At 32.6% G+C, this 72,089-nt stretch overlaps 2 long non-coding RNA genes across 2 annotated transcripts; both read left to right on the top strand.

Moving 5' to 3' along the window:
* Window positions 1–36,096: 36,096 nt before the first annotated feature.
* On the top strand, window positions 36,097–39,840 carry LOC146897821 (uncharacterized). The gene is made up of 2 exons (XR_015021448.1): window positions 36,097–36,400; window positions 38,267–39,840. It is a non-coding gene; the product is annotated as an uncharacterized LOC146897821 (long non-coding RNA).
* Window positions 39,841–40,094: 254 nt separating this feature from the next.
* LOC146897820 (uncharacterized) lies at window positions 40,095–42,831 on the top strand. Its single transcript, XR_015021447.1, has 2 exons — window positions 40,095–40,727; window positions 42,594–42,831. It is a non-coding gene; the product is annotated as an uncharacterized LOC146897820 (long non-coding RNA).
* Window positions 42,832–72,089: the final 29,258 nt, after the last annotated feature.

Here is a 72,089-nt window from a genome sequence, read left to right as displayed (position 1 = left end):
ATGCGGTCTTAGGTTCCCCTCGACCGCCATGACACGTATAGGAAGTGAAGCCTATAACAAGTTAAGTTAAGACTATGACGGCTTTAGTATGCACTACCGTCTAAGTATGCAAGTCCCCACACACGTATAATCAACCGTCAGGTTGTAATGTAGACACGTGGTGACCGTAGGTTTCCCCTTGAGGTTACCTATAGCCTAGGATTTAGGGGAACTCACTGAGACATTATGTCTCATCCCAATCCTTATTTGTTTCAGATAAGCAGGATGTTATGCAAGCTTGAAGCCGGATGGATGTTTCAACAAGTGCGCGTTCGTATCGCTTCAAGGTTCCAAGAAAATCAAGGATGTAACTACTATGTATGGATGAGATGTTTATGTTGTTGTATGTACGAACGCAATTTGTTGTATAAATATTCATTCTTATGGAATTTTGTGTTGTAAACTTTAATGTATCCAGTACTAATATTAACGCACGTGCTAGACTTTCTAGATACGTCTGGTAGGTGTGTTACATTTGCCCTTTATTTTAATATCATAAAATAAAAATATGTTTGTACAAACAAATATACTATAAGTTTTTCTCATCAAAATTAATATCAAATAATCGTTTCTTACAAATTACATAAAAACAAACAAAAATCATATGGACCGCCTTTTGGAAATATTAAAGTAAATATGCTCGTAATTACCTCAAAAAGTAGACTATTCTCTCTCATTTTTCACTATATCTCTCTCTAACTTTCTATCTCTCATTCCAAAATATCAAGACGTAGGCAAAGAAAATAAAAAACAATATATCACTAAAATAACACAAATCCGCAAAAATAATACTACTAAGAAAGTCTAGTCCATACTTTCTATTGATAACTTAAGCTTAGTTGATACTTTTTTGGATATTTAATACGAGCCAATATATTTATTTAAACTAATACTAGAGTTTCAGTTATCGTACATGATCCATTATGTGAGTCTCAAAAACTATTAGAAAAACTAATAAATTCCAAAACTTCACAACAAAAAAAGATTAAACCATTAATTTTAAAACAAGTTATAAAAGTGCAGGTTGAACCCTAAATAAGTAAACTAATATATTTGTTCGATTAGGTGAGTTTCCTTCCCCAATTCTTATAATCAGCAAACACATACTAGTGGTGAAAAAAGTCATATTGAAAAACTGTAATTTCAATAAAAAAAACTAGTAGAACTTCATGTACATTCTTATTTTATATTTTGAAAAAACTATTTCATTTACGCAGTTTAAAATAACTTTAAATAAGTCAAAACCAAAAAACAAATTAAAGCATGAAAAAATAATGAAAACCTTCAAGAACATAATCCATAAGTTTAAATTTTTAATGAAAAATAGCTTTTATACAGTTGATTTAGAAGACACAATACATAAAAAGTATCATATTTTTATATGTGAATTAGTTGGGCGCCTAATGTAAGAATAGTAGAAAACACGATCACCTCGCCAATCACTATTTGCTCATGTCTCTTTCCCTATCCTTTGGATTTGAATGAGGGCGTATGGAGATGATATTACTAAATACATGCTTCATGTATTTGTTTCTAATCATTGTTTTGTGGAAAAATGATTTACTTCGGGGTAATGATTAGTTCTTAGAAATATGAACACAGTCTCTTTGTCCTAACATAGTTGATTATCTATCTTTGTTTACCTCATTCTTTGTATATCATATTCTATTGACACGTAGGCTTTTATTTTAAACCTTTTAGAACTGATTTAACCTATCATTATCCAAATTTAATATTAGTCCAAAAGAAACCCATGATATCGTGGACCGACTTGATTAAATAGTTTTTTTAAAAAAAATACGACAATCAAAATAGGATACAAAATGTCTAGGTAAAAGTGAGATTTCTTCGAAATAAAAAATAATGTCTGTTTTATAAATTTTAAGTATCATTTTAAAATGTAACATAAACTTTTGCAAGTTACAAAATTAGATTATTTTAATATGTAAAAGTTGTAAGAGAAGTTAAAAAAACAATAAAAAAACTCGGTTTCTCTAGAACTTGAAAACTTACCTTTCTTAGTATTTTATGAGAGTTACAACAACATACTAAATACATTTTTACGTTAATATAGTGTTACATATATTATATATAAGAATTTGTTCATAACCAATTCACCTAAGCAAATCATCTTTAAGAATTTGATTAAACTATCATTCTCTAAATAGGCATGGCATCATTCAATGGCTTTTACGATGTTGTGACTATTATGATCAGTTTTACTTTGCTTTTCACAACGTCATTGTGTTCTGAAATTTCTCAGCCACCTTCTGGAGGTCCTTCCCATGATGTTACTTCTGCCCCAAGGCCATTGTCGTCATATGAGAAGTATTTAACTAATTGTGCAAGCAAATTAAAGCCTGCAGAATGTGGTAAACAAATATTCTCTGCTGTATTTGTTGGAAATCAAATTGTTAGTGATTATTGTTGTCATAGCCTTGTGAATGATGTTGGAAAATCCTGCCATTATGACTTGACAAGAAATGCACTCCAATGGCCAGCATATGCCAAAAACAAAACTGAAATTTTGAAGAGGAATGACAAAGTTTGGAACGATTGCATTGCAGTTCGTCCCATTTTACCTTGAACATAAATTCAGCGGAAAAATGAATGAATCAATGATAGTCACACGATGTATCATATGACTATTTTATTTTATACTAAATGAATTTTGACCAACTCGGGTATTTCATATCACAATGGTCTAGTTTAAGATCTTTGCCCTTTATTTTAATATCATAAAATAAAAATATGTTTGTACAAACAAATATACTATAAGTTTTTCTCATCAAAATTAATATCAAATAATCGTTTCTTACAAATTACATAAAAACAAACAAAAATCATATGGACCGCCTTTTGGAAATATTAAAGTAAATATGCTCGTAATTACCTCAAAAAGTAGACTATTCTCTCTCATTTTTCACTATATCTCTCTCTAACTTTCTATCTCTCATTCCAAAATATCAAGACGTAGGCAAAGAAAATAAAAAACAATATATCACTAAAATAACACAAATCCGCAAAAATAATACTACTAAGAAAGTCTAGTCCATACTTTCTATTGATAACTTAAGCTTAGTTGATACTTTTTTGGATATTTAATACGAGCCAATATATTTATTTAAACTAATACTAGAGTTTCAGTTATCGTACATGATCCATTATGTGAGTCTCAAAAACTATTAGAAAAACTAATAAATTCCAAAACTTCACAACAAAAAAAGATTAAACCATTAATTTTAAAACAAGTTATAAAAGTGCAGGTTGAACCCTAAATAAGTAAACTAATATATTTGTTCGATTAGGTGAGTTTCCTTCCCCAATTCTTATAATCAGCAAACACATACTAGTGGTGAAAAAAGTCATATTGAAAAACTGTAATTTCAATAAAAAAAACTAGTAGAACTTCATGTACATTCTTATTTTATATTTTGAAAAAACTATTTCATTTACGCAGTTTAAAATAACTTTAAATAAGTCAAAACCAAAAAACAAATTAAAGCATGAAAAAATAATGAAAACCTTCAAGAACATAATCCATAAGTTTAAATTTTTAATGAAAAATAGCTTTTATACAGTTGATTTAGAAGACACAATACATAAAAAGTATCATATTTTTATATGTGAATTAGTTGGGCGCCTAATGTAAGAATAGTAGAAAACACGATCACCTCGCCAATCACTATTTGCTCATGTCTCTTTCCCTATCCTTTGGATTTGAATGAGGGCGTATGGAGATGATATTACTAAATACATGCTTCATGTATTTGTTTCTAATCATTGTTTTGTGGAAAAATGATTTACTTCGGGGTAATGATTAGTTCTTAGAAATATGAACACAGTCTCTTTGTCCTAACATAGTTGATTATCTATCTTTGTTTACCTCATTCTTTGTATATCATATTCTATTGACACGTAGGCTTTTATTTTAAACCTTTTAGAACTGATTTAACCTATCATTATCCAAATTTAATATTAGTCCAAAAGAAACCCATGATATCGTGGACCGACTTGATTAAATAGTTTTTTTAAAAAAAATACGACAATCAAAATAGGATACAAAATGTCTAGGTAAAAGTGAGATTTCTTCGAAATAAAAAATAATGTCTGTTTTATAAATTTTAAGTATCATTTTAAAATGTAACATAAACTTTTGCAAGTTACAAAATTAGATTATTTTAATATGTAAAAGTTGTAAGAGAAGTTAAAAAAACAATAAAAAAACTCGGTTTCTCTAGAACTTGAAAACTTACCTTTCTTAGTATTTTATGAGAGTTACAACAACATACTAAATACATTTTTACGTTAATATAGTGTTACATATATTATATATAAGAATTTGTTCATAACCAATTCACCTAAGCAAATCATCTTTAAGAATTTGATTAAACTATCATTCTCTAAATAGGCATGGCATCATTCAATGGCTTTTACGATGTTGTGACTATTATGATCAGTTTTACTTTGCTTTTCACAACGTCATTGTGTTCTGAAATTTCTCAGCCACCTTCTGGAGGTCCTTCCCATGATGTTACTTCTGCCCCAAGGCCATTGTCGTCATATGAGAAGTATTTAACTAATTGTGCAAGCAAATTAAAGCCTGCAGAATGTGGTAAACAAATATTCTCTGCTGTATTTGTTGGAAATCAAATTGTTAGTGATTATTGTTGTCATAGCCTTGTGAATGATGTTGGAAAATCCTGCCATTATGACTTGACAAGAAATGCACTCCAATGGCCAGCATATGCCAAAAACAAAACTGAAATTTTGAAGAGGAATGACAAAGTTTGGAACGATTGCATTGCAGTTCGTCCCATTTTACCTTGAACATAAATTCAGCGGAAAAATGAATGAATCAATGATAGTCACACGATGTATCATATGACTATTTTATTTTATACTAAATGAATTTTGACCAACTCGGGTATTTCATATCACAATGGTCTAGTTTAAGATCTTTGCCCTTTATTTTAATATCATAAAATAAAAATATGTTTGTACAAACAAATATACTATAAGTTTTTCTCATCAAAATTAATATCAAATAATCGTTTCTTACAAATTACATAAAAACAAACAAAAATCATATGGACCGCCTTTTGGAAATATTAAAGTAAATATGCTCGTAATTACCTCAAAAAGTAGACTATTCTCTCTCATTTTTCACTATATCTCTCTCTAACTTTCTATCTCTCATTCCAAAATATCAAGACGTAGGCAAAGAAAATAAAAAACAATATATCACTAAAATAACACAAATCCGCAAAAATAATACTACTAAGAAAGTCTAGTCCATACTTTCTATTGATAACTTAAGCTTAGTTGATACTTTTTTGGATATTTAATACGAGCCAATATATTTATTTAAACTAATACTAGAGTTTCAGTTATCGTACATGATCCATTATGTGAGTCTCAAAAACTATTAGAAAAACTAATAAATTCCAAAACTTCACAACAAAAAAAGATTAAACCATTAATTTTAAAACAAGTTATAAAAGTGCAGGTTGAACCCTAAATAAGTAAACTAATATATTTGTTCGATTAGGTGAGTTTCCTTCCCCAATTCTTATAATCAGCAAACACATACTAGTGGTGAAAAAAGTCATATTGAAAAACTGTAATTTCAATAAAAAAAACTAGTAGAACTTCATGTACATTCTTATTTTATATTTTGAAAAAACTATTTCATTTACGCAGTTTAAAATAACTTTAAATAAGTCAAAACCAAAAAACAAATTAAAGCATGAAAAAATAATGAAAACCTTCAAGAACATAATCCATAAGTTTAAATTTTTAATGAAAAATAGCTTTTATACAGTTGATTTAGAAGACACAATACATAAAAAGTATCATATTTTTATATGTGAATTAGTTGGGCGCCTAATGTAAGAATAGTAGAAAACACGATCACCTCGCCAATCACTATTTGCTCATGTCTCTTTCCCTATCCTTTGGATTTGAATGAGGGCGTATGGAGATGATATTACTAAATACATGCTTCATGTATTTGTTTCTAATCATTGTTTTGTGGAAAAATGATTTACTTCGGGGTAATGATTAGTTCTTAGAAATATGAACACAGTCTCTTTGTCCTAACATAGTTGATTATCTATCTTTGTTTACCTCATTCTTTGTATATCATATTCTATTGACACGTAGGCTTTTATTTTAAACCTTTTAGATCTGATTTAACCTATCATTATCCAAATTTAATATTAGTCCAAAAGAAACCCATGATATCGTGGACCGACTTGATTAAATAGTTTTTTTAAAAAAAATACGACAATCAAAATAGGATACAAAATGTCTAGGTAAAAGTGAGATTTCTTCGAAATAAAAAATAATGTCTGTTTTATAAATTTTAAGTATCATTTTAAAATGTAACATAAACTTTTGCAAGTTACAAAATTAGATTATTTTAATATGTAAAAGTTGTAAGAGAAGTTAAAAAAACAATAAAAAAAACTCAGTTTCTCTAGAACTTGAAAACTTACCTTTCTTAGTATTTTATGAGAGTTACAACAACATACTAAATACATTTTTACGTTAATATAGTGTTACATATATTATAAATAAGAATTTGTTCATAACCAATTCACCTAAGCAAATCATCTTTAAGAATTTGATTAAACTATCATTCTCTAAATAGGCATGGCATCATTCAATGGCTTTTACGATGTTGTGACTATTATGATCAGTTTTACTTTGCTTTTCACAACGTCATTGTGTTCTGAAATTTCTCAGCCACCTTCTGGAGGTCCTTCCCATGATGTTACTTCTGCCCCAAGGCCATTGTCGTCGTATGAGAAGTATTTAACTAATTGTGCAAGCAAATTAAAGCCTGCAGAATGTGGTAAACAAATATTCTCTGCTGTATTTGTTGGAAATCAAATTGTTAGTGATTATTGTTGTCATAGCCTTGTGAATGATGTTGGAAAATCCTGCCATTATGACTTGACAAGAAATGCACTCCAATGGCCAGCATATGCCAAAAACAAAACTGAAATTTTGAAGAGGAATGACAAAGTTTGGAACGATTGCATTGCAGTTCGTCCCATTTTACCTTGAACATAAATTCAGCGGAAAAATGAATGAATCAATGATAGTCACACGATGTATCATATGACTATTTTATTTTATACTAAATGAATTTTGACCAACTCGGGTATTTCATATCACAATGGTCTAGTTTAAGATCTTTGCCCTTTATTTTAATATCATAAAATAAAAATATGTTTGTACAAACAAATATACTATAAGTTTTTCTCATCAAAATTAATATCAAATAATCGTTTCTTACAAATTACATAAAAACAAACAAAAATCATATGGACCGCCTTTTGGAAATATTAAAGTAAATATGCTCGTAATTACCTCAAAAAGTAGACTATTCTCTCTCATTTTTCACTATATCTCTCTCTAACTTTCTATCTCTCATTCCAAAATATCAAGACGTAGGCAAAGAAAATAAAAAACAATATATCACTAAAATAACAAAAATCCGCAAAAATAATGCTACTAAGAAAGTCTAGTCCATACTTTCTATTGATAACTTAAGCTTAGTTGATACTTTTTAGGATATTTAATACGAGCCAATATATTTATTTAAACTAATACTAGAGTTTCAGTTATCTTACATGATCCATTATGTGAGTCTCAAAAACTATTAGAAAAACTAATAAATTCCAAAACTTCACAACAAAAAAAGATTAAACAATTAATTTTAAAACAAGTTATAAAAGTGCAGGTTGAACCCTAAATAAGTAAACTAATATATTTGTTCGATTAGGTGAGTTTCCTTCCCCAATTCTTATAATCAGCAAACACATACTAGTGGTGAAAAAAGTCATATTGAAAAACTGTAATTTCAATAAAAAAAACTAGTAGAACTTCATGTACATTCTTATTTTATATTTTGAAAAAACTATTTCATTTACGCAGTTTAAAATAACTTTAAATAAGTCAAAACCAAAAAACAAATTAAAGCATGAAAAAAATAATGAAAAGCTTCAAGAACATAATCCATAAGTTTAAATTTTTAATGAAAAATAGCTTTTATACAGTTGATTTAGAAGACACAATACATAAAAAGTATCATATTTTTATATGTGAATTAGTTGGGCGCCTAATGTAAGAATAGTAGAAAACACGATCACCTCGCCAATCACTATTTGCTCATGTCTCTTTCCCTATCCTTTGGATTTGAATGAGGGCGTATGGAGATGATATTACTAAATACATGCTTCATGTATTTGTTTCTAATCATTGTTTTGTGGAAAAATGATTTACTTCGGGGTAATGATTAGTTCTTAGAAATATGAACACAATCTCTTTGTCCTAACATAGTTGATTATCTATCTTTGTTTACCTCATTCTTTGTATATCATATTCTATTGACACGTAAGCTTTTATTTTAAACCTTTTAGAACTGATTTAACCTATCATTATCCAAATTTAATATTAGTCCAAAAGAAACCCATGATATCGTGGACCGACTTGATTAAATAGTTTTTTTAAAAAAAATACGACAATCAAAATAGGATACAAAATGTCTAGGTAAAAGTGAGATTTCTTCGAAATAAAAAATAATGTCTGTTTTATAAATTTTAAGTATCATTTTAAAAAGTAACATAAATTTTTGCAAGTTACAAAATTAGATTATTTTAATATGTAAAAGTTGTAAGAGAAGTTAAAAAAACAATAAAAAAACTCGGTTTCTCTAGAACTTGAAAACTTACCTTTCTTAGTATTTTATGAGAGTTACAACAACATACTAAATACATTTTTACGTTAATATAGTGTTACATATATTATAAATAAGAATTTGTTCATAACCAATTCACCTAAGCAAATCATCTTTAAGAATTTGATTAAACTATCATTCTCTAAATAGGCATGGTATCATTCAATGGCTTTTACGATGTTGTGACTATTATGATCAGTTTTACTTTGCTTTTCACAACGTCATTGTGTTCTGAAATTTCTCAGCCACCTTCTGGAGGTCCTTCCCATGATGTTACTTCTGCCCCAAGGCCATTGTCGTCGTATGAGAAGTATTTAACTAATTGTGCAAGCAAATTAAAGCCTGCAGAATGTGGTAAACAAATATTCTCTGCTGTATTTGTTGGAAATCAAATTGTTAGTGATTATTGGTATCATAGCCTTGTGAATGATGTTGGAAAATCCTGCCATTATGACTTGACAAGAAATGCACTCCAATGGCCAGCATATGCCAAAAACAAAACTGAAATTTTGAACAGGAATGACAAAGTTTGGAACGATTGCATTGCAGTTCGTCCCATTTTACCTTGAACATAAATTCAGCGGAAAAATGAATGAATCAATGATAGCCACACGATGTATCATATGACTATTTTATTTTATACTAAATGAATTTTGACCAACTCGGGTATTTCATATCACAATGGTCTAGTTTAAGATCTTTGCCCTTTATTTTAATATCATAAAATAAAAATATGTTTGTACAAACAAATATACTATAAGTTTTTCTCATCAAAATTAATATCAAATAGTCGTTTCTTACAAATTACATAAAAACAAACAAAAATCATATGGACCGCCTTTTGGAAATATTAAAGTAAATATGCTCGTAATTACCTCAAAAAGTAGACTATTCTCTCTCATTTTTCACTATATCTCTCTCTAACTTTCTATCTCTCATTCCAAAATATCAAGACGTAGGCAAAGAAAATAAAAAACAATATATCACTAAAATAACAAAAATCCGCAAAAATAATGCTACTAAGAAAGTCTAGTCCATACTTTCTATTGATAACTTAAGCTTAGTTGATACTTTTTAGGATATTTAATACGAGCCAATATATTTATTTAAACTAATACTAGAGTTTCAGTTATCTTACATGATCCATTATGTGAGTCTCAAAAACTATTAGAAAAACTAATAAATTCCAAAACTTCACAACAAAAAAAGATTAAACAATTAATTTTAAAACAAGTTATAAAAGTGCAGGTTGAACCCTAAATAAGTAAACTAATATATTTGTTCGATTAGGTGAGTTTCCTTCCCCAATTCTTATAATCAGCAAACACATACTAGTGGTTAAAAAAGTCATATTGAAAAACTGTAATTTCAATAAAAAAAAACCAGTAGAACTTCATGTACATTCTTATTTTATATTTTGAAAAAACTATTTCATTTACGCGGTTTAAAATAACTTTAAATAAGTCAAAACCAAAAAACAAATTAAAGCATGAAAAAATAATGAAAAGCTTCAAGAACATAATCCATAAGTTTAAATTTTTAATGAAAAATAGCTTTTATACAGTTGATTTAGAAGACACAATACATAAAAAGTATCATATTTTTATATGTGAATTAGTTGGGCGCCTAATGTAAGAATAGTAGAAAACACGATCATCTCGCCAATCACTATTTGCTCATGTCTCTTTCCCTATCCTTTGGATTTGAATGAGGGCGTATGGAGATGATATTACTAAATACATGCTTCATGTATTTGTTTCTAATCATTGTTTTGTGAAAAAATGATTTACTTCGGGGTAATGATTAGTTCTTAGAAATATGAACACAATCTCTTTGTCCTAACATAGTTGATTATCTATCTTTGTTTACCTCACTCTTTGTATATCATATTCTGTAACAGCCCAGGCGGGTCCCGGCTAGGCACTGTACCCCCCGGCACTGTTACTCACAAGCTTAATCACCACCCCCCCCCCCCTATAGTGGTGTTTTTGCCTCCCGTGGGAATCGAACCTAGTACCTGGGGTTAAGTACTAGTTTTTTCAAAATATAAAATAAGAATGTACATGAAGTTCTATTGGTTTTTTTTATTGAAATTACAGTTTTTCAATATGACTTTTTTCACCACTAGTATGTGTTTGCTGATTATAAGAATTGGGGAAGGAAACTCACCTAATCGAACAAATATATTAGTTTACTTATTTAGGGTTCAACCTGCACTTTTATAACTTGTTTTAAAATTAATGGTTTAATCTTTTTTTGTTGTGAAGTTTTGGAATTTATTAGTTTTTCTAATAGTTTTTGAGACTCACATAATGGATCATGTAAGATAACTGAAACTCTAGTATTAGTTTAAATAAATATATTGGCTCGTATTAAATATCCTAAAAAGTATCAACTAAGCTTAAGTTATCAATAGAAAGTATGGACTAGACTTTCTTAGTAGTATTATTTTTGCGGATTTGTGTTATTTTAGTGATATATTGTTTTTTATTTTCTTTGCCTACGTCTTGATATTTTGGAATGAGAGATAGAAAGTTAGAGAGAGATATAGTGAAAAATGAGAGAGAATAGTCTACTTTTTGAGGTAATTACGAGCATATTTACTTTAATATTTCCAAAAGGCGGTCCATATGATTTTTGTTTGTTTTTATGTAATTTGTAAGAATGGACTATTTGATATTAATTTTGATGAGAAAAACTTATAGTATATTTGTTTGTACAAACATATTTTTATTTTATGATATTAAAATAAAGGGCAAAGATCTTAAACTAGACCATTGTGATATGAAATACCCGAGTTGGTTAAAATTCATTTAGTATAAAATAAAATAGTCATATGATACATCGTGTGGCTATCATTGATTCATTCATTTTTCCGCTGAATTTATGTTCAAGGTAAAATGGGACGAACTGCAATGCAATAGTTCCAAACTTTGTCATTCCTCTTCAAAATTTCAATTTTGTTTTTGGCATATGCTGGCCATTGGAGTGCATTTCTTGTCAAGTCATAATGGCAGGATTTTCCAACATCATTCACAAGGCTATGACAACAATAATCACTAACAATTTGATTTCCAACAAATACAGCAGAGAATATTTGTTTACCACATTCTGCAGGCTTTAATTTGCTTGCACAATTAGTTAAATACTTCTCATATGACGACAATGGCCTTGGGGCAGAAGTAACATCATGGGAAGGACCTCCAGAAGGTGGCTGAGAAATTTCAGAACACAATGACGTTGTGAAAAGCAAAGTAAAACTGATCATAATAGTCACAACATCGTAAAAGCCATTGAATGATGCCATGCCTATTTAGAGAATGATAGTTTAATCAAATTCTTAAAGATGATTTGCTTAGGTGAATTGGTTATGAACAAATTCTTATATATAATATATGTAACACTATATTAACGTAAAAATGTATTTAGTATGTTGTTGTAACTCTCATAAAATACTAAGAAAGGTAAGTTTTCAAGTTCTAGAGAAACCGAGTTTTTTTATTGTTTTTTTAACTTCTCTTACAACTTTTACATATTAAAATAATCTAATTTTGTAACTTGCAAAAGTTTATGTTACATTTTAAAATGATACTTAAAATTTATAAAACAGACATTATTTTTTATTTCGAAGAAATCTCACTTTTACCTAGACATTTTGTATCCTATTTTGATTGTCGTATTTTTTTTAAAAAAAACTATTTAATCAAGTCGGTCCACGATATCATGGGTTTCTTTTGGACTAATATTAAATTTGGATAATGATAGGTTAAATCAGTTCTAAAAGGTTTAAAATAAAAGCTTACGTGTCAATAGAATATGATATACAAAGAATGAGGTAAACAAAGATAGATAATCAACTATGATAGGACAAAGAGATTGTGTTCATATTTCTAAGAACTAATCATTACCCCGAAGTAAATCATTTTTCCACAAAACAATGATTAGAAACAAATACATGAAGCATGTATTTAGTAATATCATCTCCATACGCCCTCATTCAAATCCAAAGGATAGGGAAAGAGACATGAGCAAATAGTGATTGGCGAGGTGATCGTGTTTTCTACTATTCTTACATTAGGCGCCCAACTAATTCACATATAAAAATATGATACTTTTTATGTATTGTGTCTTCTAAATCAACTGTATAAATGCTATTTTTCATTAAAAATTTAAACTTATGGATTATGTTCTTGAAGCTTTTCATTATTTTTTCATGCTTTAATTTGTTTTTTGGTTTTGACTTATTTAAAGTTATTTTGAACCGCGTAAATGAAATAGTTTTTTCAAAATATAAAATAAGAATGTACATGAAGTTCTACTAGTTTTTTTTTTATTGAAATTACAGTTTTTCAATATGACTTTTTTCACCACTAGTATGTGTTTGCTGATTGTAAGAATTGGAGAAGGAAACTCACCTAATCGAACAAATATATTAGTTTACTTATTTAGGGTTCAACCTGCACTTTTATAACTTGTTTTAAAATTAATGGTTTAATCTTTTTTTGTTGTGAAGTTTTGGAATTTATTAGTTTTTCTAATAGTTTTTGAGACTCACATAATGGATCATGTACGATAACTGAAACTCTAGTATTAGTTTAAATAAATATATTGGCTCGTATTAAATATCCTAAAAAGTATCAACTAAGCTTAAGTTATCAATAGAAAGTATGGACTAGACTTTCTTAGTAGTATTATTTTTGCGGATTTGCCTACGTCTTGATATTTTGGAATGAGAGATAGAAAGTTAGAGAGAGATATAGTGAAAAATGAGAGAGAATAGTCTACTTTTTGAGGTAATTACGAGCATATTTACTTTAATATTTCCAAAAGGCGGTCCACATGATTTTTGTTTGTTTTTATGTAATTTGTAAGAAACGACTATTTGATATTAATTTTGATGAGAAAAACTTATAGTATATTTGTTTGTACAAACATATTTTTATTTTATGATATTAAAATAAAGGGCAAAGATCTTAAACTAGACCATTGTGATATGAAATACCCGAGTTGGTCAAAATTCATTTAGTATAAAATAAAATAGTCATATGATACATCGTGTGGCTATCATTGATTCATTCATTTTTCCGCTGAATTTATGTTCAAGGTAAAATGGGACGAACTGCAATGCAATCGTTCCAAACTTTGTCATTCCTCTTCAAAATTTCAATTTTGTTTTTGGCATATGCTGGCCATTGGAGTGCATTTCTTGTCAAGTCATAATGGCAGGATTTTCCAACATCATTCACAAGGCTATGACAACAATAATCACTAACAATTTGATTTCCAACAAATACAGCAGAGAATATTTGTTTACCACATTCTGCAGGCTTTAATTTGCTTGCACAATTAGTTAAATACTTCTCATACGACGACAATGGCCTTGGGGCAGAAGTAACATCATGGGAAGGACCTCCAGAAGGTGGCTGAGAAATTTCAGAACACAATGATGTTGTGAAAAGCAAAGTAAAACTGATCATAATAGTCACAACATCGTAAAAGCCATTGAATGATGCCATGCCTATTTAGAGAATGATAGTTTAATCAAATTCTTAAAGATGATTTGCTTAGGTGAATTGGTTATGAACAAATTCTTATATATAATATATGTAACACTATATTAACGTAAAAATGTATTTAGTATGTTGTTGTAACTCTCATAAAATACTAAGAAAGGTAAGTTTTCAAGTTCTAGAGAAACCGAGTTTTTTTATTGTTTTTTTAACTTCTCTTACAACTTTTACATATTAAAATAATCTAATTTTGTAACTTGCAAAAGTTTATGTTACATTTTAAAATGATACTTAAAATTTATAAAACAGACATTATTTTTTATTTCGAAGAAATCTCACTTTTACCTAGACATTTTGTATCCTATTTTGATTGTCGTATTTTTTTAAAAAAAAACTATTTAATCAAGTCGGTCCACGATATCATGGGTTTCTTTTGGACTAATATTAAATTTGGATAATGATAGGTTAAATCAGTTCTAAAAGGTTTAAAATAAAAGCTTACGTGTCAATAGAATATGATATACAAAGAATGAGGTAAACAAAGATAGATAATCAACTATGATAGGACAAAGAGATTGTGTTCATATTTCTAAGAACTAATCATTACCCCGAAGTAAATCATTTTTCCACAAAACAATGATTAGAAACAAATACATGAAGCATGTATTTAGTAATATCATCTCCATACGCCCTCATTCAAATCCAAAGGATAGGGAAAGAGACATGAGCAAATAGTGATTGGCGAGGTGATCGTGTTTTCTACTATTCTTACATTAGGCGCCCAACTAATTCACATATAAAAATATGATACTTTTTATGTATTGTGTCTTCTAAATCAACTGTATAAAAGCTATTTTTCATTAAAAATTTAAACTTATGGATTATGTTCTTGAAGCTTTTCATTATTTTTTCATGCTTTAATTTGTTTTTTGGTTTTGACTTATTTAAAGTTATTTTAAACCGCGTAAATGAACTAGTTTTTTCAAAATATAAAATAAGAATGTACATGAAGTTCTACTAGTTTTTTTTTATTGAAATTACAGTTTTTCAATATGACTTTTTTCACCACTAGTATGTGTTTGCTGATTGTAAGAATTGGAGAAGGAAACTCACCTAATCGAACAAATATATTAGTTTACTTATTTAGGGTTCAACCTGCACTTTTATAACTTGTTTTAAAATTAATGGTTTAATCTTTTTTTGTTGTGAAGTTTTGGAATTTATTAGTTTTTCTAATAGTTTTTGAGACTCACATAATGGATCATGTACGATAACTGAAACTCTAGTATTAGTTTAAATAAATATATTGGCTCGTATTAAATATCCTAAAAAGTATCAACTAAGCTTAAGTTATCAATAGAAAGTATGGACTAGACTTTCTTAGTAGTATTATTTTTGCGGATTTGCCTACGTCTTGATATTTTGGAATGAGAGATAGAAAGTTAGAGAGAGATATAGTGAAAAATGAGAGAGAATAGTCTACTTTTTGAGGTAATTACGAGCATATTTACTTTAATATTTCCAAAAGGCGGTCCATATGATTTTTGTTTGTTTTTATGTAATTTGTAAGAAACGACTATTTGATATTAATTTTGATGAGAAAAACTTATAGTATATTTGTTTGTACAAACATATTTTTATTTTATGATATTAAAATAAAGGGCAAAGATCTTAAACTAGACCATTGTGATATGAAATACCCGAGTTGGTCAAAATTCATTTAGTATAAAATAAAATAGTCATATGATACAACGTGTGGCTATCATTGATTCATTCATTTTTCCGCTGAATTTATGTTCAAGGTAAAATGGGACGAACTGCAATGCAATCGTTCCAAACTTTGTCATTCCTCTTCAAAATTTCAATTTTGTTTTTGGCATATGCTGGCCATTGGAGTGCATTTCTTGTCAAGTCATAATGGCAGGATTTTCCAACATCATTCACAAGGCTATGACAACAATAATCACTAACAATTTGATTTCCAACAAATACAGCAGAGAATATTTGTTTACCACATTCTGCAGGCTTTAATTTGCTTGCACAATTAGTTAAATACTTCTCATACGACGACAATGGCCTTGGGGCAGAAGTAACATCATGGGAAGGACCTCCAGAAGGTGGCTGAGAAATTTCAGAACACAATGACGTTGTGAAAAGCAAAGTAAAACTGATCATAATAGTCACAACATCGTAAAAGCCATTGAATGATGCCATGCCTATTTAGAGAATGATAGTTTAATCAAATTCTTAAAGATGATTTGCTTAGGTGAATTGGTTATGAACAAATTCTTATATATAATATATGTAACACTATATTAACGTAAAAATGTATTTAGTATGTTGTTGTAACTCTCATAAAATACTAAGAAAGGTAAGTTTTCAAGTTCTAGAGAAACCGAGTTTTTTTATTGTTTTTTTAACTTCTCTTACAACTTTTACATATTAAAATAATCTAATTTTGTAACTTGCAAAAGTTTATGTTACATTTTAAAATGATACTTAAAATTTATAAAACAGACATTATTTTTTATTTCGAAGAAATCTCACTTTTACCTAGACATTTTGTATCCTATTTTGATTGTCATATTTTTAAAAAAAAAAACTATTTAATCAAGTCGGTCCACGATATCATGGGTTTCTTTTGGACTAATATTAAATTTGGATAATGATAGGTTAAATCAGTTCTAAAAGGTTTAAAATAAAAGCTTACGTGTCAATAGAATATGATATACAAAGAATGGGGTAAACAAAGATAGATAATCAACTATGTTAGGACAAAGAGATTGTGTTCATATTTCTAAGAACTAATCATTACCCCGAAGTAAATCATTTTTCCACAAAACAATGATTAGAAACAAATACATGAAGCATGTATTTAGTAATATCATCTCCATACGCCCTCATTCAAATCCAAAGGATAGGGAAAGAGACATGAGCAAATAGTGATTGGCGAGGTGATCGTGTTTTCTACTATTCTTACATTAGGCGCCCAACTAATTCACATATAAAAATATGATACTTTTTATGTATTGTGTCTTCTAAATCAACTGTATAAAAGCTATTTTTCATTAAAAATTTAAACTTATGGATTATGTTCTTGAAGCTTTTCATTATTTTTTCATGCTTTAATTTGTTTTTTGGTTTTGACTTATTTAAAGTTATTTTAAACCGCGTAAATGAAATAGTTTTTTCAAAATATAAAATAAGAATGTACATGAAGTTCTACTAGTTTTTTTTTATTGAAATTACAGTTTTTCAATATGACTTTTTTCACCACTAGTATGTGTTTGCTGATTGAAAGAATTGGGGAAGGAAACTCACCTAATCGAACAAATATATTAGTTTACTTATTTAGGGTTCAACCTGCACTTTTATAACTTGTTTTAAAATTAATGGTTTAATCTTTTTTTGTTGTGAAGTTTTGGAATTTATTAATTTTTCTAATAGTTTTTGAGACTCACATAATGGATCATGTACGATAACTGAAACTCTAGTATTAGTTTAAATAAATATATTGGCTCGTATTAAATATCCTAAAAAGTATCAACTAAGCTTAAGTTATCAATAGAAAGTATGGACTAGACTTTCTTAGTAGTATTATTTTTGCGGATTTGCCTACGTCTTGATATTTTGGAATGAGAGATAGAAAGTTTGAGAGAGATATAGTGAAAAATGAGAGAGAATAGTCTACTTTTTGAGGTAATTACGAGCATATTTACTTTAATATTTCCAAAAGGCGGTCCATATGATTTTTGTTTGTTTTTATGTAATTTGTAAGAAACGACTATTTGATATTAATTTTGATGAGAAAAACTTATAGTATATTTGTTTGTACAAACATATTTTTATTTTATGATATTAAAATAAAGGGCAAAGATCTTAAACTAGACCATTGTGATATGAAATACCCGAGTTGGTCAAAATTCATTTAGTATAAAATAAAATAGTCATATGATACATCGTGTGGCTATCATTGATTCATTCATTTTTCCGCTGAATTTATGTTCAAGGTAAAATGGGACGAACTGCAATGCAATCGTTCCAAACTTTGTCATTCCTCTTCAAAATTTCAATTTTGTTTTTGGCATATGCTGGCCATTGGAGTGCATTTCTTGTCAAGTCATAATGGCAGGATTTTCCAACATCATTCACAAGGCTATGCCAACAATAATCACTAACAATTTGATTTCCAACAAATACAGCAGAGAATATTTGTTTACCACATTCTGCAGGCTTTAATTTGCTTGCACAATTAGTTAAATACTTCTCATACGACGACAATGGCCTTGGGGCAGAAGTAACATCATGGGAAGGACCTCCAGAAGGTGGCTGAGAAATTTCAGAACACAATGACGTTGTGAAAAGCAAAGTAAAACTGATCATAATAGTCACAACATCGTAAAAGCCATTGAATGATGCCATGCCTATTTAGAGAATGATAGTTTAATCAAATTCTTAAAGATGATTTGCTTAGGTGAATTGGTTATGAACAAATTCTTATATATAATATATGTAACACTATATTAACGTAAAAATGTATTTAGTATGTTGTTGTAACTCTCATAAAATACTAAGAAAGGTAAGTTTTCAAGTTCTAGAGAAACCGAGTTTTTTTATTGTTTTTTTAACTTCTCTTACAACTTTTACATATTAAAATAATCTAATTTTGTAACTTGCAAAAGTTTATGTTACATTTTAAAATGATACTTAAAATTTATAAAACAGACATTATTTTTTATTTCGAAGAAATCTCACTTTTACCTAGACATTTTGTATCCTATTTTGATTGTCGTATTTTTTAAAAAAAAAACTATTTAATCAAGTCGGTCCACGATATCATGGGTTTCTTTTGGACTAATATTAAATTTGGATAATGATAGGTTAAATCAGTTCTAAAAGGTTTAAAATAAAAGCTTACGTGTCAATAGAATATGATATACAAAGAATGGGGTAAACAAAGATAGATAATCAACTATGTTAGGACAAAGAGATTGTGTTCATATTTCTAAGAACTAATCATTACCCCAAAGTAAATCATTTTTCCACAAAACAATGATTAGAAACAAATACATGAAGCATGTATTTAGTAATATCATCTCCATACGCCCTCATTCAAATCCAAAGGATAGGGAAAGAGACATGAGCAAATAGTGATTGGCGAGGTGATCGTGTTTTCTACTATTCTTACATTAGGCGCCCAACTAATTCACATATAAAAATATGATACTTTTTATGTATTGTGTCTTCTAAATCAACTGTATAAAAGCTATTTTTCATTAAAAATTTAAACTTATGGATTATGTTCTTGAAGCTTTTCATTATTTTTTCATGCTTTAATTTGTTTTTTGGTTTTGACTTATTTAAAGTTATTTTAAACCGCGTAAATGAAATAGTTTTTTCAAAATATAAAATAAGAATGTACATGAAGTTCTACTAGTTTTTTTTTATTGAAATTACAGTTTTTCAATATGACTTTTTTCACCACTAGTATGTGTTTGCTGATTGAAAGAATTGGGGAAGGAAACTCACCTAATCGAACAAATATATTAGTTTACTTATTTAGGGTTCAACCTGCACTTTTATAACTTGTTTTAAAATTAATGGTTTAATCTTTTTTTGTTGTGAAGTTTTGGAATTTATTAATTTTTCTAATAGTTTTTGAGACTCACATAATGGATCATGTACGATAACTGAAACTCTAGTATTAGTTTAAATAAATATATTGGCTCGTATTAAATATCCTAAAAAGTATCAACTAAGCTTAAGTTATCAATAGAAAGTATGGACTAGACTTTCTTAGTAGTATTATTTTTGCGGATTTGCCTACGTCTTGATATTTTGGAATGAGAGATAGAAAGTTAGAGAGAGATATAGTGAAAAATGAGAGAGAATAGTCTACTTTTTGAGGTAATTACGAGCATATTTACTTTAATATTTCCAAAAGGCGGTCCATATGATTTTTGTTTGTTTTTATGTAATTTGTAAGAAACGACTATTTGATATTAATTTTGATGAGAAAAACTTATAGTATATTTGTTTGTACAAACATATTTTTATTTTATGATATTAAAATAAAGGGAAAAGATCTTAAACTAGACCATTGTGATATGAAATACCCGAGTTGGTCAAAATTCATTTAGTATAAAATAAAATAGTCATATGATACATCGTGTGGCTATCATTGATTCATTCATTTTTCCGCTGAATTTATGTTCAAGGTAAAATGGGACGAACTGCAATGCAATCGTTCCAAACTTTGTCATTCCTCTTCAAAATTTCAATTTTGTTTTTGGCATATGCTGGCCATTGGAGTGCATTTCTTGTCAAGTCATAATGGCAGGATTTTCCAACATCATTCACAAGGCTATGCCAACAATAATCACTAACAATTTGATTTCCAACAAATACAGCAGAGAATATTTGTTTACCACATTCTGCAGGCTTTAATTTGCTTGCACAATTAGTTAAATACTTCTCATACGACGACAATGGCCTTGGGGCAGAAGTAACATCATGGGAAGGACCTCCAGAAGGTGGCTGAGAAATTTCAGAACACAATGACGTTGTGAAAAGCAAAGTAAAACTGATCATAATAGTCACAACATCGTAAAAGCCATTGAATGATGCCATGCCTATTTAGAGAATGATAGTTTAATCAAATTCTTAAAGATGATTTGCTTAGGTGAATTGGTTATGAACAAATTCTTATATATAATATATGTAACACTATATTAACGTAAAAATGTATTTAGTATGTTGTTGTAACTCTCATAAAATACTAAGAAAGGTAAGTTTTCAAGTTCTAGAGAAACCGAGTTTTTTTATTGTTTTTTTAACTTCTCTTACAACTTTTACATATTAAAATAATCTAATTTTGTAACTTGCAAAAGTTTATGTTACATTTTAAAATGATACTTAAAATTTATAAAACAGACATTATTTTTTATTTCGAAGAAATCTCACTTTTACCTAGACATTTTGTATCCTATTTTGATTGTCGTATTTTTTAAAAAAAAAACTATTTAATCAAGTCGGTCCACGATATCATGGGTTTCTTTTGGACTAATATTAAATTTGGATAATGATAGGTTAAATCAGTTCTAAAAGGTTTAAAATAAAAGCTTACGTGTCAATAGAATATGATATACAAAGAATGGGGTAAACAAAGATAGATAATCAACTATGTTAGGACAAAGAGATTGTGTTCATATTTCTAAGAACTAATCATTACCCCAAAGTAAATCATTTTTCCACAAAACAATGATTAGAAACAAATACATGAAGCATGTATTTAGTAATATCATCTCCATACGCCCTCATTCAAATCCAAAGGATAGGGAAAGAGACATGAGCAAATAGTGATTGGCGAGGTGATCGTGTTTTCTACTATTCTTACATTAGGCGCCCAACTAATTCACATATAAAAATATGATACTTTTTATGTATTGTGTCTTCTAAATCAACTGTATAAAAGCTATTTTTCATTAAAAATTTAAACTTATGGATTATGTTCTTGAAGCTTTTCATTATTTTTTCATGCTTTAATTTGTTTTTTGGTTTTGACTTATTTAAAGTTATTTTAAACCGCGTAAATGAAATAGTTTTTTCAAAATATAAAATAAGAATGTACATGAAGTTCTACTAGTTTTTTTTTATTGAAATTACAGTTTTTCAATATGACTTTTTTCACCACTAGTATGTGTTTGCTGATTGAAAGAATTGGGGAAGGAAACTCACCTAATCGAACAAATATATTAGTTTACTTATTTAGGGTTCAACCTGCACTTTTATAACTTGTTTTAAAATTAATGGTTTAATCTTTTTTTGTTGTGAAGTTTTGGAATTTATTAATTTTTCTAATAGTTTTTGAGACTCACATAATGGATCATGTACGATAACTGAAACTCTAGTATTAGTTTAAATAAATATATTGGCTCGTATTAAATATCCTAAAAAGTATCAACTAAGCTTAAGTTATCAATAGAAAGTATGGACTAGACTTTCTTAGTAGTATTATTTTTGCGGATTTGCCTACGTCTTGATATTTTGGAATGAGAGATAGAAAGTTAGAGAGAGATATAGTGAAAAATGAGAGAGAATAGTCTACTTTTTGAGGTAATTACGAGCATATTTACTTTAATATTTCCAAAAGGCGGTCCATATGATTTTTGTTTGTTTTTATGTAATTTGTAAGAAACGACTATTTGATATTAATTTTGATGAGAAAAACTTATAGTATATTTGTTTGTACAAACATATTTTTATTTTATGATATTAAAATAAAGGGCAAAGATCTTAAACTAGACCATTGTGATATGAAATACTCGAGTTGGTCAAAATTCATTTAGTATAAAATAAAATAGTCATATGATACATCGTGTGGCTATCATTGATTCATTCATTTTTCCGCTGAATTTATGTTCAAGGTAAAATGGGACGAACTGCAATGCAATCGTTCCAAACTTTGTCATTCCTCTTCAAAATTTCAATTTTGTTTTTGGCATATGCTGGCCATTGGAGTGCATTTCTTGTCAAGTCATAATGGCAGGATTTTCCAACATCATTCACAAGGCTATGCCAACAATAATCACTAACAATTTGATTTCCAACAAATACAGCAGAGAATATTTGTTTACCACATTCTGCAGGCTTTAATTTGCTTGCACAATTAGTTAAATACTTCTCATACGACGACAATGGCCTTGGGGCAGAAGTAACATCATGGGAAGGACCTCCAGAAGGTGGCTGAGAAATTTCAGAACACAATGACGTTGTGAAAAGCAAAGTAAAACTGATCATAATAGTCACAACATCGTAAAAGCCATTGAATGATGCCATGCCTATTTAGAGAATGATAGTTTAATCAAATTCTTAAAGATGATTTGCTTAGGTGAATTGGTTATGAACAAATTCTTATATATAATATATGTAACACTATATTAACGTAAAAATGTATTTAGTATGTTGTTGTAACTCTCATAAAATACTAAGAAAGGTAAGTTTTCAAGTTCTAGAGAAACCGAGTTTTTTTATTGTTTTTTTAACTTCTCTTACAACTTTTACATATTAAAATAATCTAATTTTGTAACTTGCAAAAGTTTATGTTACATTTTAAAATGATACTTAAAATTTATAAAACAGACATTATTTTTTATTTCGAAGAAATCTCACTTTTACCTAGACATTTTGTATCCTATTTTGATTGTCGTATTTTTTAAAAAAAAAACTATTTAATCAAGTCGGTCCACGATATCATGGGTTTCTTTTGGACTAATATTAAATTTGGATAATGATAGGTTAAATCAGTTCTAAAAGGTTTAAAATAAAAGCTTACGTGTCAATAGAATATGATATACAAAGAATGGGGTAAACAAAGATAGATAATCAACTATGTTAGGACAAAGAGATTGTGTTCATATTTCTAAGAACTAATCATTACCCCAAAGTAAATCATTTTTCCACAAAACAATGATTAGAAACAAATACATGAAGCATGTATTTAGTAATATCATCTCCATACGCCCTCATTCAAATCCAAAGGATAGGGAAAGAGACATGAGCAAATAGTGATTGGCGAGGTGATCGTGTTTTCTACTATTCTTACATTAGGCGCCCAACTAATTCACATATAAAAATATGATACTTTTTATGTATTGTGTCTTCTAAATCAACTGTATAAAAGCTATTTTTCATTAAAAATTTAAACTTATGGATTATGTTCTTGAAGCTTTTCATTATTTTTTCATGCTTTAATTTGTTTTTTGGTTTTGACTTATTTAAAGTTATTTTAAACCGCGTAAATGAAATAGTTTTTTCAAAATATAAAATAAGAATGTACATGAAGTTCTACTAGTTTTTTTTTTATTGAAATTACAGTTTTTCAATATGACTTTTTTCACCACTAGTATGTGTTTGCTGATTGAAAGAATTGGGGAAGGAAACTCACCTAATCGAACAAATATATTAGTTTACTTATTTAGGGTTCAACCTGCACTTTTATAACTTGTTTTAAAATTAATGGTTTAATCTTTTTTTGTTGTGAAGTTTTGGAATTTATTAATTTTTCTAATAGTTTTTGAGACTCACATAATGGATCATGTACGATAACTGAAACTCTAGTATTAGTTTAAATAAATATATTGGCTCGTATTAAATATCCTAAAAAGTATCAACTAAGCTTAAGTTATCAATAGAAAGTATGGACTAGACTTTCTTAGTAGTATTATTTTTGCGGATTTGCCTACGTCTTGATATTTTGGAATGAGAGATAGAAAGTTAGAGAGAGATATAGTGAAAAATGAGAGAGAATAGTCTACTTTTTGAGGTAATTACGAGCATATTTACTTTAATATTTCCAAAAGGCGGTCCATATGATTTTTGTTTGTTTTTATGTAATTTGTAAGAAACGACTATTTGATATTAATTTTGATGAGAAAAACTTATAGTATATTTGTTTGTACAAACATATTTTTATTTTATGATATTAAAATAAAGGGCAAAGATCTTAAACTAGACCATTGTGATATGAAATACTCGAGTTGGTCAAAATTCATTTAGTATAAAATAAAATAGTCATATGATACATCGTGTGGCTATCATTGATTCATTCATTTTTCCGCTGAATTTATGTTCAAGGTAAAATGGGACGAACTGCAATGCAATCGTTCCAAACTTTGTCATTCCTCTTCAAAATTTCAATTTTGTTTTTGGCATATGCTGGCCATTGGAGTGCATTTCTTGTCAAGTCATAATGGCAGGATTTTCCAACATCATTCACAAGGCTATGACAACAATAATCACTAACAATTTGATTTCCAACAAATACAGCAGAGAATATTTGTTTACCACATTCTGCAGGCTTTAATTTGCTTGCACAATTAGTTAAATACTTCTCATACGACGACAATGGCCTTGGGGCAAAAGTAACATCATGGGAAGGACCTCCAGAAGGTGGCTGAGAAATTACAGAACACAATGACGTTGTGAAAAGCAAAGTAAAACTGATCATAATAGTCACAACATCGTAAAAGCCATTGAATGATGCCATGCCTATTTAGAGAATGATAGTTTAATCAAATTCTTAAAGATGATTTGCTTAGGTGAATTGGTTATGAACAAATTCTTATTTATAATATATGTAACACTATATTAACGTAAAAATGTATTTAGTATGTTGTTGTAACTCTCATAAAATACTAAGAAAGGTAAGTTTTCACGTTCTAGAGAAACCGAGTTTTTTTATTGTTTTTTTAACTTCTCTTACAACTCTTACATATTAAAATAATCTAATTTTGTAACTTGCAAAAGTTTATGTTACATTTTAAAATGATACTTAAAATTTATAAAACAGACATTATTTTTTATTTCGAAGAAATCTGTAACATCCCAGACTGCTTACAGGATTGCCGACAAACCCCACAAACCAACACGAGTCTTTTCAGCATGCTTTGTCCTCACTCACATGCTTACCGGGAAACTTCCCGGTAGGTCACCCATCCTAGTACTACTCCAAGCCAAGCACGCTTAACTGTGGAGTTCCTATGGATTGAGCTCCCGAAAAGAAGATGCATCTTGTTGATATGGGTAGTACCTAACAATTCTTATAAGCCTTCCTTCAACCATGTAGTCCCATACCTACACGGCCTCCGGATCCCTCTCATTCCGATGTGTTTCGGTTCCTACTATTGTCGTGGGGGTCCCTTGCGGCTTAAACCGTTCCCCTTAGGTCGGGAACCTTTCGTATCCACCCAGCGGGATATCGAAAGCCACGACGTGGGTGTTACATGCCCACCAGCTTCCGCCTGGTTCGTCCCCGAACCACACCGTACTGGGAGAGGTCTGCTCTGATACCAAGTGTAACATCCCAGACTGCTTACAGGATTGCCGACAAACCCCACAAACCAACACGAGTCCTTTCAGCATGCTTTGTCCTCACTCACATGCTTACCGGGAAACTTCCCGGTAGGTCACCCATCCTAGTACTACTCCAAGCCAAGCACGCTTAACTGTGGAGTTCCTATGGATTGAGCTCCCGAAAAGAAGATGCATCTTGTTGATATGGGTAGTACCTAACAATTCTTATAAGCCTTCCTTCAACCATGTAGTCCCATACCTACACGGCCTCCGGATCCCTCTCATTCCGATGTGTTTCGGTTCCTACTATTGTCGTGGGGGTCCCTTGCGGCTTAAACCGTTCCCCTTAGGTCGGGAACCTTTCGTATCCACCTAGCGGGATATCGAAAGCCACGACGTGGGTGTTACAAGATCTCACTTTTACCTAGACATTTTGTATCCTATTTTGATTGTCGTATTTTTTTAAAAAAAACTATTTAATCAAGTCGGTCCACGATATCATGGGTTTCTTTTGGACTAATATTAAATTTGGATAATGATAGGTTAAATCAGTTCTAAAAGTTTTAAAATAAAAGCTTACGTGTCAATAGAATATGATATACAAAGAATGAGGTAAACAAAGATAGATAATCAACTATGTTAGGACAAAGAGATTGTGTTCATATTTCTAAGAACTAATCATTACCCCGAAGTAAATCATTTTTCCACAAACAATGATTAGAAACAAATACATGAAGCATGTATTTAGTAATATCATCTCCATACGCCCTCATTCAAATCCAAAGGATAGGGAAAGAGACATGAGCAAATAGTGATTGGCGAGGTGATCGTGTTTTCTACTATTCTTACATTAGGCGCCCAACTAATTCACATATAAAAATATGATACTTTTTATGTATTGTGTCTTCTAAATCAACTGTATAAAAGCTATTTTTCATTAAAAATTTAAACTAATGGATTATGTTCTTGAAGCTTTTCATTATTTTTTCATGCTTTAATTTGTTTTTTGGTTTTGACTTATTTAAAGTTATTTTAAACCGCGTAAATGAAATAGTTTTTTCAAAATATAAAATAAGAATGTACATGAAGTTCTACTAGTTTTTTTTTTATTGAAATTACAGTTTTTCAATATGACTTTTTTAACCACTAGTATGTGTTTGCTGATTATAAGAATTGGGGAAGGAAACTCACCTAATCGAACAAATATATTAGTTTACTTATTTAGGGTTCAACCTGCACTTTTATAACTTGTTTTGAAATTAATGGTTTAATCTTTTTTTGTTGTGAAGTTTTGGAATTTATTAGTTTTTCTAATAGTTTTTGAGACTCACATAATGGATCATGTAAGATAACTGAAACTCTAGTATTGGTTTAAATAAATATATTGGCTCGTATTAAATATCCTAAAAAGTATCAACTAAGCTTAAGTTATCAATAGAAAGTATGGACTAGACTTTCTTAGTAGTATTATTTTTGCTTCTTTGCCTACGTCTTGATATTTTGGAATGAGAGATAGAAAGTTAGAGAGAGATATAGTGAAAAATGAGAGAGAATAGTCTACTTTTTGAGGTAATTACGAGCATATTTACTTTAATATTTCCAAAAGGCGGTCCATATGATTTTTGTTTGTTTTTATGTAATTTGTAAGAAACGACTATTTGATATTAATTTTGATGAGAAAAATTTATAGTATATTTGTTTGTACAAACATATTTTTATTTTATGATATTAAAATAAAGGGCAAAGATCTTAAACTAGACCATTGTGATATGAAATACTCGAGTTGGTCAAAATTCATTTAGTATAAAATAAAATAGTCATATGATACATCGTGTGGCTATCATTGATTCATTCATTTTTCCACTGAATTTATGTTCAAGGTAAAATGGGACGAACTGCAATGCAATCGTTCCAAACTTTGTCATTCCTCTTCAAAATTTCAGTTTTGTTTTTGGCATATGCTGGCCATTGGAGTGCATTTCTTGTCAAGTCATAATGGCAGGATTTTCCAACATCATTCACAAGGCTATGACAACAATAATCACTAACAATTTGATTTCCAACAAATACAGCAGAGAATATTTGTTTACCACATTCTGCAGGCTTTAATTTGCTTGCACAATTAGTTAAATACTTCTCATACGACGACAATTGCCTTGGGGCAGAAGTAACATCATGGGAAGGACCTCCAGAAGGTGGCTGAGAAATTTCAGAACACAATGACGTTGTGAAAAGCAAAGTAAAACTGATCATAATAGTCACAACATCGTAAAAGCCATTGAATGATGCCATGCCTATTTAGAGAATGATAGTTTAATCAAATTCTTAAAGATGATTTGCTTAGGTGAATTGGTTATGAACAAATTCTTATTTATAATATATGTAACACTATATTAACGTAAAAATGTATTTAGTATGTTGTTGTAACTCTCATAAAATATTAAGAAAGGTAAGTTTTCAAGTTCTAGAGAAACCGAGTTTTTTTATTGTTTTTTTAACTTCTCTTACAACTTTTACATATTAAAATAATCTAATTTTGTAACTTGCAAAAGTTTATGTTACATTTTAAAATGATACTTAAAATTTATAAAACAGACATTATTTTTTATTTCGAAGAAATCTCACATTTACCTAGACATTTTGTATCCTATTTTGATTGTCGTATTTTTTTTAAAAAAACTATTTAATCAAGTCGGTCCACGATATCATGGGTTTCTTTTGGACTAATATTAAATTTGGATAATGATAGGTTAAATCAGTTCTAAAAGGTTTAAAATAAAAGCTTACGTGTCAATAGAATATGATATACAAAGAATGAGGTAAACAAAGATAGATAATCAACTATGTTAGGACAAAGAGATTGTGTTCATATTTCTAAGAACTAATCATTACCCCGAAGTAAATCATTTTTCCACAAAACAATGATTAGAAACAAATACATGAAGCATGTATTTAGTAATATCATCTCCATACGCCCTCATTCAAATCCAAAGGATAGGGAAAGAGACATGAGCAAATAGTGATTGGCGAGGTGATCGTGTTTTCTACTATTCTTACATTAGGCGCCCAACTAATTCACATATAAAAATATGATACTTTTTATGTATTGTGTCTTCTAAATCAACTGTATAAAAGCTATTTTTCATTAAAAATTTAAACTTATGGATTATGTTCCTGAAGCTTTTCATTATTTTTTCATGCTTTAATTTGTTTTTTAGTTTTGACTTATTTAAAGTTATTTTAAACCGCGTAAATGAAATAGTTTTTTCAAAATATAAAATAAGAATGTACATGAAGTTCTACTAGTTTTTTTTTATTGAAATTACAGTTTTTCAGTATGACTTTTTTAACCACTAGTATGTGTTTGCTGATTATAAGAATTGGGGAAGGAAACTCACCTAATCGAACAAATATATTAGTTTACTTATTTAGGGTTCAACCTGCACTTTTATAACTTGTTTTAAAATTAATGGTTTAATCTTTTTTTGTTGTGAAGTTTTGGAATTTATTAGTTTTTCTAATAGTTTTTGAGACTCACATAATGGATCATGTAAGATAACTGAAACTCTAGTATTAGTTTAAATAAATATATTGGCTCGTATTAGTAGTATTATTTTTGTGGGTTTGTGTTATTTTAGTGATATATTGTTTTTTATTTTCTTTGCCTACGTCTTGATATTTTGGAATGAGAGATAGAAAGTTAGAGAGAGATATAGTGAAAAATGAGAGAGAATAGTCTACTTTTTGAGGTAATTACGAGCATATTTATTTTAATATTTCCAAAAGGCGGTCCATATGATTTTGTTTGTTTTTATGTAATTTGTAAGAAACGACTATTTGATATTAATTTTAATGAGAAAAACTTATAGTATATTTGTTTGTACAAACATATTTTTATTTTATGATATTAAAATAAAGGGCAAAGATCTTAAACTAGACCATTGTGATATGAAATACTCGAGTTGGTCAAAATTCATTTAGTATAAAATAAAATAGTCATATGATACATCGTGTGGGTATCATTGATTCATTCATTTTTCCGCTGAATTTATGTTCAAGGTAAAATGGGACGAACTGCAATGCAATCGTTCCAAACTTTGTCATTCCTCTTCAAAATTTCAGTTTTGTTTTTGGCATATGCTGGCCATTGGAGTGCATTTCTTGTCAAGTCATAATGGCAGGATTTTCCAACATCATTCACAAGGCTATGACAACAATAATCACTAACAATTTGATTTCCAACAAATACAGCAGAGAATATTTGTTTACCACATTCTGCAGGCTTTAATTTGCTTGCACAATTAGTTAAATACTTCTCATACGACGACAATGGCCTTGGGGCAGAAGTAACATCATGGGAAGGACCTCCAGAAGGTGGCTGAGAAATTTCAGAACACAATGACGTTGTGAAAAGCAAAGTAAAACTGATCATAATAGTCACAACATCGTAAAAGCCATTGAATGATGCCATGCCTATTTAGAGAATGATAGTTTAATCAAATTCTTAAAGATGATTTGCTTAGGTGAATTGGTTATGAACAAATTCTTATTTATAATATATGTAACACTATATTAACGTAAAAATGTATTTAGTATGTTGTTGTAACTCTCATAAAATACTAAGAAAGGTAAGTTTTCAAGTTCTAGAGAAACTGAGTTTTTTTTATTGTTTTTTTAACTTCTCTTACAACTTTTACATATTAAAATAATCTAATTTTGTAACTTGCAAAAGTTTATGTTACATTTTAAAATGATACTTAAAATTTATAAAACAGACATTATTTTTTATTTCGAAGAAATCTCACTTTTACCTAGACATTTTGTATCCTATTTTGATTGTCGTATTTTTTTTAAAAAAACTATTTAATCAAGTCGGTCCACGATATCATGGGTTTCTTTTGGACTAATATTAAATTTGGATAATGATAGGTTAAATCAGTTCTAAAAGGTTTAAAATAAAAGCCTACGTGTCAATAGAATATGATATACAAAGAATGAGGTAAACAAAGATAGATAATCAACTATGTTAGGACAAAGAGATTGTGTTCATATTTCTAAGAACTAATCATTACCCCGAAGTAAATCATTTTTCCACAAAACAATGATTAGAAACAAATACATGAAGCATGTATTTAGTAATATCATCTCCATACGCCCTCATTCAAATCCAAAGGATAGGGAAAGAGACATGAGCAAATAGTGATTGGCGAGGTGATCGTGTTTTCTACTATTCTTACATTAGGCGCCCAACTAATTCACATATAAAAATATGATACTTTTTATGTATTGTGTCTTCTTAATCAACTGTATAAAAGCTATTTTTCATTAAAAATTTAAACTTATGGATTATGTTCTTGAAGCTTTTCATTATTTTTTCATGCTTTAATTTGTTTTTTGGTTTTGACTTATTTAAAGTTATTTTAAACCGCGTAAATGAAATAGTTTTTTCAAAATATAAAATAAGAATGTACATGAAGTTCTACTAGTTTTTTTTTATTGAAATTACAGTTTTTCAATATGACTTTTTTCACCACTAGTATGTGTTTGCTGATTGTAAGAATTGGAGAAGGAAACTCACCTAATCGAACAAATATATTAGTTTACTTATTTAGGGTTCAACCTGCACTTTTATAACTTGTTTTAAAATTAATGGTTTAATCTTTTTTTGTTGTGAAGTTTTGCAATTTATTAGTTTTTCTAATAGTTTTTGAGACTCGCATAATGGATCATGTACGATAACTGAAACTCTAGTATTAGTTTAAATAAATATATTGGCTCGTATTAAATATCCTAAAAAGTATCAACTAAGCTTAAGTTATCAATAGAAAGTATGGACTAGACTTTCTTAGTAGTATTATTTTTGCGGATTTGCCTACGTCTTGATATTTTGGAATGAGAGATAGAAAGTTAGAGAGAGATATAGTGAAAAATGAGAGAGAATAGTCTACTTTTTGAGGTAATTACGAGCATATTTACTTTAATATTTCCAAAAGGCGGTCCATATGATTTTTGTTTGTTTTTATGTAATTTGTAAGAAACGACTATTTGATATTAATTTTGATGAGAAAAACTTATAGTATATTTGTTTGTACAAACATATTTTTATTTTATGATATTAAAATAAAGGGCAAAGATCTTAAACCAGACCATTGTGATATGAAATACTCGAGTTGGTCAAAATTCATTTAGTATAAAATAAAATAGTCATATGATACATCGTGTGGCTATCATTGATTCATTCATTTTTCCGCTGAATTTATGTTCAAGGTAAAATGGGACGAACTGCAATGCAATCGTTCCAAACTTTGTCATTCCTCTTCAAAATTTCAATTTTGTTTTTGGCATATGCTGGCCATTGGAGTGCATTTCTTGTCAAGTCATAATGGCAGGATTTTCCAACATCATTCACAAGGCTATGACAACAATAATCACTAACAATTTGATTTCCAACAAATACAGCAGAGAATATTTGTTTACCACATTCTGCAGGCTTTAATTTGCTTGCACAATTAGTTAAATACTTCTCATACGACGACAATGGCCTTGGGGCAAAAGTAACATCATGGGAAGGACCTCCAGAAGGTGGCTGAGAAATTTCAGAACACAATGACGTTGTGAAAAGCAAAGTAAAACTGATCATAATAGTCACAACATCGTAAAAGCCATTGAATGATGCCATGCCTATTTAGAGAATGATAGTTTAATCAAATTCTTAAAGATGATTTGCTTAGGTGAATTGGTTATGAACAAATTCTTATTTATAATATATGTAACACTATATTAACGTAAAAATGTATTTAGTATGTTGTTGTAACTCTCATAAAATACTAAGAAAGGTAAGTTTTCAAGTTCTAGAGAAACTGAGTTTTTTTTATTGTTTTTTTAACTTCTCTTACAACTTTTACATATTAAAATAATCTAATTTTGTAACTTGCAAAAGTTTATGTTACATTTTAAAATGATACTTAAAATTTATAAAACAGACATTATTTTTTATTTCGAAGAAATCTCACTTTTACCTAGACATTTTGTATCCTATTTTGATTGTTGTATTTTTTTTAAAAAAACTATTTAATCAAGTCGGTCCACGATATCATGGGTTTCTTTTGGACTAATATTAAATTTGGATAATGATAGGTTAAATCAGTTCTAAAAGGTTTAAAATAAAAGCCTACGTGTCAATAGAATATGATATACAAAGAATGAGGTAAACAAAGATAGATAATCAACTATGTTAGGACAAAGAGATTGTGTTCATATTTCTAAGAACTAATCATTACCCCGAAGTAAATCATTTTTCCACAAAACAATGATTAGAAACAAATACATGAAGCATGTATTTAGTAATATCATCTCCATACGCCCTCATTCAAATCCAAAGGATAGGGAAAGAGACATGAGCAAATAGTGATTGGCGAGGTGATCGTGTTTTCTACTATTCTTACATTAGGCGCCCAACTAATTCACATATAAAAATATGATACTTTTTATGTATTGTGTCTTCTTAATCAACTGTATAAAAGCTATTTTTCATTAAAAATTTAAACTTATGGATTATGTTCTTGAAGCTTTTCATTATTTTTTCATGCTTTAATTTGTTTTTTGGTTTTGACTTATTTAAAGTTATTTTAAACCGCGTAAATGAAATAGTTTTTTCAAAATATAAAATAAGAATGTACATGAAGTTCTACTAGTTTTTTTTTATTGAAATTACAGTTTTTCAATATGACTTTTTTCACCACTAGTATGTGTTTGCTGATTGTAAGAATTGGAGAAGGAAACTCACCTAATCGAACAAATATATTAGTTTACTTATTTAGGGTTCAACCTGCACTTTTATAACTTGTTTTAAAATTAATGGTTTAATCTTTTTTTGTTGTGAAGTTTTGCAATTTATTAGTTTTTCTAATAGTTTTTGAGACTCGCATAATGGATCATGTACGATAACTGAAACTCTAGTATTAGTTTAAATAAATATATTGGCTCGTATTAAATATCCTAAAAAGTATCAACTAAGCTTAAGTTATCAATAGAAAGTATGGACTAGACTTTCTTAGTAGTATTATTTTTGCGGATTTGCCTACGTCTTGATATTTTGGAATGAGAGATAGAAAGTTAGAGAGAGATATAGTGAAAAATGAGAGAGAATAGTCTACTTTTTGAGGTAATTACGAGCATATTTACTTTAATATTTCCAAAAGGCGGTCCATATGATTTTTGTTTGTTTTTATGTAATTTGTAAGAAACGACTATTTGATATTAATTTTGATGAGAAAAACTTATAGTATATTTGTTTGTACAAACATATTTTTATTTTATGATATTAAAATAAAGGGCAAAGATCTTAAACCAGACCATTGTGATATGAAATACTCGAGTTGGTCAAAATTCATTTAGTATAAAATAAAATAGTCATATGATACATCGTGTGGCTATCATTGATTCATTCATTTTTCCGCTGAATTTATGTTCAAGGTAAAATGGGACGAACTGCAATGCAATCGTTCCAAACTTTGTCATTCCTCTTCAAAATTTCAATTTTGTTTTTGGCATATGCTGGCCATTGGAGTGCATTTCTTGTCAAGTCATAATGGCAGGATTTTCCAACATCATTCACAAGGCTATGACAACAATAATCACTAACAATTTGATTTCCAACAAATACAGCAGAGAATATTTGTTTACCACATTCTGCAGGCTTTAATTTGCTTGCACAATTAGTTAAATACTTCTCATACGACGACAATGGCCTTGGGGCAAAAGTAACATCATGGGAAGGACCTCCAGAAGGTGGCTGAGAAATTTCAGAACACAATGACGTTGTGAAAAGCAAAGTAAAACTGATCATAATAGTCACAACATCGTAAAAGCCATTGAATGATGCCATGCCTATTTAGAGAATGATAGTTTAATCAAATTCTTAAAGATGATTTGCTTAGGTGAATTGGTTATGAACAAATTCTTATTTATAATATATGTAACACTATATTAACGTAAAAATGTATTTAGTATGTTGTTGTAACTCTCATAAAATACTAAGAAAGGTAAGTTTTCACGTTCTAGAGAAACCGAGTTTTTTTTATTGTTTTTTTAACTTCTCTTACAACTTTTACATATTAAAATAATCTAATTTTGTAACTTGCAAAAGTTTATGTTACATATTAAAATGATACTTAAAATTTATAAAACAGACATTATTTTTTATTTCGAAGAAATCTCACTTTTACCTAGACATTTTGTATCCTATTTTGATTGTCGTATTTTTTTTAAAAAAACTATTTAATCAAGTCGGTCCACGATATCATGGGTTTCTTTTGGACTAATATTAAATTTGGATAATGATAGGTTAAATCAGTTCTAAAAGGTTTAAAATAAAAGCTTACGTGTCAATAGAATATGATATACAAAGAATGAGGTAAACAAAGATAGATAATCAACTATGTTAGGACAAAGAGATTGTGTTCATATTTCTAAGAACTAATCATTACCCCGAAGTAAATCATTTTTCCACAAAACAATGATTAGAAACAAATACATGAAGCATGTATTTAGTAATATCATCTCCATACGCCCTCATTCAAATCCAAAGGATAGGGAAAGAGACATGAGCAAATAGTGATTGGCGAGGTGATCGTGTTTTCTACTATTCTTACATTAGGCGCCCAACTAATTCACATATAAAAATATGATACTTTTTATGTATTGTGTCTTCTTAATCAACTGTATAAAAGCTATTTTTCATTAAAAATTTAAACTTATGGATTATGTTCTTGAAGCTTGTAACATCCCGCCTGTCAGCATCAGAATATTACCAGACGATAATGCCAGAGGATTTAAGTTCATGGAAAATACGTGTGATGGAAATAATTTATGGGATGTCAGCTTAATACGAGTTAAGTATCAGTGTCAGATTTAACACGCCTGAGACAAGGGTATTCTGGTACTTGCACGCAAAGTGGTATAAAAGTGGTTTTGGGCCAAAATTCTTCATTATCTTCATGACTTTCTCTCTCTAGGTTTTGAGAGAAAGAATTTCTCTCTTCCTTCTCTCTAGCCACGCCACTCTCTCTCTCTACCATAATCTTTCAAAGCTTCCAAACACATGGGATTAGTGGTCAAGCATGGATCAAAGAAGCTTTGTGAGCAAGAACATCAAGAAAGAGAAGTTTAGCATGATTAGAGGAACTTTGAAGTTAGGGTTTGAGCTTGAACAAGATGGATCAAAGCTTGTTAGGTGCTGCTATATCATGTGAGTTCCATAGATAGATTACCCACCTTTGGGATTGATTAATCTTGTAGAAAAATCATGATTTATGTTAGTTTAGTTTTTATGGAACTTTAGTACCCCAAGCCAATCCAAGTTGTTTACATGTTAAAATTGCCATGGTATATGTTTAAATAAGTCTATACAAGTTGTTGGATGTGTTTGGTGCATTACAGGGTCAAATTGGACGAGTTTTGGGTCGAAAATGGCGAAAACCCGTAGCCGAAAGCACTGAAAACGCGAAAGTTCGCAGCGCTGCGCCTGTACAAGGGCGCTAGGCGCCCACACACAGGGAGCCAGCGCTAGGCGCCCAACTCCTGGCGCCAGGCGCCCCAGACAGGACAACGTCCGCGTTGTCTTGCGCTCGGGTGCTTGGGGGCAGTCGTGTGGGGGTCCGAGGCGATCGTTTCGAAGTATTCTTTGACTGTTTTCACTCATTTCTCAACTGGAACAAACTTGGCCTTATGAAATCGTAGAATTTTCTAAATGGCTTAAGACTTGGGTTTTCGCATTTTCAGTCTTTAGTAACTATTGGAAATTTGCACAACTCGTCAATTGATCCTTGCATCATTAATCATGGCAATCTTAGCATGTATTACAAGGATGGCTCAAGAGAGAGTTTTAGCCGAATTATTCGGGTAGCAAGAAACTATGCATGGGATGAAAGTAGAGCCTTGACATAGCTTGTCAAGAACTAGAATAGTTAGTAGAGAATAGAATGTTAGGCATGAGTAGTATGCTTGACTAGTTGCGAAGTGGCATAGAGTAATCTCTTCGAATAGAAGCTAGAGTGCCATACGAGTATGGCAAGACGTGAATTGATTAGATATCTCTTCACGTAGTAAGTTAAGCAAGCATATAGTTTACCTCTAGTTGGATCGTATAGACATCCGAGGTAAAAGAGATAGCTAGTATAGATTTAATACTCATGCATATATTTAGACCAAGATTTTAAAGATAAAGGTGCCATGTCTCTTGTGTCCACACTAGGTTGGTACAAGGGATTTCCATTAGGTGAAACGGGGTTAGCCGTAAGGAACCCGCATGTCACTTAGTAAGCAAGAGGTAGTGTCGTGTCTCTTGTGTCCACACTAGGTTGGTTCAAGAGGTTTCCATTAGGTGAAACGGGGTTAGCCGTAAGGATCCCGCACGTCACTGCAGGAGTGCCGTTGGTTATACCTTAGATAGGTTTCCATCGGATAGATAGGGATTGCGCTCGGGGTTACTCCACTCGGGGCTTTCCGTAAAATGAACTCAGATAATATTTGTTTGTTAAACGCTAACGTTATGAATGAACTTGACTATGCATATTTGTTAGATATATTTATGTTATGTCATAGAGCCTTGACGTAGGTCGTCAAGAATTAGTAGAGCCTTGACGTAGATCGTCAAGAATAGTAGAGCATAGACGTAGTGCGTCAAAACTAGCATGATACCAAGATGGAATACGTTGTTAGATACAACATAGTTAATGCATAGAGCAAGTATAGAGAAAGATATACCGTTGACGATATTAGGTTTCCCCTAATCGTCCGGGTTAGAATCGTGTCATGATTATGTTAGACTTGGGCCTTAATGCGTAGAGCGTATTCTTGGCAATGCGGTTTTAGATTCCCCTCGACCGCCATGACACGTATAGGAAGTGAAGCCTATAACAAGTGAGATAAGACTATGACGGCCCTAGTATGCACGACCGTCTAAGTATGCAAGTCCCCACACACGTATAATCAACCGTCAGGTTGTATTTTAGACACGTGGTGACCGTAGGTTTCCCCTGAGGTTGCCTGTAGCCTAGGATTTAGGGGAACTCACTGAGACATTATGTCTCATCCCAATCCTTATTTGTTTCAGATAAACAGGTTGGATTAGCAAGCTAGTAGCCGAATGGATGTTGCGACAAGTGTTCGTTCGTACCGCTGCAGGATAATGTGGATATTCAAGGATGCATCTGTTATACTTTAGAAAAGTTGAGTTGTATTATTATGTACGAACGCATTTTGTTGTATATATATATTCATTCGTAGTTGTATTGTTGTAAAATTTTAATGTATCCAATACTAAACTTAACGCACGTGCTAGACATTCTAGATACGTCTAGTATGGGTGTTACATTTGGTATCAGAGCAGACCTCTCCCAGTACGGTGTGGTTCGGGGACGAACCAGGCAGAAGCTGGTGGGCATGTAACACCCACGTCGTGGCTTTCGATATCCCGCTAGGTGGATACGAAAGGTTCCCGACCTAAGGGGAACGGTTTAAGCCGCAAGGGACCCCCATGACAATAGTAGGAACCGAAACACATCGGAATGAGAGGGATCCGGAGGCCGTGTAGGTATGGGACTACATGGTTGAAGGAAGGCTTATAAGAATTGTTAGGTACTACCCATATCAACAAGATGCATCTTCTTTTCGGGAGCTCAATCCATAGGAACTCCACAGTTAAGCGTGCTTGGCTTGGAGTAGTACTAGGATGGGTGACCTACCGGGAAGTTTCCCGGTAAGCATGTGAGTGAGGACAAAGCATGCTGAAACGACTCGTGTTGGTTTGTGGGGTTAGTCGGCAATCCTGTAAGCAGTCTGGGATGTTACACTTGGTATCAGAGCAGGTCGATTCAGACCGTGCCTTGGGTCATTAAGTTACAACAAAGGTAGTGGGACCATTGGGTTCCGGGTAAATGTTCTAGTTGTTGTTGTTAGTTGAGCCTGATCAACTCAATTTAGCATTCGACGATTAGAATGGATGCCTGAGAGCTGAATAGGACCCTGGAGGGACGAAGTATGTGAAGAAGATGCACCAGAAGGTGTGAACTTAGAAGCAAGAACTCAGAATGAGTATTAGTAAGAAGTTGATCGTGCCAGTAGGTGGCCGGTGAACTAAGCAAGTAGAAGTATGAATCCTCCGGGAATGTAAGGCAATGTTAAGAAAGGACGTTTAGACAGCGTTGGGTAAGTTGTTGATGATGCTTCGTATACCCGTAAGTGGAGAATACAGAAATATCTTAGCAGGACCTGAAGCTTCAGTAAGGGTCGTAGTTAGAACGGAAATGTATTCCAGAAAGTAAGCGCAAGGCTACAAGATAGAAAGCAGTCGACGTAGGTTGACGGGATTAGTAGACTCTCAGGATTAGCGTTATGTTATTGAGATTATGGACTTGAATGTTCAAAGTGAACGAGGTTCTAGTGTTCGGGAAGCTACGTTAAGCGGTAACGCAGGGAAGTAAGCTACTCGTAGTAGAAAAAGGATTCAGTGAGAGTTTTATGCTATCAGGAATGAGGCATTAATTTCTAAAGTGCCGAGAATTGTATCGAATTAGGTTGATGCTTGCCATGCATATGTAGTAGGATATTTTAGATGTTGGGAATGACTGATGTGCATTAAATTACTTGAGAAATAAAAATTTATGCAAACTATGTTTTGAAAAAAAATTGAGCTGAAGAAACTCATCAATAGCGAACCCGGAGCGAATTTTTTTTCAGTTCGTCTCTAGGGAATGCAGTGACAATTGGAGAGTTGTCTTCACCATCTGTTATGCAATGAGAAATTGTTTTTTTTTTATATCGAGTGACGAATGCATATCACCCCCTAAGGTTTTCAAAAGAGGAAAAGGCATGGGCAACCATCAACGAAAATCGATTCGGTTTGTGACTTTGGAAGTTAATGTGTCAAGAGATAAGAAAGAGGAAGAATTACATGTATTGATAAGGAAAGTATGCTTCGAAACTCTACGGAGTGAGTTTGATCAGATTTAGTATAGCAGGAACCAAAGGAGACAGATTTTAGTTGCAATGATTGTAGATGATTTCTAAATTTCGAGGACGAAATTTCTTTAAGGGGGGTAGAGTGTAACATCCCGCCTGTCAGCATCAGAATATTACCAGACGATAATGCCAGAGGATTTAAGTTCATGGAAAATACGTGTGATGGAAATAATTTATGGGATGTCAGCTTAATACGAGTTAAGTATCAGTGTCAGATTTAACACGCCTGAGACAAGGGTATTCTGGTACTTGCACGCAAAGTGGTATAAAAGTGGTTTTGGGCCAAAATTCTTCATTATCTTCATGACTTTCTCTCTCTAGGTTTTGAGAGAAAGAATTTCTCTCTTCCTTCTCTCTAGCCACGCCACTCTCTCTCTCTACCATAATCTTTCAAAGCTTCCAAACACATGGGATTAGTGGTCAAGCATGGATCAAAGAAGCTTTGTGAGCAAGAACATCAAGAAGGAGAAGTTTAGCATGATTAGAGGAACTTTGAAGTTAGGGTTTGAGCTTGAACAAGATGGATCAAAGCTTGTTAGGTGCTGCTATATCATGTGAGTTCCATAGATAGATTACCCACCTTTGGGATTGATTAATCTTGTAGAAAAATCATGATTTATGTTAGTTTAGTTTTTATGGAACTTTAGTACCCCAAGCCAATCCAAGTTGTTTACATGTTAAAATTGCCATGGTATATGTTTAAATAAGTCTATACAAGTTGTTGGATGTGTTTGGTGCATTACAGGGTCAAATTGGACGAGTTTTGGGTCGAAAATGGCGAAAACCCGTAGCCGAAAGCACTGAAAACGCGAAAGTTCGCAGCGCTGCGCCTGTACAAGGGCGCTAGGCGCCCACACACAGGGAGCCAGCGCTAGGCGCCCAACTCCTGGCGCCAGGCGCCCCAGACAGGACAACGTCCGCGTTGTCTTGCGCTCGGGTGCTTGGGGGCAGTCGTGTGGGGGTCCGAGGCGATCGTTTCGAAGTATTCTTTGACTGTTTTCACTCATTTCTCAACTGGAACAAACTTGGCCTTATGAAATCGTAGAATTTTCTAAATGGCTTAAGACTTGGGTTTTCGCATTTTCAGTCTTTAGTAACTATTGGAAATTTGCACAACTCGTCAATTGATCCTTGCATCATTAATCATGGCAATCTTAGCATGTATTACAAGGATGGCTCAAGAGAGAGTTTTAGCCGAATTATTCGGGTAGCAAGAAACTATGCATGGGATGAAAGTAGAGCCTTGACATAGCTTGTCAAGAACTAGAATAGTTAGTAGAGAATAGAATGTTAGGCATGAGTAGTATGCTTGACTAGTTGCGAAGTGGCATAGAGTAATCTCTTCGAATAGAAGCTAGAGTGCCATACGAGTATGGCAAGACGTGAATTGATTAGATATCTCTTCACGTAGTAAGTTAAGCAAGCATATAGTTTACCTCTAGTTGGATCGTATAGACATCCGAGGTAAAAGAGATAGCTAGTATAGATTTAATACTCATGCATATATTTAGACCAAGATTTTAAAGATAAAGGTGCCATGTCTCTTGTGTCCACACTAGGTTGGTACAAGGGATTTCCATTAGGTGAAACGGGGTTAGCCGTAAGGAACCCGCATGTCACTTAGTAAGCAAGAGGTAGTGTCGTGTCTCTTGTGTCCACACTAGGTTGGTTCAAGAGGTTTCCATTAGGTGAAACGGGGTTAGCCGTAAGGATCCCGCACGTCACTGCAGGAGTGCCGTTGGTTATACCTTAGATAGGTTTCCATCGGATAGATAGGGATTGCGCTCGGGGTTACTCCACTCGGGGCTTTCCGTAAAATGAACTCAGATAATATTTGTTTGTTAAACGCTAACGTTATGAATGAACTTGACTATGCATATTTGTTAGATATATTTATGTTATGTCATAGAGCCTTGACGTAGGTCGTCAAGAATTAGTAGAGCCTTGACGTAGATCGTCAAGAATAGTAGAGCATAGACGTAGTGCGTCAAAACTAGCATGATACCAAGATGGAATACGTTGTTAGATACAACATAGTTAATGCATAGAGCAAGTATAGAGAAAGATATACCGTTGACGATATTAGGTTTCCCCTAATCGTCCGGGTTAGAATCGTGTCATGATTATGTTAGACTTGGGCCTTAATGCGTAGAGCGTATTCTTGGCAATGCGGTTTTAGATTCCCCTCGACCGCCATGACACGTATAGGAAGTGAAGCCTATAACAAGTGAGATAAGACTATGACGGCCCTAGTATGCACGACCGTCTAAGTATGCAAGTCCCCACACACGTATAATCAACCGTCAGGTTGTATTTTAGACACGTGGTGACCGTAGGTTTCCCCTGAGGTTGCCTGTAGCCTAGGATTTAGGGGAACTCACTGAGACATTATGTCTCATCCCAATCCTTATTTGTTTCAGATAAACAGGTTGGATTAGCAAGCTAGTAGCCGAATGGATGTTGCGACAAGTGTTCGTTCGTACCGCTGCAGGATAATGTGGATATTCAAGGATGCATCTGTTATACTTTAGAAAAGTTGAGTTGTATTATTATGTACGAACGCATTTTGTTGTATATATATATTCATTCGTAGTTGTATTGTTGTAAAATTTTAATGTATCCAATACTAAACTTAACGCACGTGCTAGACATTCTAGATACGTCTAGTATGGGTGTTACAAAGCTTTTCATTATTTTTTCATGCTTTAATTTGTTTTTTGGTTTTGACTTATTTAAAGTTATTTTAAACCGCGTAAATGAAATAGTTTTTTCAAAATATAAAATAAGAATGTACATGAAGTTCTACTAGTTTTTTTTTATTGAAATTACAGTTTTTCAATATGACTTTTTTCACCACTAGTATGTGTTTGCTGATTGTAAGAATTGGAGAAGGAAACTCACCTAATCGAACAAATATATTAGTTTACTTATTTAGGGTTCAACCTGCACTTTTATAACTTGTTTTAAAATTAATGGTTTAATCTTTTTTTGTTGTGAAGTTTTGCAATTTATTAGTTTTTCTAATAGTTTTTGAGACTCGCATAATGGATCATGTACGATAACTGAAACTCTAGTATTAGTTTAAATAAATATATTGGCTCGTATTAAATATCCTAAAAAGTATCAACTAAGCTTAAGTTATCAATAGAAAGTATGGACTAGACTTTCTTAGTAGTATTATTTTTGCGGATTTGCCTACGTCTTGATATTTTGGAATGAGAGATAGAAAGTTAGAGAGAGATATAGTGAAAAATGAGAGAGAATAGTCTACTTTTTGAGGTAATTACGAGCATATTTACTTTAATATTTCCAAAAGGCGGTCCATATGATTTTTGTTTGTTTTTATGTAATTTGTAAGAAACGACTATTTGATATTAATTTTGATGAGAAAAACTTATAGTATATTTGTTTGTACAAACATATTTTTATTTTATGATATTAAAATAAAGGGCAAAGATCTTAAACCAGACCATTGTGATATGAAATACTCGAGTTGGTCAAAATTCATTTAGTATAAAATAAAATAGTCATATGATACATCGTGTGGCTATCATTGATTCATTCATTTTTCCGCTGAATTTATGTTCAAGGTAAAATGGGACGAACTGCAATGCAATCGTTCCAAACTTTGTCATTCCTCTTCAAAATTTCAATTTTGTTTTTGGCATATGCTGGCCATTGGAGTGCATTTCTTGTCAAGTCATAATGGCAGGATTTTCCAACATCATTCACAAGGCTATGACAACAATAATCACTAACAATTTGATTTCCAACAAATACAGCAGAGAATATTTGTTTACCACATTCTGCAGGCTTTAATTTGCTTGCACAATTAGTTAAATACTTCTCATACGACGACAATGGCCTTGGGGCAGAAGTAACATCATGGGAAGGACCTCCAGAAGGTGGCTGAGAAATTTCAGAACACAATGACGTTGTGAAAAGCAAAGTAAAACTGATCATAATAGTCACAACATCGTAAAAGCCATTGAATGATGCCATGCCTATTTAGAGAATGATAGTTTAATCAAATTCTTAAAGATGATTTGCTTAGGTGAATTGGTTATGAACAAATTCTTATTTATAATATATGTAACACTATATTAACGTAAAAATGTATTTAGTATGTTGTTGTAACTCTCATAAAATACTAAGAAAGGTAAGTTTTCACGTTCTAGAGAAACCGAGTTTTTTTTATTGTTTTTTTAACTTCTCTTACAACTTTTACATATTAAAATAATCTAATTTTGTAACTTGCAAAAGTTTATGTTACATTTTAAAATGATACTTAAAATTTATAAAACAGACATTATTTTTTATTTCGAAGAAATCTGTAACATCCCAGATTGCTTACAGGATTGCCAACAAACCCCACAAACCAGCACGAGTCTTTTCAGCATGCTTTGTCCTCACTCACATGCTTACCGGGAAACTTCCCGGTAGGTCACCCATCCTAGTACTACTCCAAGCCAAGCACGCTTAACTGTGGAGTTCCTATGGATTGAGCTCCCGAAAAGAAGATGCATCTTGTTGATATGGGTAGTACCTAACAATTCTTATAAGCCTTCCTTCAACCATGTAGTCCCATACCTACACGGCCTCCGGATCCCTCTCATTCCGATGTGTTTCGGTTCCTACTATTGTCGTGGGGGTCTCTTGCGGCTTAAACCGTTCCCCTTAGGTCGGGAACCTTTCGTATCCACCTAGCGGGATATCGAAAGCCACGACGTGGGTGTTACATGCCCACCAGCTTCCGCCTGGTTCGTCCCCGAACCACACCGTACTGGGAGAGGTCTGCTCTGATACCAAGTGTAACATCCCAGACTGCTTACAGGATTGCCGACAAACCCCACAAACCAACACGAGTCCTTTCAGCATGCTTTGTCCTCACTCACATGCTTACCGGGAAACTTCCCGGTAGGTCACCCATCCTAGTACTACTCCAAGCCAAGCACGCTTAACTGTGGAGTTCCTATGGATTGAGCTCCCGAAAAGAAGATGCATCTTGTTGATATGGGTAGTACCTAACAATTCTTATAAGCCTTCCTTCAACCATGTAGTCCCATACCTACACGGCCTCCGGATCCCTCTCATTCCGATGTGTTTCGGTTCCTACTATTGTCGTGGGGGTCCCTTGCGGCTTAAACCGTTCCCCTTAGGTCGGGAACCTTTCGTATCCACCTAGCGGGATATCGAAAGCCACGACGTGGGTGTTACAAAATCTCACTTTTACCTAGACATTTTGTATCCTATTTTGATTGTCGTATTTTTTTTATAAAAACTATTTAATCAAGTCGGTCCACGATATCATGGGTTTCTTTTGGACTAATATTAAATTTGGATAATGATAGGTTAAATCAGTTCTAAAAGTTTTAAAATAAAAGCTTATGTGTCAATAGAATATGATATACAAAGAATGAGGTAAACAAAGATAGATAATCAACTATGTTAGGACAAAGAGATTGTGTTCATATTTCTAAGAACTAATCATTACCCCGAAGTAAATCATTTTTCCACAAACAATGATTAGAAACAAATACATGAAGCATGTATTTAGTAATATCATCTCCATACGCCCTCATTCAAATCCAAAGGATAGGGAAAGAGACATGAGCAAATAGTGATTGGCGAGGTGATCGTGTTTTCTACTATTCTTACATTAGGCGCCCAACTAATTCACATATAAAAATATGATACTTTTTATGTATTGTGTCTTCTTAATCAACTGTATAAAAGCTATTTTTCATTAAAAATTTAAACTTATGGATTATGTTCTTGAAGCTTTTCATTATTTTTTCATGCTTTAATTTGTTTTTTGGTTTTGACTTATTTAAAGTTATTTTAAACCGCGTAAATGAAATAGTTTTTTCAAAATATAAAATAAGAATGTACATGAAGTTCTACTAGTTTTTTTTTATTGAAATTACAGTTTTTCAATATGACTTTTTTCACCACTAGTATGTGTTTGCTGATTGTAAGAATTGGAGAAGGAAACTCACCTAATCGAACAAATATATTAGTTTACTTATTTAGGGTTCAACCTGCACTTTTATAACTTGTTTTAAAATTAATGGTTTAATCTTTTTTTGTTGTGAAGTTTTGCAATTTATTAGTTTTTCTAATAGTTTTTGAGACTCGCATAATGGATCATGTACGATAACTGAAACTCTAGTATTAGTTTAAATAAATATATTGGCTCGTATTAAATATCCTAAAAAGTATCAACTAAGCTTAAGTTATCAATAGAAAGTATGGACTAGACTTTCTTAGTAGTATTATTTTTGCGGATTTGCCTACGTCTTGATATTTTGGAATGAGAGATAGAAAGTTAGAGAGAGATATAGTGAAAAATGAGAGAGAATAGTCTACTTTTTGAGGTAATTACGAGCATATTTACTTTAATATTTCCAAAAGGCGGTCCATATGATTTTTGTTTGTTTTTATGTAATTTGTAAGAAACGACTATTTGATATTAATTTTGATGAGAAAAACTTATAGTATATTTGTTTGTACAAACATATTTTTATTTTATGATATTAAAATAAAGGGCAAAGATCTTAAACCAGACCATTGTGATATGAAATACTCGAGTTGGTCAAAATTCATTTAGTATAAAATAAAATAGTCATATGATACATCGTGTGGCTATCATTGATTCATTCATTTTTCCGCTGAATTTATGTTCAAGGTAAAATGGGACGAACTGCAATGCAATCGTTCCAAACTTTGTCATTCCTCTTCAAAATTTCAATTTTGTTTTTGGCATATGCTGGCCATTGGAGTGCATTTCTTGTCAAGTCATAATGGCAGGATTTTCCAACATCATTCACAAGGCTATGACAACAATAATCACTAACAATTTGATTTCCAACAAATACAGCAGAGAATATTTGTTTACCACATTCTGCAGGCTTTAATTTGCTTGCACAATTAGTTAAATACTTCTCATACGACGACAATGGCCTTGGGGCAAAAGTAACATCATGGGAAGGACCTCCAGAAGGTGGCTGAGAAATTTCAGAACACAATGACGTTGTGAAAAGCAAAGTAAAACTGATCATAATAGTCACAACATCGTAAAAGCCATTGAATGATGCCATGCCTATTTAGAGAATGATAGTTTAATCAAATTCTTAAAGATGATTTGCTTAGGTGAATTGGTTATGAACAAATTCTTATTTATAATATATGTAACACTATATTAACGTAAAAATGTATTTAGTATGTTGTTGTAACTCTCATAAAATACTAAGAAAGGTAAGTTTTCACGTTCTAGAGAAACCGAGTTTTTTTTATTGTTTTTTTAACTTCTCTTACAACTTTTACATATTAAAATAATCTAATTTTGTAACTTGCAAAAGTTTATGTTACATTTTAAAATGATACTTAAAATTTATAAAACAGACATTATTTTTTATTTCGAAGAAATCTGTAACATCCCAGACTGCTTACAGGATTGCCAACAAACCCCACAAACCAACACGAGTCTTTTCAGCATGCTTTGTCCTCACTCACATGCTTACCGGGAAACTTCCCGGTAGGTCACCCATCCTAGTACTACTCCAAGCCAAGCACGCTTAACTGTGGAGTTCCTATGGATTGAGCTCCCGAAAAGAAGATGCATCTTGTTGATATGGGTAGTACCTAACAATTCTTATAAGCCTTCCTTCAACCATGTAGTCCCATACCTACACGGCCTCCGGATCCCTCTCATTCCGATGTGTTTCGGTTCCTACTATTGTCGTGGGGGTCCCTTGCGGCTTAAACCGTTCCCCTTAGGTCGGGAACCTTTCGTATCCACCTAGCGGGATATCGAAAGCCACGACGTGGGTGTTACATGCCCACCAGCTTCCGCCTGGTTCGTCCCCGAACCACACCGTACTGGGAGAGGTCTGCTCTGATACCAAGTGTAACATCCCAGACTGCTTACAGGATTGCCGACAAACCCCACAAACCAACACGAGTCCTTTCAGCATGCTTTGTCCTCACTCACATGCTTACCGGGAAACTTCCCGGTAGGTCACCCATCCTAGTACTACTCCAAGCCAAGCACGCTTAACTGTGGAGTTCCTATGGATTGAGCTCCCGAAAAGAAGATGCATCTTGTTGATATGGGTAGTACCTAACAATTCTTATAAGCCTTCCTTCAACCATGTAGTCCCATACCTACACGGCCTCCGGATCCCTCTCATTCCGATGTGTTTCGGTTCCTACTATTGTCGTGGGGGTCCCTTGCGGCTTAAACCGTTCCCCTTAGGTCGGGAACCTTTCGTATCCACCTAGCGGGATATCGAAAGCCACGACGTGGGTGTTACAAAATCTCACTTTTACCTAGACATTTTGTATCCTATTTTGATTGTCGTATTTTTTTTAAAAAAACTATTTAATCAAGTCGGTCCACGATATCATGGGTTTCTTTTGGACTAATATTAAATTTGGATAATGATAGGTTAAATCAGTTCTAAAAGTTTTAAAATAAAAGCTTACGTGTCAATAGAATATGATATACAAAGAATGAGGTGAACAAAGATAGATAATCAACTATGTTAGGACAAAGAGATTGTGTTCATATTTCTAAGAACTAATCATTACCCCGAAGTAAATCATTTTTCCACAAACAATGATTAGAAACAAATACATGAAGCATGTATTTAGTAATATCATCTCCATACGCCCTCATTCAAATCCAAAGGATAGGGAAAGAGACATGAGAAAATAGTGATTGGCGAGGTGATCGTGTTTTCTACTATTCTTACATTAGGCGCCCAACTAATTCACATATAAAAATATGATACTTTTTATGTATTGTGTCTTCTAAATCAACTGTATAAAAGCTATTTTTCATTAAAAATTTAAACTAATGGATTATGTTCTTGAAGCTTTTCATTATTTTTTCATGCTTTAATTTGTTTTTTGGTTTTGACTTATTTAAAGTTATTTTAAACCGCGTAAATGCAATAGTTTTTTCAAAATATAAAATAAGAATGTACATGAAGTTCTACTAGTTTTTTTTATTGAAATTACAGTTTTTCAATATGACTTTTTTAACCACTAGTATGTGTTTGCTGATTATAAGAATTGGGGAAGGAAACTCACCTAATCGAACAAATATATTAGTTTACTTATTTAGGGTTCAACCTGCACTTTTATAACTTGTTTTGAAATTAATGGTTTAATCTTTTTTTGTTGTGAAGTTTTGGAATTTATTAGTTTTTCTAATAGTTTTTGAGACTCACATAATGGATCTTGTAAGATAACTGAAACTCTAGTATTAGTTTAAATAAATATATTGGCTCGTTTTAAATATCCTAAAAAGTATCAACTAAGCTTAAGTTATCAATAGAAAGTATGGACTAGACTTTCTTAGTAGTATTATTTTTGCTTCTTTGCCTACGTCTTGATATTTTGGAATGAGAGATAGAAAGTTAGAGAGAGATATAGTGAAAAATGAGAGAGAATAGTCTACTTTTTGAGGTAATTACGAGCATATTTACTTTAATATTTCCAAAAGGCGGTCCATATGATTTTTGTTTGTTTTTATGTAATTTGTAAGAAACGACTATTTGATATTAATTTTGATGAGAAAAACTTATAGTATATTTGTTTGTACAAACATATTTTTATTTTATGATATTAAAATAAAGGGCAAAGATCTTAAACTAGACCATTGTGATATGAAATACTCGAGTTGGTCAAAATTCATTTAGTATAAAATAAAATAGTCATATGATACATCGTGTGGCTATCATTGATTCATTCATTTTTCCACTGAATTTATGTTCAAGGTAAAATGGGACGAACTGCAATGCAATCGTTCCAAACTTTGTCATTCCTCTTCAAAATTTCAGTTTTGTTTTTGGCATATGCTGGCCATTGGAGTGCATTTCTTGTCAAGTCATAATGGCAGGATTTTCCAACATCATTCACAAGGCTTTGACAACAATAATCACGTCAAACAATTTGATTTCCAACAAATACAGCAGAGAATATTTGTTTACCACATTCTGCAGGCTTTAATTTGCTTGCACAATTAGTTAAATACTTCTCATACGACGACAATGGCCTTGGGGCAGAAGTAACATCATGGGAAGGACCTCCAGAAGGTGGCTGAGAAATTTCAGAACACAATGACGTTGTGAAAAGCAAAGTAAAACTGATCATAATAGTCACAACATCGTAAAAGCCATTGAATGATGCCATGCCTATTTAGAGAATGATAGTTTAATCAAATTCTTAAAGATGATTTGCTTAGGTGAATTGGTTATGAACAAATTCTTATTTATAATATATGTAACACTATATTAACGTAAAAATGTATTTAGTATGTTGTTGTAACTCTCATAAAATACTAAGAAAGGTAAGTTTTCAAGTTCTAGAGAAACCGAGTTTTTTTATTGGTTTTTTAACTTCTCTTACAACTTTTACATATTAAAATAATCTAATTTTGTAACTTGCAAAAGTTTATGTTACATTTTAAAATGATACTTAAAATTTATAAAACAGACATTATTTTTTATTTCGAAGAAATCTCACTTTTACCTAGACATTTTGTATCCTATTTTGATTGTCGTATTTTTTTTAAAAAAACTATTTAATCAAGTCGGTCCACGATATCATGGGTTTCTTTTGGACTAATATTAAATTTGGATAATGATAGGTTAAATCAGTTCTAAAAGGTTTAAAATAAAAGCTTATGTGTCAATAGAATATGATATACAAAGAATGAGGTAAACAAAGATAGATAATCAACTATGTTAGGACAAAGAGATTGTGTTCATATTTCTAAGAACTAATCATTACTCCGAAGTAAATCATTTTTCCACAAAACAATGATTAGAAACAAATACATGAAGCATGTATTTAGTAATATCATGTCCATACGCCCTCATTCAAATCCAAAGGATAGGGAAAGAGACATGAGCAAATAGTGATTGGCGAGGTGATCGTGTTTTCTACTATTCTTACATTAGGCGCCCAACTAATTCACATATAAAAATATGATACTTTTTATGTATTGTGTCTTCTAAATCAACTGTATAAAAGCTATTTTTCATTAAAAATTTAAACTTATGGATTATGTTCCTGAAGCTTTTCATTATTTTTTCATGCTTTAATTTGTTTTTTAGTTTTGACTTATTTAAAGTTATTTTAAACCGCGTAAATGAAATAGTTTTTTCAAAATATAAAATAAGAATGTACATGAAGTTCTACTAGTTTTTTTTTATTGAAATTACAGTTTTTCAGTATGACTTTTTTAACCACTAGTATGTGTTTGCTGATTATAAGAATTGGGGAAGGAAACTCACCTAATCGAACAAATATATTAGTTTACTTATTTAGGGTTCAACCTGCACTTTTATAACTTGTTTTAAAATTAATGGTTTAATCTTTTTTTGTTGTGAAGTTTTGGAATTTATTAGTTTTTCTAATAGTTTTTGAGACTCACATAATGGATCATGTAAGATAACTGAAACTCTAGTATTAGTTTAAATAAATATATTGGCTCGTATTAAATATCCTAAAAAGTATCAACTAAGCTTAAGTTATCAATAGAAAGTATGGACTAGACTTTCTTAGTAGTATTATTTTTGTGGGTTTGTGTTATTTTAGTGATATATTGTTTTTTATTTTCTTTGCCTACGTCTTGATATTTTGGAATGAGAGATAGAAAGTTAGAGAGAGATATAGTGAAAAATGAGAGAGAATAGTCTACTTTTTGAGGTAATTACGAGCATATTTATTTTAATATTTCCAAAAGGCGGTCCATATGATTTTTGTTTGTTTTTATGTAATTTGTAAGAAACGACTATTTGATATTAATTTTAATGAGAAAAACTTATAGTATATTTGTTTGTACAAACATATTTTTATTTTATGATATTAAAATAAAGGGCAAAGATCTTAAACTAGACCATTGTGATATGAAATACTCGAGTTGGTCAAAATTCATTTAGTATAAAATAAAATAGTCATATGATACATCGTGTGGCTATCATTGATTCATTCATTTTTCCGCTGAATTTATGTTCAAGGTAAAATGGGACGAACTGCAATGCAATCGTTCCAAACTTTGTCATTCCTCTTCAAAATTTCAGTTTTGTTTTTGGCATATGCTGGCCATTGGAGTGCATTTCTTGTCAAGTCATAATGGCAGGATTTTCCAACATCATTCACAAGGCTATGACAACAATAATCACTAACAATTTGATTTCCAACAAATACAGCAGAGAATATTTGTTTACCACATTCTGCAGGCTTTAATTTGCTTGCACAATTAGTTAAATACTTCTCATACGACGACAATGGCCTTGGGGCAGAAGTAACATCATGGGAAGGACCTCCAGAAGGTGGCTGAGAAATTTTAGAACACAATGACGTTGTGAAAAGCAAAGTAAAACTGATCATAATAGTCACAACATCGTAAAAGCCATTGAATGATGCCATGCCTATTTAGAGAATGATAGTTTAATCAAATTCTTAAAGATGATTTGCTTAGGTGAATTGGTTATGAACAAATTCTTATTTATAATATATGTAACACTATATTAACGTAAAAATGTATTTAGTAGTTTGTTGTAACTCTCATAAAATACTAAGAAAGGTAAGTTTTCAAGTTCTAGAGAAACCGAGTTTTTTTATTGTTTTTTTAACTTCTCTTACAACTTTTACAAATTAAAATAATCTAATTTTGTAACTTGCAAAAGTTTATGTTACATTTTAAAATGATACTTAAAATTTACAAAACAGACATTATTTTTTATTTCGAAGAAATCTCACTTTTACCTAGACATTTTGTATCCTATTTTGATTGTCGTATTTTTTTTAAAAAAACTATTTAATCAAGTCGGTCCACAATATCATGGGTTTATTTTGGACTGATATTAAATTTGGATAATGATAGGTTAAATCAGTTCTAAAAGGTTTAAAATAAAAGCTTACGTGTCAATAGAATATGATATACAAAGAATGAGGTAAACAAAGATAGATAATCAACTATGTTAGGACAAAGAGATTGTGTTCATATTTCTAAGAACTAATCATTACCCCGAAGTAAATCATTTTTCCACAAAACAATGATTAGAAACAAATACATGAAGCATGTATTTAGTAATATCATCTCCATACGCCCTCATTCAAATCCAAAGGATAGGGAAAGAGACATGAGCAAATAGTGATTGGCGAGGTGATCGTGTTTTCTACTATTCTTATATTAGGCGCCCAACTAATTCACATATAAAAATATGATACTTTTTATGTATTGTGTCTTCTAAATCAACTGTATAAAAGCTATTTTTCATTAAAAATTTAAACTTATGGATTATGTTCTTGAAGCTTTTCATTATTTTTTCATGCTTTAATTTGTTTTTTGGTTTTGACTTATTTAAAGTTATTTTAAACCGCGTAAATGAAATAGTTTTTTCAAAATATAAAATAAGAATGTACATGAAGTTCTACTAGTTTTTTTTATTGAAATTACAGTTTTTCAATATGACTTTTTTAACCACTAGTATGTGTTTGCTGATTATAAGAATTGGGGAAGGAAACTCACCTAATCGAACAAATATATTAGTTTACTTATTTAGGGTTCAACCTGCACTTTTATAACTTGTTTTAAAATTAATGGTTTAATCTTTTTTTGTTGTGAAGTTTTGGAATTTATTAGTTTTTCTAATAGTTTTTGAGACTCACATAATGGATCATGTAAGATAACTGAAACTCTAGTATTAGTTTAGATAAATATATTGGCTCGTATTAAATATCCTAAAAAGTATCAACTAAGCTTAAGTTATCAATAGAAAGTATGGACTAGACTTTCTTAGTAGTATTATTTTTGCGGATTTGTGTTATTTTAGTGATATATTGTTTTTTATTTTCTTTGCCTACGTCTTGATATTTTGGAATGAGAGATAGAAAGTTAGAGAGAGATATAGTGAAAAATGAGAGAGAATAGTCTACTTTTTGAGGTAATTACGAGCATATTTACTTTAATATTTCCAAAAGGCGGTCCATATGATTTTTGTTTGTTTTTATGTAATTTGTAAGAAACGACTATTTGATATTAATTTTGATGAGAAAAACTTATAGTATATTTGTTTGTACAAACATATTTTTATTTTATGATATTAAATAAAGGGCAAAGATCTTAAACTAGACCATTGTGATATGAAATACTCGAGTTGGTCAAAATTCATTTAGTATAAAATAAAATAGTCATATGATACATCGTGTGGCTATCATTGATTCATTCATTTTTCCGCTAAATTTATGTTCAAGGTAAAATGGGACGAACTGCAATGCAATCGTTCCAAACTTTGTCATTCCTCTTCAAAATTTCAGTTTTGTTTTTGGCATATGCTGGCCATTGGAGTGCATTTCTTGTCAAGTCATAATGGCAGGATTTTCCAACATCATTCACAAGGCTATGACAACAATAATCACTAACAATTTGATTTCCAACAAATACAACAGAGAATATTTGTTTACCACATTCTGCAGGCTTTAATTTGCTTGCACAATTAGTTAAATACTTCTCATACGACGACAATGGCCTTGGGGCAGAAGTAACATCATGGGAAGGACCTCCAGAAGGTGGCTGAGAAATTTCAGAACACAATGACGTTGTGAAAAGCAAAGTAAAACTGATCATAATAGTCACAACATCGTAAAAGCCATTGAATGATGCCATGCCTATTTAGAGAATGCTAGTTTAATCAAATTCTTAAAGATGATTTGCTTAGGTGAATTGGTTATGAACAAATTCTTATTTATAATATATGTAACACTATATTAACGTAAAAATGTATTTAGTATGTTGTTGTAACTCTCATAAAATACTAAGAAAGGTAAGTTTTCAAGTTCTAGAGAAACCGAGTTTTTTTATTGTTTTTTTAACTTCTCTTACAACTTTTGCATATTAAAATAATCTAATTTTGTAACTTGCAAAAGTTTATGTTACATTTTAAAATGATACTTAAAATTTATAAAACAGACATTATTTTTTATTTCGAAGAAATCTCACTTTTACCTAGACATTTTGTATCCTATTTTGATTGTCGTATTTTTTTTAAAAAAACTATTTAATCAAGTCGGTCCACGATATCATGGGTTTCTTTTGGACTAATATTAAATTTGGATAATGATAGGTTAAATCAGTTCTAAAAGGTTTAAAATAAAAGCTTACGTGTCAATAGAATATGATATACAAAGAATGAGGTAAACAAAGATAGATAATCAACTATGTTTAGACAAAGAGATTGTGTTCATATTTCTAAGAACTAATCATTACCCCGAAGTAAATCATTTTTCCACAAAACAATGTGTAACGCCCAGTTTGAAATTATCTAGAATAATCAAACGTGCATTAAAGAGTGATATTGGTTACATTAATTATACAATACAGAAACGACTTTAAGTCGAGAGTTAAGATACAAAGCTTCCGTGTCATATGTTACATTATTACACACCAAAGTTTTTGCTTCATAGATCTAGTTACGAAGTCTAACAACATAACTTAAATAATATAACATATGCATCCTTAATTCAACTCCACTTTGATTTCTGCAAACTCGATCAATCCAAAGCTTTTTCCTTACCTTTTCTTTGAGCAACCTGTGAACCTGAACAAATAAGGAGTTGGATGAGACATAATGCCTCAGTGAGTTCCATCTAGCCTAGGCTAGTGATAACCTTGGGGAAAAATCTATGGTCATCACGTGTCTATTATACAACCTGTCGGTTGATTATACGTGTGTGGTCTTTCTTGGCTAGACGGTAGTGCATGCTAGATCCGTCGTAGATTCTCAAACTTACTAGAGGTTTCGCTACTCTATTCATGTCATGGCGATCAAGGGAAAAGTCTAAGATCGCTATATCAAGATACGCGTTAATTATCAAGAACTATCTTTCATGACACATCTCTAAGTCGGACGACTAGATAAAACCTAACTCGTCTTCGACATACTTCTTTACTTGATTCTAATCTTGTACATATTATATCTTAGCTTAAATCATACGCAAGCGTAAAACTTGTTCAAGTATTAGGTTAGAAGTTAGCGTTGAACAATCAAGAATATCTGGATTCATTTTACGGATTAGTTCCAGGAGGAGCAGCCCCGGAAGTTAATCCTTTACTACCGGTAATAATGCCTAACAAGGCGTACCGGACTCCCTTAGTGAACATGCGGGTCCCTCACGGCTTACCCCATTCCCCTTGGAGAACCTTTTGTACCCATCCTTGGAAGGTATACAAAAGATACGACACCTTACTTCTTAATAATCTTATTCGTATGATTCTTGTCTTATCTTACTCGTGAATAGATTAACTATTCGTTATTCTTCTTATTAATCAATCTCAAAACTTAACTATCTAATTCTCGATATATAGATCGAGGCTCTAAGTTCTCTTCCTTTATCATAGTGTATAGCTTGCTACCCATTCAGGACTTAGCTTTCTCTCATGTCATGCTTTGCCATCACCAACGAATACTTGCTTCACTCTTTTATTCTCAAGAAAACATTTGAAAGCCTATGTCTTAGGACATTGTTATGAGGGGTTCACTTATAAATAGACTGTCCAAGGAAAATAGCTCGAAGAACGACCAAAGGCAAGAGGCGAGCAAACAGTGCAGTGCTGCACTGACTTACTCGCCTAGGCGAGTACAAGAGCTCACGAGGCGAGCTGCCTTACTCGCAGCTGCGAGCAGAAGGTGAGCAACACCCCCCCTGCGGCCTTCGAGCTCGCCGTGGCGAGCAACTTACTCGCGAGGCGAGCTTTAACAGTCCAGAATCACCCAAAATGGTGTTTTTGATCAAAAGACCTCATATACAAGTATCACAAAGCATAATATGACCCTTAGGAACATTTAAACCTGTAAAAACAGTCTTAGAGCAAGTATCCATAAGCAAAACAAGCATCACATGAAAAGGGCAAATAATTTATATGTATAAACCCTAACAAAACAACTACTCTTTCACAAGCAACACACAACCCATGGAAAGGATCTATCTAAGAACTCACCTTTGGATGATTATAAGTAGACTCACACAAGCTCAAGCTCTTGACAACAACTTATCCACAAACCCTAGATATGAGAAATCTTTGGTGAAGCTTGCACCAACTCCCTTGCCAACAAACTAAGCCTAATCTCTAGTCTAGTGAAGGTTTAGAAGATGATTGAGTGGTGATTCAAGTTTGGGTGATGAGTAGTGGTAATAATCTTAGAGAGAAGGAAGAGCAAAAGAGAAAGATAGAAAACCTAGAGAGAGAGTGGAAAATATATTATGAAAGCAAAAGTCCCAAAATCATATAAATATCTTCCTCATGCGAAATTCCAAAAATGCCCCTCGCCTTAAACGCACACATTGCATCGTTATCAGGTCTTATTAAGCGGGATGTTACATTCTACCCCCCTTAAAAAAAAATTTCGTCCTCGAAATTTAGAATATACCTGAAAACAAGTGTGGATACTGACTTAACATTTCCGATTCAAGCTCCCACGTAACTTCCCCATCCGGCGAACCTCTCCAAACCACTTTCACTATAGGAATCTCTTTGTTCCTGAGGGATTTGATGTCACGGTCTATTATTCCTTTTGGTTCCGGCTGAAATGTCAAATCTGATCTCAAATCTATTGAATCTAACTCAACAGGTTGGAAAGGATCCGGAATGTACTTCTTTAATTGCGATACATGAAATACATCATGTAATCCCGACATAGCTGGAGGTAAGGCCAGTTGGTAAGCCACTGGTCCGATACGCTTGAGTATCAAAAACGGTCCCACATACCTCGGACACAGCTTCTTAGTTCTGAAAGCACCCCTTAAACCTAACTTAGGGGTAACCTTTAAGAATACATGATCACCCTCATTAAACTCTAAAGGTCTTCGCCTCTTGTCCGCGTAGCTTTTCTGACGACTCTGAGCTGTTCTCATCTTTTCCTGAATTGACTTAATTTTCAGAGTTGTCTCTTGAATGATTTCTGGCCCAATGATGCTCTTATCCCCAACTTCAGCCCAACACAAGGGAGTTCTACATTTCCTACCATACAATGCTTCGTAAGGTTCCATTCCAATACTTGAGTGATAGCTATTGTTGTAGGAAAATTCTATCAGAGGCAAGTGGTGATTCCAACTTCCTCCATCTTCTAGAATGCAAGCACGCAACATATCCTCTAAAGTCTGAATGGTTCTCTCTGACTGACCATCAGTCTGCGGATGGTGAGACGTGCTTAGTCTCAATTTAGTTCCCAAAGCTCTATGAAAAGCTCTCCAAAAGTGTGAAGTGAAGATGGGATCCCTATCTGATACGATGCTCGCTGGGACGCCGTGCAACTTGACAATCTCTGAAATAAACAATTCCGCATATTGTGACGTCCTGTAGGTAGATTTAACCGGTAAGAAATGAGCCGACTTAGTTAACCTGTCCACAATTACCCAAATTGAATCATTCCCTCTTTGAGTACGAGGTAAGCCGCCTACAAAATCCATGGTAATGTGCTCCCATTTCCATTGAGGAATCTCTAACTGTTGCAACATTCCAGCGGGTCTTTGATGTTCTATCTTGACTTGTTGACATACTATGCATCTTGCTACAAACTCGGCAATATCTGTCTTCATACCAGGCCACCAGTATCCTTTCTTTAAATCCTGATACATCTTGGTGGAACCAGGATGAATCGAGAAACTACTTTTGTGAGCCTCTTCCAAGATTAATCTTCTAAGTTCTTGATCATTCGGTACATATATTCTTCCCTCAAACAAAATTGCCCCATCCGAAGCTATAGAAAATTCCGAGTGGACACTTCTTTTATGAAGTTCTGAATCAGTACCTTGTGCTTGGATAATTCTTGATCGCAAGTCGCATGAAATTTCCAATTGATGCAACCATATACCATCTTTATCCTCGGTGGCTTCAAGATTGAGGTCTCGGACCTTTTCATACATCTTACAAACATGCATCATGACCTCGGCTCGAGCTAAGGCCTTACGACTCAAGGCATCTGCTACCACGTTGGCCTTTCTGGGATGGTATTTCAAATCAAAATCAAAGTCCTTTAAATACTCCATCCAACGCCTTTGCCTCATTGTTTTATCTTGGTTTTCGGGTGTCAAACATTGATTACGTTTGAACCTTTTTAACCGTTGATATCTCATTTTTTCTTGGGAAGGGAAAAATAAGCAAAACCCTTGAGAATCGAGGTCCGGGAGTTGTTTTCGCTACGGGAAGGTGTTAGGCACTCATAACGACTATAGTATCCTATAGGAACCGTCTTTAATTTCTACGCGCGCACTTTATTTTTAAATGCTATTTGAAAGTGTTTATTTAAACCTAAGAGTTTCTAAGTGAAGAATTGGAGGGAGAAGGATGTGTTTGAATTTTTGTTTTATTTGAATTGAAGAAATTTTGTTCCTTGCCTACGTACCCTTTTAAGGGATCAAATCCACCGTAGTTCTCTCTCAAAAATATTTTTGTTTTTGTTGGTTGATTTTAAGTTTGAAAATGGGATTTTGAAGAATGGAGATTGAGAGGCCTCTAGGGCATAAGATTGGAAAAAATGTGAGGTGGGATTAGTTATTTTGCAAAATGAAAGTCAAAGTATGGTTAAAATTCATTAAAGTTTGATTAAGAAAATAAAAGGAAAATCAATGGGATTTTGATCCCAAGGTTTATTGTGAAAATGATTTGAGTGATGTCGTTTAAGTTTTTTTGGAAAATTGATTTTTTTCTAAGTGTAAATCCTAAACATTCATCTAAACATACAATCCTAAACATACATCTAAACATGCATATCCTAGCTATATACCTAAAGTGATGTGTGTGCATGTGTCGGTGCTTGTGTCGGTGTACATTATTAGAGTCCATAGTCCATATTACATCCTTCACCTACATACACACTACTTCCTTGTGAGAACCTAATCCCACACAAATGAATTAAAAGCAAAAGAAATGTAAAGAAATGGGATGAGAAAGTGTGATAGAGAGTATGCTCATGATGTATGAAACATGAAACACAAGAAAATGGTTAGTAGCACATGATAATATGGAGAAAAAATAAGGCAAGAAAAATACTATAATAAAAGCATGGAATCTAACACAAAATAAACCAAGACAAGTGCAAAATATGACTAAAAATTCACCCATGGGATACAAGCATCACATAGCTCATAACTCTCATAGTCTCACACATTTTTTTAAAGGCATATATTCAGTTCTTAAAATGAGAATTAAAGCCACATGATGAACTCTACATTTCCAAGTGAACTTAGACACATTTGTACCATTTATTCATAGCCATGACTTGCAAAGCAAGCAACTAATCAAGATTCACACTCATACAGCAAAATTATATACAAATAGTAGCTAAAATGTCACAAAATCATATGGTATGGGTCACAAACATATATCAAGGAATTGGAACTAGAATCAAGCAAATTTTCACAAATTTTTAATACAAAACATCACAAAATGGCAAGAAAATCCTCACATTATTCTCTCCAAGTTTTAATATGCAAAAATCATCATGAAAATACCACAAAACTATCAAGAAATGTGTATGAAAATTTTTAGAATTTTTAAAGAATTTTTAGACACAAAAAACATATAAAACTTCACAATTTTTAACAAAAATAGTAGACAATTAACAAGAAAATACCACACATTTTTTAAACAAGATTTAACACATGATAGCATCACAAAAATATCCAGAAAATGATCAAGAACACATAGGAAATTTTTAGGAATTTTTAAAGGATTTTTAGACTCAAAAATATACAAAAAAATTCACAAATTTTAACAAACAAAAGTAAACAAATTAAAAAATCCACATATGTTTTCTTCAGGTTTTGACATATAAAAACATCACAAGAAAGTCAAGCAAAATATCAAGAATATATAAAAAAAACTTTTAAGAATTTTTATATGCAATACAGGAAGGTGCAAGAATTGAAATGCAGTGCTCAAATAGCAAAAAGAAGGCAAGGAACGAAAATCTGCCAAGGACAAGCCCAGGCCCAAGGTTACTGATGGATCTTGGACTATCCAAACGCCACAGAGGCGTTGGATTGATCCAACTCCATCAAACCCTAGATCCAAGGGCTGAGAGTATGCAGCGCATGGTAACAAAGCTCAGATGCATGGAAACAAGAGATCACAGGCATACACGTGGCGAACCATGAATCAAACGGCGCAGATCAAGAAGAGAGTGAACCAAAACGAACCAGACCGGTTCAGGTGTTTATATAAACACAAACCTGCCGGTCCAGTTCATTCCTCCTTCTCTCTTCTCTCTCTACAACGTCTTAAAGAGAGAAGCTCTGCAACTTCTCTCTTCTTCTCCGTCGTCTTCTCCGACGAACACTACGACGGAGGTACGGTGGCTGCCGGTGGCGCCGCCGTACCTGAACCCTTTTTTTTGAAAACTTTTTATGTCATTGTGTTCGTCTTGGACTCCTCTTCATGGTTTTGACACTTGTTTTTGGAAATGAGTCTTAGATTTGAGCATATCTAAGCCTGAAGCTTACGTTCCTAGGGTTTCAAAATTTTTCGAAATCTTTTGGAACGAAACCCTAATCTAAACTATTTTCTATTCTGATGTTGATTTCAAACTCTGATTTGAAAGATAAACGGTGAATCTTCAGGATTTTAAGATTTAGGGTTTCGGCTTTCAATTTGTTCGAATCTTTTCAAGATTTTCACTTCGATTCACCGTTTACTTTTCATTACAAACCTTCGATGATGATTGTAAACGAAAACGAGAAGGTTTTTGTGTGTTTACCTGAATTTGATTTGGAGATTCGAACAGAAAGATCCACGCAAGCTTCTGGTAATTCTTGAACTGAAAATAAATCAGTTATTCTCTCTTTTTCTTCTTCACTGGTTCGAAACTTGCTTTAATCTTTCTTCTTCTCTCTCTCTTTCTTCGTGATCGTGCTTGAGTTTGTCACTGTTGGTGATGAATTCACACCAGAATTGCGAAGAAACAAGTTCGATGATGAAGATTCAGTAATGAATCACTGAGAACTTGCGTTAATTCTTAAGAATTCGGCTGAATCTTTCGTTCTGGAAAATTAGGGTTTGATGAATGTTCTTGATGGTTTCTGGAAACAGTTATGATTTTGATCTTTGATTCTGGAGAGAGAATTGTGAATTCTGTTTGTGTGAGTTGGCACTTAGTGAATGGCTCTGTGTACTATTGCATTGATGACACAGCCTTATATAGGCTGACATGTGGACCTCTGGACCAATATGTGATTGCCACGTGTTTGGACTTATAACAACCTGTTGGACCATTCTGCAATTTCCAGGACTTAAGGGACTGACCTGCAAAAACATTAAGGACCAACTTGCAATTTTTCAAAAAAAATGGACCATTATGCAAAAATACGAAATTAAAAGGACTTTTCTGCATTTGACCTAAAAAAGACTAAAAAACTAAAGATTTGACTTAAAGGACAAAAAAATTAAAATAATAAAAACCCTAAAAGGAATAAATTTCAATAAAAGGACTAAAGGGCAATTTTTTAGAAGTTTTTAGGACTTAAAATGAAAATTAAAATGAATTAAAATTGGTAAACGGAAAATAACGTAAAGTGAAACGATAAAAATGACAAAACGGACTAAAATGAACCAATTACTTAAATGAGGTACTTTAAAGTAACCTCTCTCTGCCGAAATTTTGTGTGAAATGACCAAAATGCCCCTGGGGACTAAAACGACTAAAAATGACTCAGATGAAATTTTAAAATGGTTTTTTAACAAGGAATTAAAGCAAGAGTTTATACAAGCAAATTAAAAGACTCAGAGACAATTTTAAGAGATTAAACAGAGCTTTAACACGTGAAAAGACTAACATACCCCTAGGGGCTAAACTGACTCAAAATGACTTCAAATACAATCTTTGAAATGGATTTTGACATAGAATTGAAATGGAGACTTATTCAAACTATTTGAAAGGACTCAAACAAATTTTTAAAGACTGAAAGAAATTTTAACATAGGAAATGACTAAAATACCCTTTTATGTGAATTTTGCAAGTAATATTGAAATAGGAAACAGAGAAAGATGCAATTGATCAGAGACAGTTCAAATGACTTGTGTCATACCCCAATTTTTGACCTAACATCCTACATTCATACATTGTCTGACCCTGAATAGTCTTTGACTTTTCAAAGGAAATCTCAGCAGAAAGGTATCTTAAAATACCTCATGTTTGGTTCCGAGCCAGGCCCTCTTCGCTCTTTATATTTTTATAATTTTAGTTTTCTTTATTTTTTTTTATTATTTGTTATTTACTCTTTAATTTCCATCTTTTATTTAATTTTATAATTTTAGTTTTTATTTCCAATTTTTATTTTAGCTTTTAATTAGTCATTTTTCATATTTTATTTTTGTCACTTTTATTTTATTGTCCAAGTAAAAAAAAACCAAAGTGTCAATGAGTCCAAAATTAAGTGTCCAGGGGTCCAAAATATTTTTCCTCCAAGCCATGCCATAATCAGTGTAGAGTCAAAACTTTCTTCCCATTTTTCATCAAGAACGCGTTTCATCATCAATACCTCTTCTCACTTTTTTAATTTATTAGTCATTTTTTTTAACTTTTAGTTTTTATTTTTATCTTTCATTTTTATTCAGTCTTGATTTTTATATTTTTTTATTTTCCATTTTACCATTTTGTTTTTATTTTTTTCGTTTAATTACTTCTTTAGGTTTTTATTAACTTTTTTTTAATGAGTCCAAAAATTGTCAAAAAATATAGTGTCAAGGTCCAATTTTTTTTTTTCTTTCTCAAGTGTGCCACCAATCATGCCATTTTTACATGTCAACTCTCCCATTTGAAAAATCATTCAAATCACATTCCAAAACCATCAATCTCATTCAAATTCCCATCAAAGTGCATTAAACCAATTTTCCATTTTTCATCAACCTTAGAACCTATAAATAGAGCTTTCATCCTTCACAATTTCACACACCAAAAAGTTCTCTTGAGTTGAAAGAACTTTTCTCTCTTCTCCCTCATTTAGCATGTGTTGACGAGCTATTCTTTTCTTCTCTCTCTTTTTTCTGTCCCTTTGGAATTTTGTCCCTTCGGTAATTTTTGTCCCTTCGGTTGTCCCTTTCTTTTATTTTCTTACATTTTATTTCTTTTTAGCATTTTATTTTATTTTTATTTAGCATTTTAATTATTGTCATTTATTTTCCAGCAATTAGAATGTATTTAGGTTCAATGTAAATATAAACGAGAAAAGTAAGTGTGTGTGTGTGTGTGTGTGTGTGTCTATTATTTCTTTACCGCTTTATATATATATCAAAAAATACAAAAAAATTAGATTAGGGATTTTGTGGTGACCCAACGTCACTACAAAAATCCACACGCTTTTATTTTTATTGCTCTGTTAGTTTAATTTTCATTTATTATTCCAAAACAACAAAAACATTCAAATAACAAAAATCACAAAATTATTTTCATAATAAACCTTGATTTTCAATCAAGTGATCGTTCTTTTTACTTTCTTTCTTAATCAAATATCAAATCAATTTTAATCATACTTTGAGTCATCTTTCTTTCAATATAAAAAACATAAACAAATTCTTTTTGCCACTTGGCTTTTCTCTTTAAAACTTTTTTCAAAACTAATAAAAAACACACAACAAATCAAACGTCAATTTCAACCCCGAACTACGAGGTTTTGATCCCTCACGGGTACGTAGGCAGAGGACACTCGTCCTTCCAAATCAATAAAATGTAGATAATTAGGTCTTCCTTTTTTAATCATTTCAAAGTTTCATTTTTTAAAAAAGCAAGCAAGTTTATAGCACAAAAAGTTAAATAAAATCAAGAGGTTCTCGTAAAGTACTACGAATATTTTGGGTGCTAATACCTTCCCTAAATATAACCAACCCCCGGACCCCCCAATTTAAATAATTTTTTTTAAAGTCGTGAAATAAAAGGTGAGTCAAACGCTAACCAAATAGCCTTGATCTCCGAAAAATGACGCGACAGAAATGGCGACTCTGCTGGGGGCCCCCCTAAGAGGGTTGAGCCTAACTTGGTTTTATCTAAATTCTTGTGCTATTACTTGCTAAAAAATAAAAATAAAAGATGGAAATATATGTATGTATATTCTCTCCTTCTTCTTTCTTCTTTCTTTTAACGTGAGTGGTGAGATAAGTCCTACACCCGGACTTGAGGGAAATTAAGATAGGACCGGGTGTAATCATAGCTTCCATGCCAAGAGTACTCTTCGGTATTGGTACATGTGATAACCCACTCAATGGAGGGATCTTGGAGGTATACTTTTGTCGACGTGAGTACTCACGTATGGCATGTTACTTCCAAGTGACCGTCGAAGTTGAGAACCTTTACTTACCTTTAACCCATCTTGGCCTTTTAGGACGTAGTGCGGTGGCTAGTCGAGAGTACTCTCGTATTGGTTGACACGCGATACTACACCCAAACGAGACTAATCTACGAATGTTGTTGGAACGAGAGTACTCTCGTCACCTAACAAATATTCGGAAGTGGTTGAAAACTTTGGGAACTTGGTAGAACCCATGATACATGTACATTTGAAACCATAGTCCTTACCAAATGGCGTTGTTACCCTTGACTCCATCATCATGACCTTAAACCTCACCATGTTTTCACCGTTCTTGTTGCATAATCATGCATACATGCATACATTCATAAACTTTTTCTCATTAAATACCGAAGGACTTCGATAAGTTTTTATAAACATCAGGGGTATGGACCTTGTAAAATGGAACACCAAGAAATACATCTTCAAAAGTCTTAACTAGACCTTATCCTTTGTTGGGGTCTTCTTCCTTGACTTTGCTTCTTAAGGAAGCTGCAATTAATATCTCAAATTATCAAATGAAACAATGCTCCTTGTGATGTTTACAATTACCTTGACAAGTCCATCGAAAAAAAATGTGTGTCTATTTTTGTATAAGCACCTTGCATCATTTTGCATTTCATAGTCTCAATTTCGAGTCTCACAAGTTTTCCTTCTCCATGAAAAGTCAACCCACCTCAAAAGTGTCATGGCGTCCTCGTCCGAAACCGACTCACATTTACAACACTCGAGCAATCATAAAGAGAAGATGGAGTTTCTCGAGCAAGAAAATCAATTGCTCCGGGAGGAAATGGCCGCCATGCAGACTAAGATGGACGAAATGACTGAACTGATGAAGACACTGACGGCTGCTCAAGCATAAACACCTCCACCTCTTGTAACAGCTCCTCCAGTCGCCATGATATACTCAGCACCTGTGATCCATACTACTCCTCAAGATGAAGAACCCATCTTCCATTCAGGGAGTGTGGGGGCATATGATAGATTGGATGGGCTACAAGAGAAGTATGATGAAATTCAGCAAGATGTCAGAGCCCTCCATGGGAAGAAAGTGTTTGGGAAGACTGCTTACGATCTCTGTTTGGTGCCGAACGTCCAGATACCTCACAAGTTCAAGGTCCCAGACTTCGAGAAGTATAAAGGGAACTCCTGTCCTGATGAACATCTAACAATGTATGTGAGAAGGATGTCTGCCTATGCCAAGGATGATCCGGTCCTTATTTATTTCTTTCAAGAGAGTTTGGCTAGTCCTGCCTCAAAATGGTACATGAATCTAGACAAAACAAAGATCCAAACTTTCCATGATCTGTGTGATGCTTTTGTGGAACAATACAGTTACAATGTGGATATGGCCCCAGACCGAAGCAATCTTCAGGCTATGTCTCAGGGAGACAAAGAAACGTTCAAGGAATATGCTCAGCGGTGGAGAAATATCGATCGCTGCCCAAGTCAGCCCACGTGTGGAAGGGAAGGAGATGACCAAACTTTTCTTAAAGACTCTCAATCAGTTCTATTATCTGAATATGGTCGGAAGTTCGCCCAAGGACTTTGCTGAGATGGTTGCTATAGGTGTACAATTGGAAGAAGGAGTCCGAGAAGGACGATTGATCGAGGAAAGTGTTCCAGCTAGTTGTTCGAAAAAGAAAGAGCAGGAGGTTAGTATGGTGAAAGAACACCCTCAGCCACAATATCCTCAGCAACCGTATCAGCAACATCAGCCTCGACAACAGGCCTCAAGGGCACAATTTGCCCCGATTCCCATGAAATATGCGGTTTTACTTCCACAGTTGCTCGAAAAGAATCTAGTCCAGACCAAGTCGCCTCCTCCGGTGCCAGCAAGATTGCCAGCATGGTATAGACCTGACCTTTTCTGTAACTTCCATCAAGGGGCACCTGGCCATGATATTGAACATTGTAATGCACTGAAGAAAGAAGTCCAGAATTTGATCCGGACCAACCGCCTGACTTTCTAAGTCTTGACTCCAAATGTGCAAGCCAATCTACTACTAGATCATGGTGTCTAATGTCGCAACACAAAGAGGGACTAGCTGCAGTTGAGTCGATGTTGATGTATTCTTCCGCTACTCGATTTGTTTAAATATGTTTATTGTTTACTGCTTTTCAAAAAAATCCTTTCGTCCCACCAGAGACGAAAGTGAACTTGTGTAGGGCTTTTTGCTTCATGTATTTTCCATCATTAATAAAAAGGTCGTTTTGATCTCGACTTCGTTTTTGTCCTTTTTCTGGAAAAAATGGTAATACAAAAAACCAAAAAATAATCATACTTACTTTGTCAAAATCAATAATCAAATCATGCATTAATAAGCCCGTTGAACACCTTAACCGTATACTCTCTCTCGACTTTGAGTTCCTCGTATCCGAAGCTAAAGAAGATGAGAACGAAGAGACTCCTGATGAAATCTCTCGCATACTGGGGCATCTTAGCCGTTGAAGTTGCAAATAAAAATCAAGAAGACTGTCCAGAAGATGGTTGTTGCTTACAAAGACTGGCCGAGATGCTATCGTCTACACTTCATGAGTATTGTACTTCAGTACACATTTCAACAGGGGCAACCCCCTCTTTCCTCAGTATACGACGTGGAGACCGTGCTTCCCGTGGAGGTTTCGAAGTCCCGTCAGTGGGAGTTCTGCTGGAATCCATGTTTGATTGAAATTAAAATGCATGACGACCTTGTACAACTATATCAAAAAGTGGTTGAAACAAACTTCCAACAAAAAGGTTCGTCCCCGTAAACTTCAATGAGGAGTTTTTGTGCCAAAAAGGTATTGACTTTCCAATCAGACTCCAGGGGCAAGTGGATACCTAGTTACGAAGGCCCATGTGCAATGACTCTTGAAACTACGGATGGTGACAAACTCACACATTCTAAGAACACTGATGCAGTCAAGAAATACTCTGTCAAAAAATAAAAAGCTCGATAAGTCGCAAATTTGAAAAGGCGGCTTAGGCAAAAATGAGCGTCTCGGTGGACTGAAAACCCGAAAGGGCGGTCCAGGCAAAAATTAGAGACAAAAAAAAAATGATGATTTATCCTGATAGATTGAAAACCCGAAAAGGGCGATCTATGCAAAAGTTAAGGATCATGACAAAGTAACTGCATCAGTCAGCACAGTCAACTTGGGGCATCTAGTCGTCAAAAGAACCTCCGATTCGAAGCATCTGCAGATCAAAGACTCGGAACTGGGGCATTCAAAGTTGTCAGAGAGTATAACAGTTATTTTGTTCAATGTACCTTCCCATTATATTTACCATTTTTCCAAATTTTTCAAAGATCTGTGGGGCCACGCCATTGGCAGGCCACCACTCAATTCATCAAATTTGAGCCTGTGCCCATTTATTTGGAACTCTCATTTATTCTATTTGCAAAAATTTTTCTATTTTTGATGGAAATACTTGAAGCAAAAATTTTCACAATACAAAACCTTTTTTACATCTTTTGAAAAGTGTGAACAACAAACACATCCTCTTTGAACTCGTGAGTAGGTGAAGCGTACATCCGCATCCGCCTCGAGAACGGTTACACTCCGGAAGAGAAACATAGCTAAGCACTATAGAGAGGACCTCTGCTTCGAGCAAGACGCAGTCATAATCCAGAAATTCAAAAAAGAAATACAAAAAAAATGAAAAGCTCGCTAAGTTGAAAACCTGAAAAGGCGACTTAGGCAATAGAGAGCGTCCCGGTGGACTGAAAACCCGAAAGGGAGGTCCAGGCAAAAATTAGGGGCACAAAAAAGGAATATATTCCCGTTGGACTGAAAACCCGAAAGGGCGGTCCAGGCAGAAGTTAGGGATTTTCAAAAAAAAAAGAAAAAAAAACATGACTGCTGAAGCATACCAGTGGAAGAACACTCTGCGTCGATTTACAAATGGCGACTTCTTCCAGACTCTTGATCAACAATGGGCTTTATCCCCAGGAGCATCAGCTGCTACCTTGTGCCAGGTTTTGCCCCGTCAGCGGCTCGATTTATTCGCAATACTATCATCCCTAAGGAATTCTGCCGAGTGTTTGTACTACGATGTCAGTCTGCCTCCCATCTTACCTGTTTTGTCTTGTTTGTCAAGTCACCGGTCATATACAGTCCATACAAATCATACAAGTTACATTCATACATTCATGCATTCATACATTCATGCATTCATACAATCATACATTCATACATTAATACTGTCACATATTCACACACTAATGCATGCACAACATATACACGGCATCATTCACACATGATCGAATTAGTCACCAAAATCTTGTTTCGGTCGCGTCTCTTCAGTTCGGTCTTTACTTATCATCGTATCAAGCCGCAAGTTTCTACACATGAACGTCTAGCATTTACCTTCTTATCATAAAAAGTGTCATCCCCATTGTGTCTGGTCCTGAGATGTCACTCATTATAAGCCCGGTGGATTTCGGCGAACTCTTACAATGCCCGGTGGATTCCGGCAATCTTTTACAAAGCCTGGTGGATTCCGGCACAACCTTGCAAAAGCCGAGTGGATTCTCGCAAAACTCTTATGAAGCCAGGTGGATTCCGGCACAACCTTGCAAAACCGAGTGGATTCTCGCATGTGTTTACCAAGCCGAGTGGATTCTCGCAAAAGCCGAGTGGATTCTCGCAAATGTTTACCAAGCCGAGTGGATTCTCGCAAAAGCCGAGTGGATTCTCGCAAACCTTATCAAAAGCCGAGTGGATTCTCGCATATGTTTACCAAGCCGAGTGGATTCTCGCAAAATCCGAGTAGATTCTCGCAAACCTTATCAAAAGCCGAGTGGATTCTCGCAAATGTTTATCAAAAGCCGAGTGGATTCTCGTAAATGTTTATCAAAAGCCGGGTGGATTCTCGCAAATGTTTACCTTGTTTCAAGCTGCTAGTCCTAAACAACGGACCGCTTGAGTTTACCTTTTAATCTTGTTTCAAGCCGCTAGTCCAAAACAACGGACCGCTTGAGTTTACCTTTTTGTCTTGTTTCAATCTGCCAGTCCTAAACAACGGACCGCTTGAGTTTACCTTTTTTTTGTCTTGTTTCAAGCTGCTAGTCCAAAACAACGGACCGCTTGTGTCTACATTTTGTCTTGTTTCAGACTGCTAGTCCTAAACAACGGACCACTTGTGTCTACATTTTGTCTTGTTTCAGGCTGTCAGTCCTAAACAACGGACCGCTTGAGTTTACCTTTTGTCTTGTTTCAAGCTGCTAGTCCTAAACAACAGACCGCTTGAGTTTACCTTTTGTCTTGTTTCAAGCTGCCAGTCCTAAACAACGGACCGCTTGAGTTTACCTTTTGTCTTGTTTCAAGCTGCCAGTCTTAAACAACGGACCGCTTGAGTTTACCTTTCGTCATGGTCAGTTCCAACCAATGAACAGTTTGAAATCACATTTTATTTTCTCCAGTGTCATCCCCAGCTTAGTTGTTCAAGTGATGTCGCTAACAATGTTTTGTTTTCATTAAGCTATCGTTCCAAACCGATACGGTAGTAGACAATCTCTTCCCCAGTGAAACTGCAATTCCCCAGCGGAGTCGGATCCCTTTGTTTGTTTCTCGTCCCAGTCAAATCATCTTTGCCGTCCTGCATTCATAATTGCATCATGAGCATTTCACAACATCTTAGGTAAAAAATTGGTGTACTTTTGTATTTAAGTCTCTTCGTCCCGGCAACTCAAAGATTTCATCTTCAAATCTCCGGACGAAGAAAACTTAAATAGGGGCATCTGTCATACCCCAATTTTTGACCTAACATCCTACATTCATACATTGTCTGACCCTGAATAGTCTTTGACTTTTCAAAGGAAATCTCAGCAGAAAGGTATCTTAAAATACCTCATGTTTGGTTCCGAGTCAGGCCCTCTTCGCTCTTTATATTTTTATAATTTTAGTTTTCTTTATTTTTTTTTATTATTTGTTATTTACTCTTTAATTTCCATCTTTTATTTAATTTTATAATTTTAGTTTTTATTTCCAATTTTTATTTTAGCTTTTAATTAGTCATTTTTCATATTTTATTTTAGTCACTTTTATTTTATTGTCCAAGTAAAAAAAAACCAAAGTGTCAATGAGTCCAAAATTAAGTGTCCAGGGGTCCAAAATATTTTTCCTCCAAGCCATGCCATAATCAGTGTAGAGTCAAAACTTTCTTCCCATTTTTCATCAAGAACGCGTTTCATCATCAATACCTCTACTCACTTTTTTAATTTATTAGTCATTTTTTTTAACTTTTAGTTTTTATTTTTATCTTTCATTTTTATTCAGTCTTGATTTTTATATTTTTTTATTTTCCATTTTACCATTTTGTTTTTATTTTTTTCGTTTAATTACTTCTTTAGGTTTTTATTAACTTTTTTTTAATGAGTCCAAAAATTGTCAAAAAATATAGTGTCAAGGTCCAATTTATTTATTTTTTCTTTCTCAAGTGTGCCACCAATCATGCCATTTTTACATGTCAACTCTCCCATTTGAAAAATCATTCAAATCACATTCCAAAACCATCAATCTCATTCAAATTCCCATCAAAGTGCATTAAACCAATTTTCCATTTTTCATCAACCTTA

This window comes from Medicago sativa, chromosome 8 (assembly GCF_051527215.1).
Source record: "Medicago sativa cultivar Bolivia chromosome 8, Bolivia_mono, whole genome shotgun sequence".
In the NCBI taxonomy this organism is placed as follows: domain Eukaryota; kingdom Viridiplantae; phylum Streptophyta; class Magnoliopsida; order Fabales; family Fabaceae; genus Medicago; species Medicago sativa.
The sequence above is the reverse complement of the archived record's forward strand: the minus strand, read 5'-3'. Positions and strand labels throughout refer to the sequence as shown.